Raw genomic sequence first — 68,164 nt, 5'->3', positions numbered from 1 at the left:
GGCTTCTCTGAGCCTGTTTTCTCACCTGTCATTAGGGGTATAGTACTCACTTCGGCGTCTTTCCCAACAGATCCAACAGATGTGTATCATATTACGTGTGTGGCACACTGCTAAGTGCTGTGGGGTGTACAGGTGAAAGGGCAGACTTTTCACCCCCACGTTGGTAACCAGTTAGAAGGGAAGACGTCGTGAGAGAGAATAACCCATAATGCAAAGAGATTATAGGGGTGATGATGGGAACATTACAGGAAACGGGTGCTGGCCGTCTGCCTGCGCTTACGGTGCCCTAACATGGTGTCACGGGGTGATTGTCTCCTTTTGGCCAGTCTTCAGGTTACCTAACTTTTCAAACTGACCCTTAGAAGAAACACACACACACACACAAACACACACACAAAATCTTCGCAATCCCCACATTTGCCCAAATTATTTTTTTACCGTTATTTATGATAAAGTGTAAACCCCTGGGCTTAAAATTTTTATTCAGCCATTAAAAACCAAAACAAAGTAAATTACAACAAAGTTACTTTTACAGTAACATTCAGGTGAACATCAGTTGTGGTCCTGGATGTTTTGCTGAAATGGAATTGCTACTCACAACATGAAAATATTGTTACTGGCCCAGCTTGTTTGTTTGTTTGTTTGTTTGTTTTGGTACGCGGGCCTCTCACTGTTGTGGCCTCTCCCGTTGTGGAGCACAGGCTCCAGACGCGCAGGCTCAGTGGCCATGGCTCACGGGCCCAGCCGCTTCGAGGCACGTGGGATCTTCCCGGACCGGGGCACGAACCCGCGTCCCCTGCATCGACAGGCGGACTCTCAACCACTGCGCCACCAGGGAAGCCCCCAGCTGGGTTTTGCTTTTTTTATTTTTTGGTTGGGTTGGGTCTTCGTTGCTGCACGCGGGCTTTCTCTAGTTGCTGTGAGCGGGGGCCACTCTTCGTTGTGGTGCGTAGGCTTCTTATTGCAGTGGCTTCTCGTTGCAGAGCACGGGCTTCTAGGCACGCAGGCTTCAGTAGTTGTGGCACGCGGGCTCAGTAGTTGTGGCGCATGGGCCTAGTTGCTCCGCGGCATGTGGGATCTTCCTGGACCAGGGATTGAACCCGTGTTCCCTGCATTGGCAGGCGGATTATTAACCACTGCGTCATCAGGGAAGTCCCTCCACCGCTTTTTAAACAGCTGCAAAGCATTTGTTCTCACAGTAGACCTTGACTTCATCTGGCTTCACTTGGTGCGAACATACTGTTTATCGAGTAAGGCAGACCGGTCTGTCCTCATGAGCCTGTGATCATCAAGTAGCACTTCTAGGCTGCAGTGATATAGCAAACACAAACGCAAATGCAGACCCTGCAATCCCAGGGCAGTGCTTGATTATAAAAGCGTTATCCAGATCAACCCAAATATACTTATTCTGGTTTTAGGGAAAATATGGAAAAATGAAAATACATGGTGTATATTCTTGCACGCTGATAGAGCAGTTGGGTTGGGCTGGACTCAGAGATCGAGAAGTAACGTACACGAGAGAGAACATGGGCTTTGAAGTCAGATAGCCTTGAATTCGGGTCTGCCCGCTGACGCTTGCTTGCCTTGTAATCTTAGTAAATACGTAGCCTTTCTAGACCTTAATTTTTTTATCTCTAATATGTGAATAATAATAATAATGAACTTCAAATGGTGGGTTCAAATGATAGCTTTATGATGTACTGACCTTGGTGAAGCAGCTGCTCTGAGCCTCTTTTTCTCTTGTGAACGGGGACTAGTGATACTTAAGTCATAAGGTTGTTGTGAGGAGTCTCAAGAGCATCCTCCTGTGAAAGGTGGCGGGTTGGCCACATGTGTATGTTCCCTCTGAAAGCACAGTGAAGACTGGTTTTAAAGCATAAAACCAAAGAGGACGGGAGAGGAGATGATTGCCACAAAGCGATGGCCAAGGGCCAGTCCACCTCCCAGTGCCAGGAGCAGCCCGGAGCAGCTGCCTTTGGCCGTGGCCCCCTCCAAATCCCAGGAGATGGCACTGCCAGGGACCCCTGGTGAAGGGGGACTTAGAGCAGGAGGATTACCTGAAAGGCCGTTTGGACATGGACCCCCTCAGTCCGCTCCCCGATGCAAGCACACAGTGACGACCCTTCCACCTCAGCAGACAAGTAAAGGCGCACACTTTCCCAAGGTTGTTTTTAGGAAAGAGTCAGCTGGAGAGTGTCTGGACTGGGGGACACCAGGCGCACTGCAGGACCTGAGGGAAGGGAGCCGTCCTGAGGAGAGGGCTGAGAGCAAGTCCACAGACTGGGTGTTGAGACCCAGCCCCCGCCTTCACCACCCCCACCCCCACCCCCGGCTTCTAGACTGGCAGCCAAAGAAAACAGACTCTCCCGGGTGTCCGATCCCGACACACAACCCCAGAGACATTGAACTTAGTTCATTGTAAGAAAGTAGATCTTCACTCATACTCAAGAGTTTCCACTCAGCCTTTTAGTGTTTCACTGTTTGGGTTTTTAGTATTCTTCAGTATTTATTTATACCCCATTTTTTTACTAAGGGATATAAAACAGTTATATTTTCTGTTGCCTTCAGCTTCCCCCTCCCCATCTGATCCAAATTGTAATAATCAGCATTTTCCTTATTGTAAGGTTACATCTTTTTCTTCCTTCACTCAGCATGGTGGAAGCAGTGTATTATACATGTAACCCAAATAGTGTTTACTCTTAAATCTTAAATATGTGGTTGGACAGCCAAAGCCACTAAGCATGAGAAGAAAACCCCAAGTAGGGGCTTCCCTGGTGGCGCAGTGGTGGAGAGTCTGCCTGCCGATGCAGGGGACACGGGTTCGTGCCCCGGTCCGGGAAGATCCCACATGCCGCGGAGCGGCTGGTCCCGTGAGCCGTGGCCGCTGAGCCTGCGCGTCCGGAACCTGTGCTCCGCAACGGGAGAGGCCACAACAGTGAGAGGCCCGCGTACCGCAAAAAAAAAAAAAAAGAAAGAAAGAAAACCCCAAGTAAAAAGGACGGGACTGAGCAGCAGAGTGGAAATCCAATGCGCACAGAGAGAAGGGAGGTGCTGTGAGCCTGAGGAAAGGCTGGGATCTGATTTTAAACACTGTGTCTCGGCATTTGTTTGAGCTGCTAGGCTACTGAGGGTCAGGGCAGTGAGGGGGAGGAGGCCTCGTGGAGCCTGGAAGGGTCAGAAGGCTTGTTGGGGGAGATGCCAGCTGCATGTCTAGAAGTATGAAAGGGAGGGGAGGTGGGTGGGGTAGGACAGGCTGCCGAGAAACATCCCTGACCCGTGGGGGGTCCGCGGTTGGTTTGGTGGAGCTGGAGCATAAATCCAATGTAGGGAGGGAGTCGTGGTTGTCAGGCTGGTCTCACTTAGTGGAATTACCCATCACCACGGGTACTTAAACTTTTGCAGGTCCCCCCGGGCGTGTTGGACGTGGCAGAGGAGGGTTGGGGGGCCTCACGCTGGGTCGGCCTTCACCTTCATTTGGGGCGCGAGGCTGGAGCTGGCCCAGGGGTCATCGAGGCCGGTCAGCAGGACCCCAAGCCCGCAGGGCCTCTTCCCACACATGTGCCGGTTCCAGTCCGCCCAGCAACCCGCCAGCCGCGGCCTGGCCTTGGGTCCTGATGGCCAGGAGGTGACCCCACGACTCACCTGCAGCAGCTCTGCCCTTCCTTGTCTTCTTCTTTGCTGAATCCGAGTGAAAAGGCCAAGTGCCCAGATAGGGATTGTTGGTAGGCTGTTTGAAGGAATTCTCTCTTGGGAGGAGAGCACGGAGCCCAGGAGGTCGGAGACTGTTTGTGGGTGGTCCTGAGGTTGTGCGTACACACACACGCACACAAACACACAGAGTGTGAACTTGCCTGGGAGCCGAGGAGCCATCTGAAGTTTTTGAGCTCAGGCCTGGGTTTTGTAAAGCTAGATGGGACAGAGGGTTTTAGAAGGGGGAAAGGACTGGGTCCACAGGAATAGTGGGAAGAGGTGCAGGGGTGCCCTGAGGGGGGTGGCAGGTGGAGTGGCTGTGCTGGCGGGGGGCGGTGGGGCACACGGCACACAGGGGTATAGGTGTGGGATGTCATCGCCGTTTGGATTGCAGGCGATCAGTTGCAAACACGCGCATACCTATCAACAGCCAAGTCATCTAGCCGTATAATCGTGTACATCTTAGCATGGACAGACACCCAAGGTGCATTCTACATGAAGAAAGCGAGAATCAGAACCATGTGTGGAGTGTGGCCACATTTGTCAAAACAAACTGAAAAGTATGTGTGTGTTTGTGTGCTACTGACTATCTTGAAGAGATATTAAACAATACGCACCACGTGTTAACAGAGCTTACCTGGGACAAGGGATTAGAGGGACTTCCCTTTTGTAAGCCTTGGTTGTCTGTCATTAAACATTCTTTTCCCTCAAGCCCTGTAACTGTCGTAACTTAAAGGCCCTACCATTTTAGAAAGATGCCAGCCACTGACGTTAGTGTGGGGAGAAGACTGGTCCCAGGGCCGGTCGGCAAGGAGGACATTGGGGGTGTGGGGACATGGGGCCGAGGGGGTCGGAGGTTTTGAGGAGGAAGAAATAGTTTCCCATTTCTTTCCCGAGTCGGATGCCACTAAGAGATCAAAGAAATGCCTCTCGGATTTGGGAGGACGTGACTTCAGTGACCTGGTGGTTCCTTCTGCTTCTGAGTCACCAGTGGACACACCTGCCCAGCTGACGCCAGTTTGCACCTGCAAGTGAAGCATCGTTCTTAGGCTTACCCGCTAGAACTGTGTGGCGTGCCCGAGCCCGTGTCTCCCACCGGGCGCCGCCACGCATCACCCGGGCCTGCCCAGAGGACCGGCAGGAAGCGGCCCGTCACTCGAGCCACGCGGTGGTGTCCTGAGCGCCCTCACCTGGCCCTGGTTTGTGGATTTTGTGCTTCTCCACCCAGCCTGGTCTCCTTTGTTTCCTTCTGAGTCAGGTGCCGACCAGCACTGGCCACAGAGGCGGGCCCCCTGGAGCTCCCGCTTGCTCTCTGGTACCCAGGCCATCTCTTCTCTCGGCTGGAGTCAGGGTCCCGCTGCCTCCGCCTCAGGCAGCCCGAGAAGCTTGCGCAGCCGCCTCCCAGCTCAGCTTCCCTCCGGGTGGGCTTTATAAATAGCTCCTAATTTCCTCCCCTCCCTTTTTTTTTTTTTTTTGCATTTTTTTATTGAAGTCTAGTTGATTTACAATGTTGTGTTGATTTCTGCTGTACAGCAGTGATTCAGTTACACATATATGTACATTTTTTAATATTCTTTTCCATTATGGTTTATCATAGGATACTGGATATAGTTCTCTGTATTATACAGTAGGACCCTGTTATTTACCTAATTTTTATTTTATATATTTTTGTTTGTTTTTACCTTGTCCTTTGAGACTTGTGTGATGTAAATCAGTTTTCTTAAAACTATATTTTAATTTCAAAACTCCCTTGGGACTTAAATTCGTAACGATGTGTTAGCACATATGCCATCCAAGTGGAATGATTTCAGAAGCCCAAGTGGTGTCTGTCCAGGGTTGTAGATCTGAGCTGAGACATAAAAGAATTAGAATATAAGGTGCTCCCTCGAAGCTGGGGTAAGGTGTACCACTGATGGTGTGTGCAAATTGAGGGCCTCAGATGGCAAGAGGAAATGTTTGGTTGGCCATTCATTCCCTAGAATAAACTATTGATTCTCCAAATCTTGCTTCCAAGTTCAAGCTATTGATAAATAGTGAGCAGGCCTGGTGCATCTCATTGGTCAGGAATGAGCTGTAACCGGCGGATCGCCAGGAAAGATGGATATTCTGTCTGCGTAAGCAGAGAAATGATTAATAAGAAACATGAACTGGCACCATCTGGGTTGAAATTTCCCGTCAGGGATGAACGTTTATTAAAAAAAATAAACGATCATTGACAGTTTTCCCCTCTCACGCTACTCAGTGGGTGACTTTGAAAACAGCCTGTGAATCAGCTTTTAAATTCTAGTCTCAACTGCCTTGTTTTCAAAAGCTCATCCATCCATCTACTAACTTTTAAAAAATTTATAGGAGCAACTGACAGGCCGTTTCTTTGATCGTAGGTGAAGGTTTTTGTTCTTGTTGTTTGCTTTTAATTTAGTCATGACAGGGAGCATGGATCTCTGGGCAGCTAGTAATAGCTGTGAGGTGAAGAGTACGATCCTGCCTTTAAAATGAGCGTGACCGGAAGGCGAGGAATTTACACGAGTGTGGTGGGAGAGGACGGGTACCTGCTGAAAATTTTCCAGTAGCTTGTAACTAGTTTAAAAGTTATGAATAGCTCTGTGGAAATTAGGATGTAAACAGGTTCAAGCATCTGAACATCAGCTAAAATTATCTTTTGCTCGTTGATAGTCTCCTGATTGGCCTGGAATGTCTCAAATTAGAAATGTGGTATTTCAGCAAGTGTTACTTGCCGTTTGTTACATGACATTGGTAAGAGTTTTTCATTCATTCAGCAGACACTTAGGAACTTATTTGCCAGGCGTCCACTCTTTCAGCAAATGTTGCCTCAGTGTGTGCAGCGCCCATGGCCCGGGCTGGGGAAGCAGCTCTGCGGGAGGGCTCAGCGTCCGGCGGGCACCTGCTGGGGGCTGGGGTGCCGCCTGCACTACGGCTGCACAGGCAAGAACCCGCCCCGTCCCCCGGGCGCACAGCCCAGCCCAGCCCAGCCCAGCCGGGGACACAGGCGACAGGCGTTCTGACGTGGGGATGCGAGGATGGAGCTGTCTGGGCTGATGGTGCTAACACCTGCCCTCTGCCTCCGCAGCATGGACAAGGACAGCCCTGATGTCCAGCAGGACCTGAACGCCCTCAGGACCAAGTTCCAGGAGATGCGCAAGGTGGTCGGCGCCATGCCTGGCATCCACCTGAGCCCCGAGCGGCAGCAGCAGCAGCTGCACCGCCTCCGCGAGCAGGTCCGGACCAAGAACGAGCTCCTGCAGAAGTACAAGAGCCTGTGCATGTTCGAGATCCCCAAGGAGTAGATGAGCTGGCCTCCGGGACGAGGCGGGCACGGGCCTCCTGTCTTCCAGCCCTGGGGAGGGGGTCTCTGGTACTGCCTGCTTAGCTGAACGTGGCCCTGACTGCGGAGCGGTGTGCGTGCTGGCCTCCCTGGGCGTCCTTGTGTACTGTCCCCACGGTCCAGATGCATAATGACTGTGTGCGTGCCGCCGGATGGAGGAGGGCTCCTGAGGCCGGAGGGGCGGGGCCGCGGCACGGCCTTCAGGCTGGGCTGGCAGATCCCAGGGAAGGGAGGCGGCTGCCCTCTGCCCCTCCCCTCCGCTCCCGGCCCAGGTGGTGGGTATCCAGGTAGCCAGTGTTGAGTGAGCAGCAGGGTGCGTGGAGTCCACTGGACAGTTAGGCCTGCACTCACATGGCGAGGGTTTAGGATAGAAAAAGGCCTTGGGAGAACGACACGGTTCCTAAAGACTTGAGGGTGGCTTTTTGCTCTGGAATATTTGTTTCCTTCTGTGTTTGAGGGGTGGGTGTCACCATCCGTGGGCTGCCCACCCAGGGCCCTGCCGGCAGCCCCGCCTCCAGGTTTCTGCCTCCTACGTGTGGGTGGGTGGCAGAGGCTCTTGCTCCTCTGTCCCTTGTCACCTTCAGGCAGCTCGTTTAGCCACTTCATGCCCAAGAATGGCCAGACCGCCTCAGGCCACGTGGTCTCCAGGTGAACAGACCCCTTCCAGCTTCTCAGAGTCCTGTTCCTGGTTTAGCGCGGCTTCCCCTCTGGCCTCACTGCGCGCAAACAGGCGGCCATGATGTGCTTTCCGCTCAGAGCCCCTCGGGGTGGGGAGAACTCACCTGGCAGTCGTGCGGCCAAGGCCTGGTTCATAGATGCTTATAAACACCTTTGTTTCACCTAGACGGACGTTGTGTTAGTGTGACCAGACTGAGGTAAGAGCATCTCTTTCCTTCGCCTCTGAAGGATGCGGGACAAACGGGCTCATAACCTGTGCTGACCGAGTCGGGGGCTTAACAGCTGCCTGCCAGTTGGCAGGAATGTAGGTTGAAGATGTCTGAGCAGGGGTTCTGTCCATGTCAGGCGTGCAGGGGGGTGTCAGGTTTCAGCGGCCTTGCCCAGAGGCGCAGGCTCTGAATTTAAGTGGGTGTCACCTGTTAGTCCAGCTCTACCATGGGGCTGTTATCAACTGAATCAGTTATTTTCTTGACGTTTCAGAGTAGTGTGTGGGCCGGTTTTAAGGCTCCGACCAAATACTGTGGGACACGAAGCTCAGAAACACCAGGCGGCCGGGCTCTCCCGGAAGGCTGCGGCGGACACGGGCTCCTCATGGGCCTCTCCTGTGCTCCAGAGTTGTGACTTGTGGCACTTTTCAAGCGTGTGATTAAAAGAACTTGTGCTCTGCTGTCAGGACGTCTTGGGTTTGTACTGAGAAATTCACAGTAGGACCTCCCCTTTGGATAGTGGAGAGGAAAACCTCTGCTTTGCTCGGAGGAGACAGAAGGAACTGTGGGCACCTCCACTCTGTGCCCCCGCGCCAGCCCCCAGCACACATGGCCACATCAGCTAGACCAACGTGAACATGGGCTGACCCTCCCGGGAGTGGCATCCATCCCCAGGGTGCAGCTGGCCCGGGGGCCCCCGGGGCTGCCATTCCTCCTCTCAGAGGTGGGTTGGGCCCTGGTGGGGGGCAGTCCCCCAGAACGGTTGAAAGCCCTCCCCGGGACAGCATTGACACCTCACTTGGATGCCTGTTGGTGGGCACCATGTAAGACGTCGCCCGTGGCCCTCACAGCAACCCCAAGCAGAGGCGTCTGCTCTCTATTTCACGGGCGGAGAATTTGGGGCTTGGCAGGCGTCACTTGCCCCAGGCGTGCACAGTTACTAGTGGCGGAGAGAGCTGGGTCCCGAGTTGGGACTGGGTGCCCTCAACTGCTGGGAGAGGGGGTGCTGGACCCCACGTGGGTGCCGAGCGCTTCCTGGAGCCGGAGGGGCAGGGGCCGCTCATTGTGACTGGATCCAGGTGGCTACGTGGCAGAGCCTGAAGCCGACTCAGGATGAGGGTCCTGCACAGAAGAGGGCCCGAGGGACCCCTTGAACCGTCTGCGGGTTCCAGGTTTGGTGACGCTTTGTTGCCCTGGGCCTGTGCTGAGTATAGGACGGCGCCGGCCGGTCCCGGAGGCCCTTGGGGCTGGGCTAGTGGGCAACCTAGGCAGGTAAACAGCTGGAAAGGTGCATCTCTAGGAAGGACCCTGAAGTGCTTTGTTTTTGTCCTGGCGTTCTGAGGAGTGGCTCCCCAAACGGAAAGGCATCCAGTCAGCTGGAGCTTTTGTGGAGCCTTTTCTCCCAGGAGGGCTGGAGCTGTGTTCAGAAAGCCAGGATTATTTTCCAGCTCTGGGGAAGGGGAGTCTAATTCCACAGAAGTAGAAACCCGCCTCTCCCTTCTCACCCTTCCCCCTTCCCCCTATTTCTAAAAGCAGAGGAAGCATGGTTTTCCATTTTAAGTTATTTTATTTTACATTAAAAAACCAGTAACAAGACTAACTTCAAAGGTAAGGTTTTGTTCACGTCAGGTGGTGACACCAGAACTACCATAAAGTGCAAGTTCTGTGTTTTGCTTTGTGCAGTTGCACACACATGTAAACAAGGCACTCCCTAGACCGGACCCCGCCCTCAGTTTCAGGCCAGCTGTCATGGCAACCCCCAATCACAGATAATGCCCCGTTTTGTCCTGGCCCTCCAGCTGGCAGGACCCATTTCTGAAAGCCCAGTGGTGGCTGATTAACTCCCATTCCCACCCCCATTCTTAGGTCTTTGTGAGAAACAAGGCAAATTCAACCTCTGCTGGGCGGGTGGGGCTAGCGGGCGCCTACGGGGGATCGGACGTGGGGGAAGCCCGGGCTCAGCTAGCTCTCTTTCCTTCCGGAGCAGATAATGGTCCCTTCTCGGTTTCTTTGAGTCTCCCCAGTGAACAGGCTGGAGTGCTGGGAAGGAAGACGCCCGTCCGCGCTCGCGCGCACGCGGCTCGGGACGCACGGCCCGGACACTTGACTCTTGGACAAGAGGGTCTTCTGAGGCTCTGCGTCCGCGCGGGGCGGGAGTTCCTAGCTGATAACGCAGCGTTCCTTGTCCTTGGTCTGGCCGCCGCCGCTGGCCTTCTCGCGGATGTACATGAGATCGCTGTGCACGCTTGGCCTGCGCGCCCAGGGCGCCAAGATGCCGAAGGCGTCGTCCTGGTCGCCGCCCGCTCGCCGCAGCCTCTTGCCCCGCAGCGCCTTCTTGTGCAGCGCCTCGCAGTGCTGCGCCGATACCCGGCGGTGCAGGTCCGGGCTCATCTCGCGCGGCAGGTTGGCCATGGCGAAGAGCGCGTGGAACATCTGGTCCAGGCGGCTGTTCCTCTTGGCCGAGATCTCGAAGTAGGCGCAGCGCTGGGGGTCGGCGCCCACCAGCTGCTCGATCTCGCGCTGCTCCACCTCGCGGTAGAAGTCCCGGTCCCCTTTGTTGCCACAGATGACCAGGGGCACGTCCACGTTCTCCTTGGTTTTGTTCTTGAGGCAAGATTTGGTGTCGAGGATCTGCTGCTTGAGCCTCTGCACCTCCTCGAAGGAGTCGCGGTTGTCCAGGCTGAATACCAGGATGAACACGTCTCCTACGGGGAGCAGAAAAGGAGAGGGTGAGGGCAGCCGCCAGGGGACAACTTAAGCGGGCTGACTTCGGGGCCTCCCGACGCCGGGGCTCCGGCCGCCGCGAGGGTCGCGCCGAACTCTCCGCGGCCGCGCCTCCAGCCCAGGCGTCCGGGGACGAGGGGTCCCCGGCACTGCGGCGGCGCGCTCCCTCCCCTGCCCGCTGCCCGGCCGTCCCGGCTCACCAGTGAGGATGGAGAGGCGCCGCATGGCGGGGAAGGGGTGGTTGCCGGACGTGTCGAGGATGTCGAGCTGGTAGATCTCGCCGCGGATGCAGTAAAACTTGCGGTGGAAGTCCTCGATGGTGGGCGTGTAGGCGTCCTCGAAGCGGCCAGTGAGGAAGCGCGACACGATGGCCGTCTTGCCCACCTTGGACGAGCCAAGGACCACCATGCGGTAGCAGTTCTTGGCCGGGATACTCAGTTCCGAGTCGCTCTGGCACATCTTCTTGATCATCGCGGCCAATTTCATTGAGCAGAGGGACCGCGGGGGCGGGCGCGGGGCCGCGAGACGAGTCGACTGTGGCTGGGGGAACGGGGCAGAGCGGCGCGGCTCGAGCTCGGGACGAAACCTCTGCCTCTCAGCGTCCGGCGACTGCCCTTATATGCAGCCCGCGTGGCCGCCCCGCCCCGCGCCCGCCCAGCCTCTGCGCGTCACGGTGCGCACGCTCGCGGGCCCCACCGCGCGCTCCCTCCACCTCCGCGGGCCGCTGCCCGTTCCCGCCCGCGGGGCTCGGGAAGGAAACGGTACAGGGTCTGCCTGCGGCTACGGGCGCGCGGACCCTTCGCTTCTCCGCTGCGCGGGGCTCAGCGGCCCTAAGGGCGTCGGGGACACAGTCCCGGCTGTGCCTCTGGCCTAGGGCAAAGAACCCCCCACTCCCCTGCCACCGCAGCACTCACACGCGCACACACTCACTTTCTTTGGGACGCAGCTTCGCCAGAGAATAACGACACTGGGCAGCGTGATGGCATGTGCTTGCCTGGTGCTAGGCACCGCGTCCGGGCTCCGCCCATCTTCTCGCCAGCTCTGCGAACTGGCCCAGCGTAGGCCCCTTCGCGTCCCAGGCGGGTTTTGCTCCCGGGCGGCCGTGCCAGCGCGAGGTGGGCGCCTCGCGCTCCGGCCGCCAGAGTGCAGCAGAGGCCCCAACGCCGGAACGGGGAGCCGTGAGCGCCACGCTCAGGGCTGGAGTCAGCGCAGCCAGAGCGTCCCGACCCCGCGTTCTACTGCAGGCTGAGCTCCTTTCTCCCAACCAAAGATCCGCTGGATCCTGGCAGGGGTTTTCAGCCAGAGGCTGTCCCGTCATCTTCCTGTCGGAGACTGGAAGGACCAGAGGTTTGCCCTTAGTCAGTCTGAGGCCAATGTCCCCTCCCCTCCCCATAGCATTTTGTGCCTCTGGAGTCCCGTGGGCCAACATTCCCATTTTTATAGTTGGGGGAGCTGGTCTCGAAGCCAGAGTGAGCCTGAATGCTGTGTGGGCATCACAGCAGTCTCCGGCCTTCTCTGGACCTCGGGTTCCTCTTCTGGAAGATGGCGGTCTGGCTCTGACTCGCTGAGAACTTGCGAACAGTGTAGGGGCAGGACCTAGTAATAACAATAGCAAATGACCCACGAGGCTGCAGGACAAGCCGGGGGGCGGGGGCAGCAGGTAGATCAGTAACCAGGAGTGGGCTGCTGCCGAAAGGCTGGGGAAGAGGCTGCCGGAGCTGGCCAGCTCTGGCCTGGAGCTCATGGAAAAGCCATCGCTCCATGTGGTGACAGGCGAGGCACTCTGATTTGGGAGAAAGCCAGGGCTGTTAGCTGTTGCCACCCACCCATCCACGCAGGTCGGAGCTGTGGGCAATGCTGGGGTGCCAGCCCGCACCCCTAGCTGTTTACACAGGGCCTCTAGACTCTCATGGGCTTCTCGGCCAGCCCTCTATGACGAGGATTCCAGCAGAATCTCACACCCTCTGCAGGGGGGCCAGGAGAGTGTTTATTCCACGTATTCCATGCCAGGCATTGTTCTTAAGTCCTTCCTCGTGGCACCCGTGAGGGGTGGGAACTATTACTCTCTCCATTTTACAGGTAGAGAAACTGAGGCAAGGGAAGTGACTTGCCCAGGGCCCACAGCTAGTAACTGCAGGGTCCAGGGTTTGAACACAGCTCTCCCTGGGGTGGTCAGTGGGCCAGGACCCAGCCTAGGGTCAGAGCCTCCCTCCCCCGACCCCAGGTCCGGCCCCTTCCAGCTGGTGACAGTGGTGGGTACTGAGCCCAGCCTGGGTTCTCAACCTTCGATTCCTGGCACCTGGGCCCATCCCCACCCACAGATGCCGGGTTCTAAGACTTGTTCTCCCAGGTCAGCCAAGTTCATTAGGCCCTGAGCACACCTGTCGTTCTTTCCCCAAAGTGTGCCCCCTCCCTCCCACCATTGCATTAGTTCTAGGTTGTCCAGGTTTACGATGTTACCAGTGATCTCTCTTCCTATGCTTGAGCGCCTGCCTGTATCATTTCCTTGCAATGAAGCGATTTTCCAGCTCAGAGTGGAATGGGGAACCCAAACGTTGGGGGTGGGCTGGGGTCGGACAGCTGGACCCCAAGGCAGGAAGTGTCCACCACAGCCTGGTCTGCTGGCACAGAGTGGTTTAGAAGGTTCTTGAAAGCCGTATTGAGGAGTGCCGGGCAGGCCACGTCAGGGGGCGTGTGGATGGATGCTGTGCTGAGCGCCAGCCTGCCGCCCGAGCCCACCCCCGGCAGCTCCTCGCCCAGAGGGTCCTGTGTCACCCCGGCCCACAGCCACACCTGACGAAGAGGGCAGGGCTGAACGGAGCTGGGTTTCCCCTCTGACCTCGCTTCCTCGGCAGTTCCCTCCTCAGCTGCGGGCTGCTCCCATCACAGCTGACCCTCCCCACTCCGGGCCCACCCCTCACGGCGGCGTGACCCGCGGGTCAGAGGCCCGGAGGTGCTTGGTCTTGCCCTGACAGAGGGAGGGCTTAGGCCATGGGGGCCAGCATGTCCTTGAAGGCTAGGGAGGATGTGTGTGCAGCGGTGCCCGCGGAGGGGTGAGCTTTCTGTCCCTGAAGGTATGTGAGCAGAGGCGTTGGGTAAGATCAGCCTCTGTGCCTCCTGTGGCCCCTCGAGCCCGGAGACCTCTGGAGCCCAGACACCAAAGGGCACCCTTGAGGCGCTCCATGGCGGGGTGGGGGCCCAGCAGCTCCGGTGCCCAGGGCGGGCACGGCTGTGGCAGCCACTTCACAGGTGAGAACGCAAGGCTCAGGGCCAGGCGCACACAGAGTACACCCGTCTGCCATCCTGAAGGGAGGAGAGGCGAGTTCTGTGCCCTTGGAGGGCTGGGGGCTGTGCAAGGGAGGCCGGGCCCAAATGCGGGTCCTGCCCCGTCCCTGTGGCTCTGTGGTCAGGCCCGGCAACCGGCCCCGGATGGCCCCACAGCTGCTCCTTGTGGCCACACGAGGTCCACGAGGGATTAGGAGAGAAATGTCAGTACCCAGAGACACCAGGTTCAGCAGGGGGATGGGGGAGGGCCCAGTGCTTCCGACCCAGGAAGCCGAGGCAGGGCCGGTCCCGCTGGCCCCCCGCAAGGGGCAGAAGTGGGGTGAGGCTGGTGGCACAGGAGGCCCAAAGGCCTGGGCAGTCCCCCCCCATTCGGCGTGGATGGCGGCGCCGCTCCTGGCTCACGGACCCCCTCCCAGACCCCAGCCTGCCCCTCCCTGGCCTGGACAGACAGAGACCAAGGAGGGGCTGGGGTCAGGTGCCTTTATTGGTCAGGATGTGGTGGGTGGCAGGGGGCTCTGGGGCCACACGGCACCTTCCAGGCCCCCAAGCCACGTTTCCAAGGCACTGGACGGCCCAGGCCAGGCACCGCTCTCCCCCTCCCCTCGAGGGGCGTGTGCTCGGGGCAAGCCCGAGCCGCGGTCTGTCAGCTCCTCTTGTGGGCCTGGGAGGCTTTCTGCCGGTAGATCTCAGCGGTGAAGGGCCTGCGGGGGTGGGAGAGAGGCTCACTCAGCTGGCGTCGAGGTTGACGCTGCCACCCAGGCCCCCCACCCGGCGTGGACAGGGTGAGGGGTCCGTGTGGGAGCAGGAGGGTCTAGCACCACCTGCCCGGCACCCGGGCCACCCTGTGCCCGCTCTCAGCTGCTCGTCTGCCACCCTGACGGTGACTCGGCGTGGCCAGCTGCCCAGGCCCCAGGAAAGGCTTTGGAGGGAGAGGCAGGGCTGGTGCAGGTGACGCGGATGGTACACGGCAGCCCTGGCCCGAGACGGCGCCTACTCACTCCTCGTACAGGATGGCGACCGTGTAGGTGAGCGCCACCACCGTGGTCAGCAGCAGGCCGGCGGGGCTGGCGTGCCTGCGGGGAAACGCGGGTCAGGGGCAGGCCCGGGTCCAGCCTTCTCTCGGACCGGGGTTCCACGGTCCAGGCCCTGACCCGGGGACTAGCTCGCCACTGCCCGTCCAGGCCTGGCTCCTTGTCCACAGGCCTCCAGCCCCAGTCAGGAGCTCAGAACGGTGATGTGGGGAGGACGGAATGGCTGGCCTCCCCAAATCACTTGAGTGGTCAGTGTGTCTTCTGCACAGGAGGCTGTCCCGGGGCAAAAAACGCTCTCCTTGCCCACCAGAGGTGATGTTCTCAGGCTATTTTCTAGAAGTGGGTCCAGGGCCGCCAAAGCCAGGCGGAGCGTCCCTTGGGCCCCTTCACGGGCTCTCTCCTGGTGACTGCTGTGGGGGCTGAGCCCCTGCATAGACAGTCGGGGAGGAGAGAGGTGGGTGAGCTGGCTGGTGGAGCCCAGGAGCCAGAGGGGAACGTGAGCCCCAGGCCAGGGGCCCCGAGGCACAGGGGCTCGAAGACACACGAATACCCTTTGGGGACCCTCTGCCCTGCCCACTCCCCTCCCGCTGGGACATCACACTGTCCATCTGGGGGCTCCAGCAACAGTGAAGGGTAAGTGTCCCCTACGAAACCGCCAACTCCCGTTCCATGGGCTCCATTCAAATCAAGCTTGAGAGGCGGACTGGGCCGCTTGGCCCTCGGCACTGCCACGTGGAGATGCCAAGGCCACAGGTGCTTTGGGGCTGAAATGAGATCTGCCCTCCTGAGGCTCTGCTCACTGGCCCTGGTGCTGTTTCCTGAGTGGGCAGGGCTTCCCCCACACAGCCAGGCAGCCCAGGTGCTGGGGAGGGGCAGGCTGGACCCCCCAGGGGACCTCAGGGCCAGGGCTCTGTGGCCACTGTATCCCTAAGGCTGACGGCCCCTGCCTGGGAAGCAGAGTTAACTAGGCTCTACGGAGGCGAGGGTCGGGGCAGCCGGTGCCTGGTCAGCCCCGACATGGGCCCTTCTCCGTTCCGTCCACGTGAAGTTTCCCACCTTCCAAGACCTGTCGCACCTAACAACCTATGTGGAGATGATCATCCCACACTGCAGATGAGGAAACTGAGGTCCACAGTGACCCACATGCCAGAGCCCAGGCCTGGCCCCGAGCCTAGGGCAGGTGGGGTTGGTCCCAGGGACCTGGCTGTGCATACTGGGGAGGGCGCGTCTCACTCGGGCTGACAGGCCCAGAGACAGAAGGCCCGGTTCCTGGTGCCCCCAGAATCTTGCTGCTCTGGGCCTTCTGGGGCTCCCACACACCTGGTTGCTTGGGTACCCGGAAGGCCCATCCGTGGGGCTGCAGGTCGGGGACAGATGGGCTGCGGAAGGCCTGGGGCAGCCCTGCTGGGTCAGCGTCTGGCGCCCCGGGTAATGGCTTGTCTCTAATGAGCTCTCAGACAGAGGGCTCCATCCCCAGCACAGCCGAGGCCCCCTCCTCATCACCGCATGCCTGCTGTCCTCCTGAGGGGTCTGTGGGAGCCTGGCCCCCCTAGGATCCCTCACGTGTTCCTGAGAGCCTGGCCTGACAGCACTGAGGAGGCAGCGACCTCTCACTTCTGGGTGCCAGGCACTGCTGGGGCACAGAGAGGACCCAGTGTGTGGCTCTGCCCTTGGAGGCCCCGTCTGAGCACAGAGAAAGAACGTGAGTGTGTGTGAGTGTGTGTGTGTGTGTTGGGGGCATGTGGTCAGGGAGGACTTCCTGGAGGAGGGGACATCTCCAGTTGGGTTTGGAAAGACCCAAGTGGGAGGGAACATTGGGTGTGCTAGCAGGGCAGGCTGCAGGGGGACCTGCATGGGGTTCACCCTGCCAGTCTCATGTGGGAGATGCTCTGGGGAGTGGGTAAGTCAGGGATGTGAAGCCTGCCCCACTGGATCCCACTGCCTGAGTCCAGGTGAAAGGGGCCAGGCTGAAGGCAGGTGGGCAGGGGCTGCCTGGTCTGAAGTGGGACTGGGGTTGGGGGGTGTCCCACAGACCCACACATGCCCCTCTAGCTCCTCGTCACTCAAAGCCCAGTGATTGGATCCCGGGCCACCCCCGAAGGTGGGGCTGGGAGGGGACGTCTCGCTCGCTCCAGGCCTTCCACCATTGATTCATTCCTTTGGGTCCTGTCGCCCTTCTGGTCTCTGGGAGCACTGGTAACCTTCTAGGTAAGTGGTTTTCAAGCAGAACACTTTCTACAAAAACAACTTTCTATGGAAGAAGTCCTCATCCAGAAAATGGACGAACGGGAGCTGCTCTGGGGGGCGAGCAGCGTGATGCCCTGTGCCAGCCTCTTTGACGGCGGGCCGCTTGCTGGCATCCACAGCTGGCGACGCAGACGGAGGTCGGCTCGGGGCCTCATCCGCAGGGCGCGGATCCCTGAGCCTGGCCGTGGGCAGGGAGCCTCCCAGCCCAAACGTTCCAGCACCGAGTCAGCAGCCTGCAGGCCCCGGGCCAAGAACAGCTTTTACAATTTTAATTGTTTTAAAAAATCAAAAGAATATTTTGTGACTCGTGAAAATTACGGGAAATTCTAATTTCAGTGTCCATGAACAAGGCAGTGGGGCCCCCAGCCACGGCCATTCCTTCACCTGCCTGCAGCCCGGGGACCTCCCACTCTTGTAATAGGGAGTTTACCGACCCCAGTTCTAGGAAGGGGACCCTGACCAGTGCCCTGGGCTCCACGGTGGCACGAGAGCTGACCCATCGCCCAGGAGGCACAGAGGGAGCCCGGGACTTACATGATGGCCCAGCCCAGGTAGTTGGCTGTGCTGCCCCAGTACATGGGGTTGTCCAGGACGCTGAATGGGAACGTGGTCACTCTGGTCTCCTTCAGGATCCCGAAGTAGTCGCCTGTGCACAGGGTGGGCAGGACCGGGGGGGGGAGTCACACCCTGGCCACCCCATCCCAGGCGAAGGGGCCTGGGGTCCCCAGGGGCCGCGGCACTGTGAGTCTCCACGTCCACCTGCTCCTGCCTCTGTGCCTTTGCACACGCCGTTACCCCTGCCTGGGGTGCCTATTGCCCGCTCCCTGCACACCTCTCCTCTGCCATCTCCCTCAGCTCACATCCCCTCCTGTAGACCCTTCCCCCCACACTGTCCAAGGCAGGCCTGCCTGCTATTCACCGTCTCTGCCTCCATCTCCGCCCTCCGCCCCCCACCAGGCTGCCCCCCACCCCGGGCCCCACCAGCCGGCCTGGAGCCGCTCACAGGGGAGCGTGTGGCCGCCCCGAGAAGCCTCCCTTAGAGGCATGAGACACGGGCACAGTGTCCGGCGCAGCACTGCTCACTAAGGCCCCCTCTCCCCGATGTTCCTTGAGCTCCAGGCACAAGGAGGGCAGAAGGAGTGGCAGCGGCGTCATCGCTGTCTGGGGACAGAGGGCTCGGGGCCGGGGAGCCGCGGGAACCTTTCTTCCCGGTGGCACAGAGACCAGCTTTGGGGTGACTCACGGAGGGAAAGCGGCCGCCGTGCCCTACACCCCAGAGTCTGTGGGCCCCTTGAGTTTCCACACCGTTTCTCCGCGGCAGCAGCTGGTATCTGGGCCCTTCCCCCTCCCTCCTCCAGACCCTGCGCTGCCCCCGCCTGCTGCCCTCTGCTGTGGGGCTGCTCACCCCGGCTCTCCTGACCTGAGGCGACAGCACCACCCTTCCCTCCCCCTCCATGAGGCCCACACCGTGGTCCCCACCTCCCCCCTGCCCCCTAGCCCAGCTCGGACCCACCGGTCGCCTCCTCGTTGCTGGGAGACCACGCCTGTGGCCCCCTTCTCCCCGGGAGTGACACCTCAGTCCCCTGCATGGCTCTCGGGACACGTGCGACGTGGCCCCCGGCTGGCCTTCCACTCTGGCCCCACTGGCCCTTGCACACCAGCCACCCTGCCCTCCCGCCCGCAGCCCTGCACCCCACCCCTCCGGGTTCCGCCTGCACCTGCACACCCTCCTCTAGCACCGGGCTCCCTCCAGCTGCTGCCAGGTCCTCGCCCAAGTGCTGGTCCCCAGAGGACGACAAGTCTCATTTGCCTTCCGAGGGTCTTCTGTGGGACCCCTGCTGCAGCCCGCAGAGCCCCAGGCCGCCCCAGGCACTGCAGGGAATGGAGGCCAAGACTCCACAGCTGGCTGGGGCGAGGGGAGGAGGACCCAGGAGCCCCTGACCAGGCCGTCAGAGCCGGGTCACCTCCCTGTGCCCCGTGTGCCCGGAGGGCACTCTCTGCGGCAGTGGCCCCCTCCCCCTCCCCCAGTCCCGGGGCTGCCCTGGCCCCTGCAGCCCCCACCCCGCCCCCGGGCTGCTCCCCTTCCCGAGCTTCCAAGCTGCTGGGAGTTGACGTCAGGAGGACATCCAGCCAGGCCAGCACTGGGCTCCCAGCCCCAAAGCACCGGAGCCGCAGGCAGTGGGGAAAGCAGAAGGCGCAGCGCCCCCCCATGTGTTGCCAGCTCCGGCTCGCAGCCCGCACACAGCGAACAGAAATCCCGCCCTTCCTGGCGGCCAAGCAGCTGGATGGGGTTTGAGAGCCCGGCCTCCCAAACGGAGCAGGGCAGACCAAGGCCTGGGGGAGCAAAGGCGGCCTGGAGCTGGTGGTAGCCGGGCCCCGGCCCCCCGCCCTGGGGGTCTTACCTAGGAAGGTCCCTGTGAAGCCCAGAGCCAGGAAACTGGAAAGGACAAACATGCCGCCCACTCCCAGGAGTGCCAGGCCCATGCGGTAGGCCAAGGGGTTGTCCAGGCTCTGCATCCTGGGCTGGCTCAGCATGGCCTGCGTGAAGCTGCGGGGCAGGGGACGGGAGAGACAGGTCACTGCTGTGCAGAGGGGCCACCCTGCCCCTCCCGCCCCCACCCCCTGGGGTCCCCAGAGTAGCCGGGCCAGGAGTGTCGAACTCGGTGCAAGGAGGGTGCCGAAAGCGAGTGAAGTGGGCTGCAGGGGGGCCGCCCGAACTACATTCAGCCCGTGGAGAACAGCGGCGCCTCCTGCCCCGAGCATCTGCCTGGCCCCAGCCCACGCCAGGCAGAAGGGGTCCCAGTACGTGTTCAGTAGCCAGAGGAAAAGCAGCCCCCTCCCCTCGCCTCCCCTCCCCGCAAAGGAAGAAGGGGGGCAGGGAGAGAGGGAGAAGCGTCTGTTTGAACAGCAAACAGGACGCCGTGGGCAGAGGCCTGCATGGTGACCTGTCAAACAGTGGCACACATGTGTCAGGGCACACCTGGCCACCGGTCACGCTGCCCGCACCCCCTGCTCTCCACCCACCCCTCCTGCTGCCCGGGCTCAGGGTCACCCTGCAGCTCCAGGCTGAGCCGCTGGGATTGGCTCAGGGCCGCGCACACGCAGTGTTGTGCTAGGTGGCCGAGCCGTGCCCCCCTCCCCACCCCCAGCTCTGAGAGACCAGCAGCCTCCGCCCCTCCCCCTCTCCTGTCTGCAGGCAGTGGAGTGGGAGGGGCCGGGCGTGGGCAGCAGGTGGGCCCTGGCCCAGCAGAGCCCACCTGCAGGCCCCTGGCTCCTTGGCCACCAGAGTGCTAGGGACCACGCGGCAGAGCGAGTGTGCGTGAGTGGGGTGGGGGAGGCGCTCAGGCCTCCACGTGGATGACCCACTTCTGCTCAGCCCCCGCCCAGGCTGACCCCCGACCCCCAAACCTAGGGCAGCGAGGCATGCCGGGCCCCCACCCCCGTCCATCGCTAGGCCGCCTGCGGCCCCAAGTTCTAGTGGGGGCACCGCATGGCGACCCGATGGAAGCGCCGTGGGCTCAGGCAGAAGAGTGGCACTGGGTTCAGACAGGCCTGGGTGCCCCAGGCTCAGTTTTCACCCCTGTGATGGTGACACTGGGAGGTATGTCACCTGATGCGCTCTGCCCACAGAGCTCAGGGACAGGGGAGTGAACTGAGGGTGACACCATGAGACGAAGCAGGACAGGCACGCTGGGCGGGGCCCGAGCTGTGAGCCCACGGAGGAGACGCGGTTTCTTTTGGGGTTTTCTGCGCTGGGGGTGCGAGTGGAGAGCCTCATCCATGTCTCTAGTTCTGCTTTTAAAACCTGGACTGAGCTTTTGGTCACCAATGTGACAAAGCTGTCTGCATTCTGCTCCCCAGAAACCCCGGAACATGGGTGGAGATGGGGAGGGGTGTCCCACTTGGTGCCCATTTCTATCCGCAGCCGATAAACCCAGGGAACCCCAGCTGCTCGGGGACGTGGCCGCGACACCGTCTCGGGCTCGGGGCACTAAACTCCCGGTTCTTCAACCCACACCAAGCAAAACTGTCCACGAGAGTAGCATCTGACAGGCTCACTTGTGTTTTCTAACACACATTAAAATAAGCATACAACCACAAAATCAAAAAAAATGTTCACATGGGTAACATTTTCCACCTGTGAAAAACCATGTGGAATTTAGGGCTCCGATGCTGTACTGATTCTGTACATTTGATCAACACATCACCTTTCCAAAGTGTTCCCCAAACCCATCACAGCCAAGAGAGGGTCTGTGGTCTTACAAATCCGCCCGGTTGGGGAAAGGAAGGGGGAGGAGCCCAGGCTGATAACCAGGCTCACCCTGCTCTGCATAACCCCACAACCCCTCCCCTGGAGGGTGGGCTGCCCTGTGAACACCAGGGGTGCCAGTACCTGGTGGTGCGAGGTCAGGGCATTTCACCGAAAATGTTACCCTGGGGCCCTTTCAAAGAGGCTTTGGAGGTCAGAGAGACTCTCCCGCTGGCCTGGAGGAAGGCGCCCGCCCTGCTGTGGGGAGGGCACAGACTCCAGGATGAGAGCCTCGGTCCTGCAGCCACAGGAGCTGAGTCCTGTCCCCCCCCCATGAGTCTGGGGGAGGCCCCACCCGATCTCTATGTGCTCCCCCTGCACCGGCTGCCCGGCCTGCTCTGCAGTGAGCTGTTCCCGTCTGTCTGCCCCATTCACTGCTCCTTCGTGCGGCCACTCAGCCATCAGGCCTGTCCTGACCATGTCCTTGAGCAGCTCCAGCTGGACTCTGATGCAGCAACGGCTGGCACCCAGATGTCCACAGGGACAGAGCCACCCGTGCTGACACCCCGCCAGTGCGCTGGTCCACATGCAGGGACCTGCCCTCAGGCAACGAGCACACAGGTGTGGGCGGAGGCTTGCTCCCCCCAGCACAGCCCGGCTCCTGTCCGCTGCGCCTCAGCCCGTGACTGACGGACACCCATTCACATGGTGAGGTCCTGAGCACCACAAAACTACACCTTAAGATGGCTGAAACGGACACACACACACACACACACACACACACACACACACACACCTCTGCAGGAACCACATAAAGCGACAGGTGAAGGGTGCTAGGGAAGGGGGCGGGACTCCCACAGAGCCCCTCCGCAGAGCCCCAGCCAGACCTGTCAGCAGGGGGCAACCAGGAGGAGGACCCGAGAGGGGAGAAGAGCAAACAGGCCTGCGGGGGGCGGGGGGGGGGGGGGGCGTCCTTTCTCTCCCCCCAGATTCCCTGGGTGGCCAGCTCAGCCAGACACCAGGCCTGGCCGGCACTGACACAGGGGCCTGGACGGTGGGGAGGGCGCTGGACCTGGGGTCACTTCCTCCCAGGCCTCCTAAGGGCCCAGGACACAAGAAGAAACAGGAGGGACAGGAAGAGGCCGTCGGCCCTCGGGGCTTGGCCCTCAGGGTACAGAAGCAGGACGGACAGGGAGAGGGGCTCGTCTAAAGCCACCTGCCTCTACGGAGCGCTGGCAAAGGGGGGGGCTTGGGTCGAGGCCCCAGGGGGCCCCCTTCAGCCCTTGGGCCGCTGGGCTCTCCATCACCTCACCCTCCGCCCCTCTGCTGCCCCGGCCCCCGCCTGGCTGCCCACCTGGGCGCAGCCCACCTGCAGGGCGGGAGGGACTGTCAGCCTCCACCCCCCAGAAACAGCAGCTGGGGCTGGCCCAGGGTTCTGGGCCAGCAGGTACCAGGCTGAGGAGAACCCGATTGGGGTTTTCTCTTTACATCTTGGACTCAGGAAGCCAAGAACACAGAAGTCTAGAACCGGAAACAGCACATTCTGTTCGGGGAAAGGCAGGTCCTGCATCCTAAACAGACTGATGTTTCGGGAGCTCTAGATGCCTCCTCGGTGAGTGCCAGGAAGAAAGCGGCCGGCGGGGATGGAATGTGCCCACTCGGGCACTCACGCGTTCGCTCACCCGTTCATTCATTCATTCACTCATTCAGAAGGGCCAGAGTATCTGCAAAGGCTCGTTAGGGAAGAAAACAGGAAAAAAAAAAAAAATTCAATCGAGCCGAAAGGTAGCACCTGGGCTGGCCTGCAGCCCAGGTGGGGCCGTTTGGGTCTCCTCTCCCCCCAGGCTGAGTTTCTAGAGAGTAACTGAGGGAGGAAGGCCGGAGTGCAGCACAAACGCACCAGCAGCCAAGCCCGCGGGAGGGTTTCAGGAGCCGACACAGAGCCCGCAGGGCTGTCCTCTCCCCCACCCCCCGAGGTCACTGCTCACTGCCCTGTGCGGGCACCTCTCAGCCAGCAGAGCCAGGCGAGCGAGGTTAGCCCAGCTCAGAGCAGCCCCTGCACAGTGAAAGTCAACAGTCCATCCGTTCGCTCCCTCGTCGTCATCCGTTTGCGCCCCCCACCCCCCAGCAGCTCGCGGCTCCCGTTTTCCTTCCACGTCCCGGGTGCCGCCTGACCCCCGCACGAGCCTTCCCGGGCGGCTGGGACTCTCGTGGAGGGGACGGGGTTCCGTGCGGTAGGGCTGCCCCTCCCGCAGGCGCGCAGGCCGGGGGGCGGGGGTCTTACCAGTGGGAGCGCAGCACGTTGAGAAGCAGGATGGCGCCGCCCAGGGTGCAGCAGGCCAGGTGGGGGGACCCGAAGGCCCCGCTCAGCTTTCGGGTCTTATGTTCCCATCTCGCGACCTACGCAGCGGAGAGAGAAGCAGCCTGCGTGTGAGGCCTGCGCGGAGGGTCACGGTGCCGGGCGGGAGCGGGGTGGAGGGGTCAGGAGGAGGGGGGATGGGGGGATGCGGCTGGCAGCCGGGGGTTCTCAGCCCAGCCCCGTGGGGCATCCACCCTGCGAGTCCTGTACGGACGGACCACAAGGTGCTCCCGGAAGCAGCCTCTCCCGGCAAACACGACAAACACGGGGGCAGGGGCGGCCCTGAGCCCGCGCGGCCCGCTGCCGCCCTGGCTTCCTCTGCCCACGGCCTGGCACACACTCGGGTCGCCCACTGCATGACACAGGGGACCGCGGAGGGCAGGGAGCCTGCGGACGTGGCCCAGCGCCACCATCCGCGGGGCGCTCCCACCGGGTCCGGGGCCCTCAGCCCTACACCCCAGTGCGCCGCCAAAAACAGACTTTCCAGCTTTTAACTTTTAGCCACAGAAGCCTGCCTTTATTTTTTCAAGCTCGTCACGCCTGAAATCTCGACCTTCGGCAGCCGACAGCGGAGCCAAGTTGAGGGCGGCCCCTCAGCTCCCTCCCGCCTCTGCCGTCTCCACGGCTGCCTGCCTGTCCCTGTGGCACGAAAGCCAGCCGGGTCAACTTGCTCAAAGTCGCGGGGGCGTCTGGGTGGTCGGCCTTCAGGACAGGAACCTGCACACGTTTCCTTCTGGGGTCCCTGGGGGACAGTCCCCTCCAAAGCAGCTGGACCAAAGGGAACCCACCGAGGGGTGAAGGGAGGTCCTTGCAGGGTGACTGTCCGTCGGGAAAGTGGACGCAAAGTGTCCTTGGCCGGAGGAAGCAGCCTGCTTTCACACAGACTCAAGCCACAAGGGTGCACGGGACGTCCAGGCAGAGTGAGCTGGGAGGGGCGCTGATGTCCCAAGAAGCGAGGGATGTCAACGCCAACAATAAAAATCACAACCGTCCATTCAGCACCTGACGATTTAAGTGCTTTTACCTGCGCTCACTTAACACTCAAAACAAGCCTGGGCCGATAGCACTGATGAACATGGATGCAAAAATCCTCAACAAAATACTAACAGACAGAATCCAGCAGCACATTATAAGGATCATACACCAGGATCAAGTGGGGTTTATCCCAGGGATGGAAGGATTCTTCAATATACGCGAATCAATCAATGTGATACACCATATTAACAGACTGAAGGAAAAAAACCGTATGATTACCTCAACAGATGCAGAAACAGCTTTCGACAAAATTCAACACCCTCCAGAAAGTAGGCATAGAGGGAACCTACCTCCACATAATAAAGGCCGTATATCACCAACCCACAGCCAACATCGTTCTCAATGGTGAAAAACTGAATAGCTGATTCACTTTGTTATAAAGCAGCAACGAACACACTGGGACTTCCCTGGTGGCGCAGTGGTTGAGAATCCACCTGCCAATGCAGGGGACACAGGTTCGAGCCCTGGTCCGGGAAGATCCCACATGCCGTGGAGCAACTGAGCCCGTGCGCCCTAGAGCCTGCGAGCCACAACTACCGAAGCCCGCGGGCCTAGAGCCCATGCTCCGCGACAAGAGAAGCCAACGCGATGAGAAGCCCACACACCGCAATTAAGAGCAGCCCCTGCCCGCCGCAACTAGAGAAAGTCCGCGCGCAGCAGCAAAGACCCAACGCAGCCAAACATAAATAAATAAATAAATTTATAAAAAAAAAAAAAAAAAACTAACACACCGTTGTAAAGCAATTATATTCCAATAAAGATGTTAAGGGAAAAAAAAGAAACAAGCCTGGGGTGGGTGGGATGAGGTCCGTTTACACGTCGGGAAGACGGGGCCCCTCAGAAGTGACTGGGGTGGGGGGGTCACTCAGCCACAAAGAGGAGCACCCGAGCGACCCCGAGACTCTGGGCCCAGGGTCCCTTCTATCTGAAGGGGCCCAGTTGTCCTTCACACATGCTGTCTTTGTCACAAAACCTTGTTCCTGGTTTGGGATTTCAAGATGCAGCTTTAAAGGCCATTGATTTCTCCTCCCAGCTGATGAGCTAACGCTTTCAAAAGGACACTGAAATGGGCGGGAAACCGCGTAGTACCACGTCCTCACCCCTCCTGCAGGCCCGGTGCGGGAGCACAAGCCCCGGGGGCCAGACCCAGAGTCCCCCGCGTTTGTCGGTGCAGGCATGTTCCGCGCTCTCCCCCTACCCCGAACCGGCCACCCACCGAACGGGGCACGTGGACGAAGTGTGGTCCATCCAGAGGACGGCTGTCATCGGCTTCATGCAGCGCAGGAGGAGCCTCCATCCTCGCAAAGGCCTGGAGGGCAGAGCCCACCACGGTGACGAGTCAGAGCCGCAGCGGCTGGGCTGGGGGTCTGACTAGGAAGGGGCGGGAGAGGACGTCTGGGGAAGGAAGGGTTAGGGTCTTGATCAGGGCGGTGGTGACACAGGCGTATACATTTGTCAAGACTCAAACTACATTAGAATGTGTTTACTTTACTGTATACACACTCTAGCTCAATAGAGCTGATTCCTGAACATCCCGTCCCTGTAGAATCTGAGCTCTAGGGACAGATGAGAACGGCCACACACGTCACCCACCCGGGCAGACTCTTCTGCTCACAACACGCCGGGTCCGGCCCCTGAAGGAGGGGCCTCTCCCCTGTACCCAAGGGGGCCGTGACCGGCTGCACCCCAGCCCAGAGCCCTGGGCAGCGGAGGGGGCCGAGCTTCAGCCGATCGAACCGGGCGCCGGGACCTCCGGACTCCGGCCTGGGCCCCCCGCTGCTTCGCGGACGGTGGAGCGTCTTTCCACCAAAGGCCCTTTGGGGACCGCTCTGCCAGCCTTGGCCTCCCAGATGGCCCCCCAACGCCTGCTCCTTCACCTGGGAAACGGCGGGGTCATAACTGCACTTTCTGAGCAACCCAGAGACAAAAGGTGGGAGAGGGAGGAGGGGAAACAGCGAATCCGATTCGCCAGCAGCTGTCTGCCTCCAGGCTGGCCAGCCTTAGACGGGTTGTTATTTCAAGGCAATCAATAAAGCAGCAGCCAGGAGCCTCGCTGGGTCCGAGGTTAATGTCCCGCCTGGCCTTCCTCGGGGCCCAGCTGCACACTTCATCGGATTAGGGGCCCGGAAGCAGGCAGTGGAGCTGAGCACAGGGGACTGGCCACCACGGGCTGGGCCGTGAGATGAGGCGGGTCAGCACCCCGGGGGCCGAGTGACTGGTGCGAAGCGGGATGACCAGACGCTCTGCCGTCACCCTCCTGACTTGGCCTGGCTTCTAGGTTGCCAGGACCCCAAAATGGAGATGCCCTGGCCCAGCCCCTGGCCCTACCCCACACTCACGTTCCCTCTCCCGAGGGCTGCCGGAGAAACACAGGCCCCCAGGTGAACCTGGATCTCATATAAAGAACAAATAATTCAGTACAAGTTGCCCCAAATGTAGCTCCCATTTGTTGTTTCCCTGAAATCCAAGTGAACTGGGCTGGTTCTGCGTTTGCCACCTTGGGCCACCTTGCACGCACCCCGGGCAGGGTCACCAGCTCACCTCTGTAACGGGTAGGCCTCTTCCCCAAAATGTTGATTTTTTTTTGCAAACCTCTCCCACAGAATCTGGGCCAGGAAGGAGGCTGCCGGGGCAGGAGGGGACTGGGATGGATGGAAATCGGGGGAATTTGTCCCTGACCGCCAGCCGCCAGCTGTACATTCCGTCAACAGAGTCAGCAGGGAAATGCGACAAACGGGCCAGTGACTCCTTATCCACCTCCCAGTGTGCGGGGAAGAGCCAGCGGGCGATGGATGGCCACACGCCAGCACCAGGGCCTCGTCCGGGTGGAGAGGGCCCCTCCCCCAGGGGCCCTGATTCCAAGAGCAGCCCCTGCGTCTCGGTCCCCTCCGGGTCCCACTCGGCCACACTGATGGTGCTGGGTCTGCCTGTAAAGGAGGTGGCTCTGTTCCCCCCGGCAGCCCGAGGCCCGCGTCCTGGGGCTCAGAGGGCGTAAGGCGTAGCCCAGAGGTGTTTTGGTCAAACCCACATTATTTAAAAATATCTGTCCATCAACAGAGGAATGGATAAAGAAGATGTGGTACGTATATACAATCGAATATTACTCAGCCATGAAAAAGAACGCAATTGGGTCATTTGTAGAGACGTGGATGGACCTAGAGACTGTCATACAGAGTGACGTAAGTAAGTCAGGAAGAGAAAAATATCGTATATTAACGCATATGTGTGGAATCTGAAAAACTGGTACAGACGATCTTATTTGCAGGGCAGAAACAGAGACACAAACGTAGAGAACAAACGTATGGACACCAAGGCGGGGAGGAGGGGCGGGATGAATTGGGAGACTGGAATTGACACATGTACACTATTGATGCTATGTGAGAACCTGCTGCATAACGTGGGGAACTCAGTGCTCTGTGGTGACCTAAATGGGAAGGAAATCCAAAAAAAGGGGATATATGTATACGTGTAGCTGATTCACTTTGCTGTACAGTATAAATTAACACAATATTGTGAAGCAACTATACTCCAATAAAAAATAAATAAATAAATAATAAAAAAATATATTTGACCCAACAATTCAACACCATTTAGAATTTCCACATTAAAACCCAGGCATCTGGGGCTTCCCTGGTGGCGCAGTGGTTAAGAACCCGCCTGCCAGTGCAGGGGACACGGGTTCGAGCCCTGGTCCGGGAAGATCCCACATGCCGCAGAGCAACGAAACCCGCGCGCCACAACTACTGAGCCCGCGCGCCTAGAGCCCGTGCTCTGCAACAAGAGAGGCCACTGCAATGAGAAGCCCGCAAACAGCAACGAAGACCCAATGCAGCCAAAAATAAATACATTAATTAAAAAACAAAAACCCAGGCATCCAATTTGAGGTGAAAAATCTGGACACTGAGGCTATGGGGGCTTCCACCCTGCACGGCAACCCCGGCCGCAGCCACGCCCGGGGTGGGAGCAGGCGTCCCATGTGGGGTCGGGCTCCTGCAGGCTCATGCGGGGGGGCGGCAGGGAGACAACAGCCGCATGCCCGCCGGATGGGCAGCCCCGTTAACTGCAAAGCCGACTCGCCAGCGTCCACAGGGAAGGAGAAAAAACACGTTCCCAAGACACGCGAGGCCTTTGAGCTAGGAGCCACCAGCTTCGCAGGGCGCTGTGTCCCAACACTCAGAGGAGGCCTGCTGGGTTTGAGGCGCAGGGATCAGAGTGTTGACGGGTAACGTCATTGACTCAGGACCTGGAACTCCTGTGTGTGAGCCAGGGGGGTCTCCGCGGGCTCAGCAGGCCTGGACCCTGGCCCGTTGTCACAGACTGTGTGCCCGTGGGCCGTGTCCTCTGCCTGAAACACCAGTGGTACTGACCACAGACAGTCACAGGGACCACATGCTCGCCCAGGGCCAGGCAACAGTGTGTCCCCTGGGACACCCTCACACAGGGAGGCTGACAGCCCAGTGGCACCTGTTAGAACCAGGACCCGCCAAGCATCCCGCGCTGTCCGAGCATCTCACTGGGGACACAGTGAGCGTGGGTGACAGCAACTGAAACGACGGGGCATGGGGGTGAGGCCACAAGGACAGAGGTGGACCCTGGGGGGTCTTTTCAGGGCCTGTGGTCCACAGAGCAGAGAGCCTCCAGCGCTGGAAGCATAAGTCCTTCCTCTCGATCCATCCACCCACCCACCAAGCGCCCATGTATCCACACGTCCAGCTCTTACTGGGGGCCCTTCTACAGGCTGATGTTGTGCTAGAGTGTTCTCGTGAAAAGAAAATGGGGAAAAAACCCAGGAAGGAAGTGCTTGCTTTGATTGGTACATGTAATTTAACAGTGACAACTCAAAGCCCAGATGGGTCCACAGGACAAAAGCCAGGGCAGCAGGAGGAACCTGTGCCCTGAGCACCTCTACAGCGCGGCGGGCGGGGGGGCTGCTCTGGACCGCCCCCAGCTTCTCAGACGCCCCACGTGTCTGTGAAGTGAGGCAGCGGTCCCCACGCTCCTTAAAGGACTGACTGCTGGGTGGGGACCCAGCGCCCGGAGGACGGCAGGTGGGCTGGGGGCCGGGTCCCGGGTTCGCCCACGAGCTCCTCTGTCTACCAGCCGTGTGACCCGGGGGCGTCGCAGCCCCTCTCTCTGCCTCAGTTTCCTGACCCGGAAGAGGGAGCCAAGCAGCGACGTCGCACCTCGTAGCGCTGCTGTGAGAGTCCGGGAGTTGACGCGTGTCTGGAGGAGACTGCGGCGCTGTCTGCCTCCTTCTGGGGGTACAAGTGGAGGCGGCGGGGTGCCGCCCACAGGTGAGGAAAGCCTGCTGTGCCCGCGTCCCGGGCGGTGAGGGCCGGCAGAACTGGGACCACGCGGGCACCCGTCTGTCAGAACCTCCCCCTGCAGCCCCCGCGGCCCTGAACCCGGCAGGAGGGAGGCCGGCCACCGTCTAGTCCGGGCTCTCCACCTGGGGGTCTGGGCGTGTTCCGGGGCTCAGTAAACATCCCCAAACGGAAGCAAAGGCCGAGTGCTTTTGCATTTGTAGCTTTTGCTGAGAAGGAGCCAGCGTTTCCTTGCGTTTTTCAAAGGGGCCCACAGCCCAGAAGCACGAACCACCTGTGCACCACCACCACCCCTCCCGCTCGGGTGGCGGTCCCCTCCCGCCAGACACACAGGTGCTCCAGCCTTCTCGCCTTCTTCTTCCTGCCTGCGATGCACGCCACGAGCTGCCCTGGACCACCCAGCACAGCCAGAACCTCCCGCTCCCTGCACCTGGCTCCACCGTCAAATGACACCCCACCTCTGTCTGTACTCAGTGTCATATCCGCACACGATGCAGCCAACAGAGGGGGCCCCTGCGAGCGCTGATCTCCACGTGCGGGTGGACGCGGGAACGCACGACAGCTCAGCGGCCTCCCACCTAACCTGCTGGGTGAGGGGCTTCCCTGCAGCGGGGCTCGGTGGGGCCCGCCCAGCTGGTTCCATCTAAAAGTGGGCGACGGCCTGGCCTGGAGGGACTGGGAAGGGTGGGAGCTGGGGGGCTCCGCGAGAGGGAGTCCCAAGCTGCGCCCTGTCGCACAGGGTGGCGTCCAAGAGCTTCCCCCAGCCGAACTGCCCCTTCACCACTGTCCATGAGCTCGCTCAGCCATCACCTGCTCACTGGACACTTTCCACCAGCTTGTCCAGGGAATACATCGACGCTGAGCAGCACGCAGTCTCCCCCCAGCAGTGAATTCCCATCTGGACTCGACTGCCTGGGAGACGGCCCCCAAATCCTACTGCCCACCCTGGACAACCTGAAAGGTTCCCGACACGGCATGACGGAGCTGAAGCGTCACCATCTGCAACTCCTAAATGAGGACCCAGGAAACTCTATCATCAGGGACAGGGCGGAGAACCTGGCCGTGAGGGTCAGGCTGACCTCCTGAATCCACTGGTCAATCTCAGTGTCATGCAAAGTGGCGCTTCCTGACGGGCTGGGACAGGTAGCGTGACGTGGAACGTCTGGACACGGCACTTGGCAGGGCAAATAGTCAAATACTGACGATTTCACATGCTTCAACCGAACACGCAGCACGTTTACGAAGAGTTCTTTATAACTATCAGGTTCAGGAAATATAGAGGAACACGTTAAAAAGCATCACAAAGATATAATCGCCCAAACTCAGAAAATTCTACTGGACAAGTGATTCAGTTTCTTCCATAAGTAAATGACATGGAAAGAAGGGGTGGGACACTGGTCTGGGTAAAAAGGGCTCGGGAATCACATCGACTGAATGCAACGTGTAGACCTTATTCAGATCCGGATTCAAACACACCAACTGGAACAAGATACTTTTGAGACAATTGGGGAAAATTGAACATGGGCTGAGTACTGAATGGTATTAAGTCATTACTGCTGTCCTTTCTACTTCCAGCTAAGATGGATGAGGCTTAGCCTCTCACCCGAAACCACCCAAAACGGACAAATATACAAGGACTTTCCAGACACCAGACATGAAGGAATGGAGGACGCTGATTTAAACCTAACCCCATCAATAACATTAAATGCTAATGGCCAAACATCTCAATTTAAAGGCAGAGATTGTCAGGACTTCCCTGGCGGTCCAGTGGTTGAGGCTCTGCACTTCCACTTCAGGGGGCTCGGGGCTGATCCCTGTCGGGGAAGTTCCACATGCCATGGGGTTCAGACAGGATAAAAAAAAGAAAGAAAAAGAAAAAGCAGAGATTGTCAGATTGGATAAAAAAGCAAGATCCAACTGCATGCTGGCTCCACAAAATACACTTTGCTTATAAAGATACAAACCAGATCAAAGTAACAGGCTGGCTCAAGAGACATCCTGCTAACACTGGTCAAAAGGAGAGTGAGTGGTTACATTGATTTCACACAAAGTAGATTTCAGAGCAAACATTATTACTGGGATAAAGAAGATCGTTTCATGATTATCCAAGAGGACATAACAACCCGAAACATCCATGCACCCGATGCCTGAGCTTGTGGTCCATGAAGTAAAACTGATAAATCTGCACAATAGAAATAGTTATTTCAATGCCCCTCTCTCCATATTGATAGAACGAGTAAGGATATAGATTTGAATACTATCAACCAACTTGGTCTACTGACGTTTATAGAAGACTTCACTCAACAACAGGAGAGGGACTTCCCTGGTGGCGCAGTGGTTAAGAATCCGCCTGCCAATGCAGGGGACACGGGTTCGAACCCTGGTCTGGGAAGATCCCACATGCCGTGGAGCAACTAAGCCCGTGCGCCACAACCACTGAGCCTGCGCGCCACAACTACGGAGCCCGCGTGCCGCAACTACTGAAGCCCACACACCTAGAGCCCGTGCTCCGCAGCAAGAGAAGCCACCGCAGTGAGAAGCCCGCACACCACAACGAAGAGTAGCCCCTGCTCGCCGCAACTAGAGAAAGCCCGCGCGCAGCAACGAAGACCCAACGCAGCCAAAAAATAATTAATTTAAAAAAAAAAACGGTAGAAATTAGTTTCAAGTGCGCACAGGACATTTACCAAGATAGACCACATGCCGGGAAATAAAACTAGTCCCAGTAAGTTCAAAAGAATTATACATCACACAAAGTGTGTTCTCTGACCACAATGGAGTTAATTAGAAATTAATAACAGCAAGATCGCTGAAAAAAATCCCCAAACATCTAGAGACTAAGTAACACATTTCTAAAAAAAAAAGCGACTCACGGGAAAAAGAAGAAACGGAAAGGGCAACTAGAAGGATTTTGACTTGAACAAAAATGAAAGCACAACATACCAGCGTCTGTGGGATGCTGCTGCTTGAGAGGGTTTATGGCACTGAACACCCACAGGAGAGAAAGAAGGAAGGTCTCCCATCACTGGTCTCAACTCCCACAAGAAACTAGAGGAAAGTTCGAAGTGGGAATCAGTGATAGGAAATGGAGAACGCTAGAGAAAAATCAGTGAAACCATGGGATGGTTCTCCGAAAAGATGGGTAAAACCTCTATTCAGACTGATCTGAATAGAGATCAAGGGGAAAGACACAAAGGCAAAAAAAGGAGTACGTGAACAACTTACACCGATGAACTGGACCAAAGCTCACTCAGGAAAAGAAGCAGAGTCCGACCAGCACGCACTATACCCATCAACGTATTTTAACATATAGTCAAAAACCTTCACGAGAAAACGTTCCAGGTCCAGACGGCTTCACTGGTGAGTGCTACCACACATTTAAGGAAGGAATAATACCAATTATGTACAAACTCTTCCCAAAAACTGAAGAGGAAGGAACTCTCTCCAATTCATTCAATGAGGCCAGCATTAGCTGATACCAAAACACTGCAAGAAAACTAGAGAAAAATACCCCTCCTGAACAAAATGCAAAAATTCTAGACAAAATGTTAGCAAATTAGCAAACAGAATCCAACAACATACTAAAAGGATAATACATCATAACCGAGTGAGATTTATACCAGGAACAAAAAGTTGGTTTAACGTTTGAAAACCATTCAATGTAATTCACCACATAAACAAAGTAAGTAAGAAAAAACACTACGATCGCCTTAATAGACATGAACATTTGACAAGAATCCAACATACACTCCTGATAGAAACTCAGCACATGAGGAGTAGCGGGAAACGCCCTCGTCCTAACAAAAGGCATCTGTGAAAACCCTACAGCTGACATCACCCCGGATGCTCCCTTAGACCAGAAAGAAGGCATCATGTGAAGAAAACTGTGACACATGGTCACTTACATAAACGCTGATGAACCTGACAAATAACGCCGGACTGGCACCCCGAAACCTGTGAAGCTTCGCCAAGAACTTAAGAAAAGACCTCAATAAACGGAGAGATACAGAGTGTCCGTGGGTCCGGAAACTCAGTACTATGAAGATACCAATTCTCCTTGATTGGTCTACAGATTCAACGCAAACCCAATCAAAAGCCCAACAGGCTTTTTGCTGCAAATCGACAACCTGAATCTAACATTCTCATGAAAATGCAAAGGACTTAGAATAGGCAAAACAACTGAAAAAGGACAAAGGGAGGCTAAGTCGACAGGTTTTGAACCGTATCATAAAGCCACTGTGACCAGGACTGGGGTGCTGGTGCCAAAGTGGACAAACAGACCATCGGAACAGGACAGGGAGTCCAGAAATAGACCCACGTGTGTAAGGTCCACCGATCTGTGATGAAGTATAAAGGTCATTAATTCAGGGGGCAGGGGACAACGGCACTGGGTGTCGTGCGCAGAACTCAGACCACGTACAAAAATTAACACAAGTGGGTTATAAATCTAAACATAAAAACTGAAGCTACAAAATTTTTAGAGGAAAACAAACTAGAAAATCTGTATGACCTCGAGACACGCAGTGATTTCTTAGATACACCGCAAAAAGCACAATTCGTAGACGCGGAGATGTGATGAATGGTTTGGAGGGCTGGGCTGTTGTCGCTCTCCCCGGGGGGCGGGGAGCAGCCCCCAGCGCCCACACCAGCTGCCTTCCACCTGCACAAATGCCCGCCAGGCCCCCTCAGCCCTCCGGCGCGGCCTGCAGCATCCCCTGCCACCTCCTCGGCCTCCCTTCACCCACGAGACCGAGTCACAAGACCCCCTCCTGCTCCTGGGCCCTGGGTCCCCTGCGTCTCCTCGCCCCTGCTGACACCCCCGAGGGCAGATCCCGTCCGGGCAGGTCCCCAGGCCCCTTCTGCCCAGGGCGACCAAGGTCACCTCATCAGGGCAGGACACAACTGCCCCGCTGCGCCGGCCCCCCAAAGGATTACTGTTGTGATGTCGATTACTCACACTCTGCCCCGTGGCCACCTCCCCCGTCCCTGATGTTTGCCTCTGCGGGAAGGAAAGGGACCCGGAGGCTCTGCCCCCGTGGAGCCTGCCAGCCTCGGCCGGGCCAGCCCTGGACCGGGCAGGCGGGGGACAGACGGCTGGTCCAGATCCTGGCTCTGCAGCGGGGCCTCGGGCCAGGCACTACTCAGGACGTGGCGGGGCTGGCGAGGGTCCCCGCCGCCACCCGGCCTCTGGGCGGCTCTGGGCGCCTTTGTTGACTCGGAAGGTGGTCACAGCTGTGACTCGGGTGGGACCTCGTCTTGGGGTCCAACCTGCCAACGCAGGTAGTCCGGGAAAGAGGCCTGGGAGCTCTCAGCCAGCAAATCCATCAGGGGGGACGGCTCGGCTATGAGGACCGCTCCCCACCCACCCCACCCCCGGGCAGCCCATCCTGTCTGAGCTGCTTTCCCTGTGCCTGCGACGGGGCAGTGCAGGAGGACGCCGGAGGGACCCCACCCATGCACATCTGGAGGAAGCAGGGAAGCTGCCCAGCCCCCCCACAAGAAAGCCCATCACCCCCTCAATAGGCCATGCGGCGGCCATGTGGCCCGAGAGCCCCAGGCTGGGGCAGGGGGCACCCGTGGACCCAGCGACACAGTCCTTAAGCAGACCAAATACCTGTCTTTTCAGTTTTACATAATAAATACACTAACAGGGCTGGGAGAGTTGACTCTTTTTTCTTTTTTTGTGGTACGCGGGCCTCTCACTGTTGTAGCCTCTCCCGTTGCGGAGCACAGGCTATGGACGCGCAGGCTCAGTGGCCATGGCTCCCGGGCCCAGCCGCTCCGCGGCATGTGGGATCTTCCCTGACTGGGGCATGAACCGGTGTCCCCTGCATCGGCAGGCGAACTCTCAACCACTGCGCCACCAGGGAAGCCCGAAAGTTGATTCTTTATTGAAAGATCCGCTCGCTCGGGGATTCATCTAAATGTGCTGGTTTTCCCCCTACACTTAAAATGTTTGAGTTACGCACAGCTCTTCAGGGTCTTTTTAAAATTTTAAATGAAACAAGGCCCACCTGTAGGAAGCCACTGGGAAAATAGCCGTGGAGTGAGTGGCTCTTCAACTACTAACCAAATACAGTACAAAACCTGGTCTGCCTTATTTGGTCAATATTTACACGGACTTCAGCCTCGGAAAGAAAACTGGGCCGTGCTGGCGCTCAGCTGGGAGCTGTCTAGATACGCGGGTTCGATAGGCAGCTGGGCCCCCTCTGGCATCACAGGCGGGCGGGCGGGACACGCCACCAAGACCAGTGCCAACACCAGTGTCGGCACAGCATCCGCACCTGCGGCCAGACGGCTGTTTCTCTTTTTTTTCCTGAGCTAAGAGTAGTTTATTTTAGAAGGGGAGACTATTTTTGGTCAGCTTTAGAGGTAAAAGTAAAATTCTGTGAGACACAGGACACTTCCCGTCGCCCTGGAAAGCTCCCCGCGCCCCCGAGCCCCCGCCCCACGGCCCCTGACCTGGTTTCTGCCCCGTCCAGCTTTCTCCAGCGCATGTGGCCACCAGACCATCCAGGGAGCTGTGCGTGGATGGACCATGGCTGGCTCACGCACCCCAGCTGGGGGCCCTGCGTCACGAGCTCTGCTGGTGTCACCAGAGCTGCTCCCAGGATTGTGTGCACGCACATCTGCTGGGCTAAGGGAAGCGAGCCTTCAGCGGTCTGGACACCTGTGCCCACCCAGCCCGTGTTGTGCGACCCCAGGAGGGTGGGCTGGGAAGACTGACCGGGCAATGGCAGGGGACCCTCGGGGGGCACCTCCCACAGTGCACAGCCCAAGGCCCAGGTGGGGGCAGGACGTGGAGCCGACAACGGGAGCGAGGAGCCAAGGCCTGGGGCACAAAGATCCCTTCCTGAGCCTGGACAGAGACACAGGAAGGAAGGGGGAGGAGTCACGAGACACAGGAAGGAAACGGGGAGGAGTCACGAGACACAGGAAGGAAGCGGGGAGGAGTCACGAGACACAGGAAGGAAGGGGGAGGAGTCACAAAACACAGGAAGGAAGGGGGAGGAGTCAAGAGACACAGGAAGGAAGGGGGAGGGGTCACGAGACACAAGAAGGAAGGGGGAGGAGTCCCGGGCAGGGAGGGCGGGAGGGCTGGGGGGGTGCTCTGCAGGAGGGCGGGCCTGAGCCCCTCTGCCCCAGACCGCTTTCATCTGGGAAGCAGGGAGCAGTGCGGAGCCCCCCTGTAGCCTCCCCGTCACCCGCTGAGCCGGGTGGGTGAAGACGAGACGTCTGCCCCCTCTCGGCCCTGGGACCCCCAGAGGGCGGCAGCAGTGGGGTGTGGCGCCTGGTCCCCAGGTTCAGAGAGCAGACAGTGGTGGCATCTGTCAGGAGGCGACCCACTCGCTGGGCTTGAAAGGTCAGCCCCAGACCTGGGCTACGTGGCGGGGGAGAAGGCAGATCAATATTTCTACAACCACATTCCAGGTGAAAACTGCAATTCAGAGAGGGAAGGTAACCTGCCGCGATGCACAAAGGCAGGGCCGGGACTTGTCCAGGGGCTCTCCTTGTGAGCCCCCTGCCCAGAGAGGATGGGCATGTGCCGGAGGGCTAGTGAAACTCCACCAGCCAATGTCACAATACTGGTGCCGGAGCCCGAGGGTGCAGCTAATCCTCTTATCCTCCAGGGCAGGAACTGCGCTGAGGAAAGTGCTTTGCCTAATTGTGCTCCCTCACAGTTAATCCAGAAAAAGAGGCCCCGTCTGCATGGACTGGCGTGACACGGCCCGCGGGCCCCCCGGCTCGGGACGGAGATCACCAGCTCCGTCCAAGGGTGCTCACCTCGCTGTGGCCCAGACCCCAGCTCACCTCCTGGTCAGGTGTCCGGAGCTGGGAGGGGCCCATCTCTTGGCCATCACCAGCCTCCCGGAGCGAGCTGGGCCACAGCAGGGACACGACCTGGCCAGGGCAGGGCATCGCGCTTTGGTGGGACTGTCTTTCGTGGAAGAAAGTCGCGAGTGTGGTCTGAACCTTTCCACCAGGACAGCACCGACTCCTGAACCTGTGTGGCATCCAGGTGTGAGCGGGGCTGAGCCGGGCCTGGGGGCCCTCCCTGCTGTGCAGTCACTAGGCCTGAGGCCACCGGGGCCACGATGCCGTCCCTTGGGGACGCTGCCCCGTCTGGGGGGACCTGACGCCAGGAGGGCTTGGGGGCGCGGTGCTGCTCTCTCCAGCTGCCTTCCCTCACAGGCTGGCCTCCTCGCTGCCTCTAAACCTGTTCCTCAAACCCAGAGTGGTCCGCAGACCGGCAGCTTGGAAGGCTCTCAGGACCTGCCCCAGACCTGCCGAGTCAGAATCTGCGCTTTAACCAGACACCCTGGGATGGCGAGGCAGCTGTGCTGCTCCAGGACACGGTGGGGACCCTGCAGCCGCTTGCTCCCGACGCAGCTCCCCCAAAGTTGGCTTCGGGCTCCTCTGTGCACACCCACGACCCTGCTGCACACTCGACTCCTCGGGTGTGCTGGTGTATGAGCCTCTTTCCCGTCTCCCCACCCACGGGATGACCCCTGGAAGGTGCTGTCCTAGAAGCAGCCACAGAAGGCATCACACACACACCCCTTGGGCCGTCTGGGGCTCAGAGTACAGCTACAGGCAGACGGCAAAACCAAGCTCCTGCCTTCCTTGACCTCTCAGCTTGACGGGGCACGCGACTCTCTGGGGACTCTGGTGGCCGTCAGGTCCCTGTAACAACAGGCTTTGCGCCTCGGAGGAGAGAGCTCGCAGATGGAGCTCCTGCTTTGGTGAACCTCGGGAACGGCCTTCCCAGGAGAAGTCAGCACCTCTCATGATGGCTGGATGGGATCAGAGCACAGCAGCTACTGTGTGCAGCGCCCGCCCGGGGACCTTCTCAGTCCTCGCCGCCACCCACGAGGAAAGCACTTCAGTTTACACACAAGGGAACAGAGGCACAGAGAGGTTAAGTGACTCACTCAAAGCCACACAGCTGGGAAGTGGGAAAGCCCAGCCTTGAACCCAGAGCCTGTCTCTAGCCACTAAGCCCCTGGGCCTCCGGGCTGTTCCCCCTGCCCCCCACCCCGATCTGCTGGCACCGATCTCCAGACGGGCTGGACTCCAACAGCTCCACCAGCCCCGACGCCCTGCAGGGCTGGGCACGATGGCTCAGGGCCCAAGAGCCCTTTCCCACTGCACCAGGAGCTTCTGCCACGTGAAGCCTGGGCGGAGACGTGGGCAGTTTACGGCCCCCCACCCCCCACCCCAACCTTCAGTGTTTCTGTCGGTGGAGCCAGAAACACTCATGGGAGGGAGGGGAGGCCACGCTGGTGACGGAGGTGACGCTCCGGTGCCCCTTCCAGAGCCGCCACGGCCCCAGGCCCTTGGCCTCACCCAGCGTCTCCCAGTTCTGAGGGCCACCGGTGTCCCCAGCTGCCCCGGGGCGGCACGTCGCCGGATCCCCGACCAGGCCCCACCCCTCAGAGCCTGACCTCTCCTGGGCACGTCAGGCGGGCCGGCCAGGACCACCGACATGGAGCCCAGCCCTACGGGCCACCCCCGGGCAGCCCTGCTCCGTGCCGGCGTCCCAGGCCACCCAGCGGCCACAGGCCCCGCGTCCCCTCACGTCCATCTGCCTGGACGCCACAGCTTCCCGCACGTCCCGGCCATCCGGAGGGGCTGCCCGCCGCCCTTCGCCTGCTGCTGGTCATGCTGAAGACCCTCCTCTGGCTGTCCCTCCCACCTTGTCCTGCATCCTGGGTCCAGGCCTCACCTCATCCAGACCCTGGACCCCAGGGTCTTGACGGCCTCCCCTGTCCCCGGGGCCAGGGGCGGGCGGCCAATGCCATGACTCACCCGCTCGTTCCAGAACACAGAACAAACCCTGCTCTTGCTTCCAAAGTTTGCTCACAATGTTCTCTCTCATGATAATGAGGTCGTGCTGAGGCAGGAAACGTCCTTAGCTTTGGGGATGCAACGACGCAGGGGCAGCAACCGTGCAGGATGTCCTGGGATCCGGGTGACAGCAGGCCCGTTCTCGCCACTGTTCCACATACTTAAAATTTGCAAATTAAAAAAACAGTTCCCTCTGCCCAGGAGCCTCCCGTCCTCGGGGGTCTCCACTCTGTCCCCTCCATCCCCTGGGCCACATGCCGTCTTCCGAGTCCCGGAGTCTTTTCTGGAGGCTCCCCCCTCCTCAAGCAGCCTGGGAACCCCAGGGGGGGGCCTCTTCCTCTCCAAGCCTCCCGGGCGTCCTGCGCTCGCGGACACTGGCCAAACCCCCGACCTGCTAAGTGCCCACGTCCACAGCCGCCTCCGTGTGGGCGGTGGGCGGGGGCAGGCAAAGCCGTCGCTCATGGGGAAAGAGGGGAGCAACAGCGTCGGGGAGAGTGCGTCCCGCAGCCAAGGTGCAGCAGGAACCTGCAGGGCGCCACCCCGCCCCAGCCCAGCAGCCCAGAACCCACTGGACGCACATTCAGATGGCCTGGGTGCCTCACGGGAGCAGCGGGGCTTTCTGTGCAGAAGCAGATGGGGCCGTGCACACGCGGCCAGGCTCCTGCGGCCAGGCTCCTGCTGAGTCTGCCGAGGACGCGAGCCTGCGGGGCTGCGAGTAGCAGCCTGGAGCGGCCCGTCCCACACACGACCCCGCCGGCCACCGCCTCTCGCCCAGGGACCAGCACAAAGATGCTGGGAGGCCAGTGCAGCCCAGGGAGGGGGCGACCACACCGTTCACCCCAGGCGGGGTGGGAATCAACAGGCATGCTTGTCACTCCAGGGTCTCAGCTAGTAAGAGGGGAAGAGGGGCTGCCATTCCAGGGGAGGGCTGACCCCGCCTGTGGCCCACGGCTTATGACCTGGAGGCCACCACCAAGTCCCAGCGAGCTCCTGATAATTGCTGAGCTTCTGTGCCGACAAACACGCTTGGTGTCCTCACAGCCGCTGAACTCAGCGCTGAGCTGGGATCATTCACTTTGCCGCACGCCGACCTGGGCCCTGTCCACTGGGCTCCATTTGGTTTCCTCTCCTTTTAAAGGACAGAAACGAGGTGGCCAGGGGCTGGGCCTCTGCACAAGTCTACATGACCTTCAGGACTGAGCCCGGCGGCCCGCTGAGGCTGGGGGGCCGTGGTTTCTCCAGGACCGGAGCTGAGCACCCCCCTGCTCCAGGTGCTGGGGGCCAGGCACGGCCTCCTGGGGCAGAGGTTCAGGAGAATTAATCCAGCACCGAGGGGCACCCGGGGGAGGTATTTACAGAGCAGCCGCGGCCATGCCAGGCCAGTCTCCCCGCGCTGCAGGCCTGCCCCCCCCGACCCCGGCAGCCAATGGGTACCGAGGAGACCAGGCCAGCGTGGCCTCTGCCCTCGGGGCCTCCAGTGCGGGGCAGATGTACTGGGGATGTGATCGCCAGAGAAGGGTGCTGGGAGGAAGAATAAATTGGGGTAGGGCCGTGGGGAGGCCTCTCTGGCAGGTGACCCTCACTCGAGGCCTGAGGGCTGAAAAGGAGACCCACACAGAGCACAGAGAGATGGGTCCTCCAGCAGGAACATGTGGCCTGCAACGCCCCAGGGTGCTGTCCGGACCAGACCAGCGGAGTCCCGTCCAGCCGGCCAGGCCACCTGCCGGCATGGGGGGTGGGGGATGGGGGGCGGAGTGGGCCAGGGTTCACCAGAAAGCGCCAGAGGCGCAGGGAGGGACACTGCAGGTGACAAAGCGAATGGGGGAGGAGCCGGCGGAACGAAGGAGCCAGAGAGAGAGGAAATCCGAAACCCCAGATGCCTGTGGGATCACTGGGGTTGAACAAGGAACCCCCGGCGGCCAGGGCCCACCGGCACCACCTGCTCCTCGCAGGAACCCCGGCTGATCAGGACCCGCCGCCCACAGACCAGGCTCGAGGGCTGCTGCACCGGCAGGGAGCAGGTACGAGGCCGGGGGCCGCGCGGAGGGGTGCCCCACGGCGGAGGAGCAGAGCGGCGTGGAGAGGGCTGGGGGTCATCTCGCCCGCGGCCCCCAGCGGCCCGGATACCCGCGGCCAGCGGCCAAATGTGTGGATGCAGGCCTTGAAGATGGGCGGGACGCACAGGTGCCACAGGCCGCGCACACGCCCGATCTGGGACATCCGTCCAGAAGTCTCCCGGACCCAGCAGGACCCAGCACCGGGCCCAGCCCTGCGCAGTGACGGCAGCCTGGCCTTTTACTCTGGAATCTAGCGGGTTCCCACGACAGCTGCCGAGACAGCGCGGCGGCCCCCGTGTCCTCCGGCCGCCCGCCGCCTCCCAGACCCACTGCGCACTTGTTGGAGCCACAGCTGAGACAACCCACCCCTTCCCCGGGCAGAAGCCATGCTGTTCTGCCGGGTCTCAGGGCTGGGAGGTGCGCGTCCTGCTCACGGCCACACAGCTCCCAGAGGCTGTGACGTCCTCACCGCCCCCCCACCCCGCCCGGCAGCTGAGAAACACAAAAAGGCTGCGTCCTGATGGAAACCCAATCCCCTCGCAGAGCCCTGCGCCTGGGGACAGTCTCTCCTCACTGAGTACAGCCTGGGTCAAAATACCGTGTTCTGTGCTAATCGCCACGCTCCCCCCACCGCGGGAACATTCTGGGGCCCTGAGGGGGGGCTTATGGCTCTGTGTCCCCCGAGGACGCAGCAGACAGAACACAGAACAGGACGGCCCCTGCCCGCAGCACAACAGCATGACAGCATGCTCTCTCCGGAAGACCCCGCACAGCCTCCCGAGCCGCTGCTCAGCCCGGCTGAAGCAGGAGCCCCAGGGGCCTCGTGGATGCACGGCTGGGGCGGCTCAGGGACTCCTGCAGCACCCAGGGGTCAAGGGTCGCGCTCAAGCCACCAGCCAGTGGGCTTCGGGATGTGGGGCCCTGGGCCTCCCTGCCAGCTCCACCAGTCACAGCCACACGGTCCGGTGACCAGAGGTTCCGGGGTCCAGAAGCAGATCCTGGACGTGTGCAGATAAGCAGGATGAAGACGTTTACTTTAGGGCTGTTTATGGGGCAAAGGGTGACATCAGCTGCTCGTCCATTGGTGGGGCCTGCTGAGCGAATGACAGGTCATCCCCACAAGGGGCTGAAAGAGTGCAGAGGCCTCTGGGTGTGAAAGTGAATGGCCTCCAAAATCCACTCAGAGGGGCTGTGAGGACAGGGCCCAGCGCTTAGGGGACCCTAACAAAGGCCAGTTCCCACCACTGCTCTAAGACCAGCATCCTCTGCTTTCCCGAACGAAAGGATGAGGGACCTGCAGGGGCTGCGGTGGGGGCAGGTGGGCAGGTGGGCATCTCAGGGCACGTCCGGGGCCCGGGGCAGGGCTCAGACAGCCGTTCTCACCATCCGCCTTCCGCAGACGGTGGACGGTGCACGTGCGCGTGGCCAACATTAAAACCTTCAATGTCCTAAACTGCAGAGAGACTAAAACAAGTGGCCGCGCCCAGGGGGAGGGGCAGACGGCAGGGACCCTGGGGTTGGGTGGGTGAGGGGGGCTGGAGCGATCGATCCTGCATCTTCGAGGCCGACCAAGGGGAGGAGGGTCACGCCGCTCTTCCCAGGTGCCCCCCCGCGGGGAACGGTAACTCCCGCCTCAGGGGGACACGCTCTCCCTTCACGCATGATCCTAACAAGCCCCGAACGGCAGGTAAGTGGCAGGTCAGGAGGGAGACGTGGGCAGGGGACGTGACAGCCGGCGAGGGGTCAGAACCACTGGACAGCCCAGGACCTGCCTCCCAGCCCCGGGGCCAACGAGCCATCTGACCCCTGAGCAGGCCGGGGACCTGTGTGAGCTGAAAGCTTCCCGGCGCACCAGCAGGTTTATTGCCCAAAGCAGGTTCCTCCCACGGTGCTGGACAAACACACCTCTTCCACCCCATGACTTGCTCTGCAGCGTGGAGGCCTCCGCCCACCTGCTGGTCCGGCCCGCATCTCCGCTGAACTCCGCCCGGGGAGGGGGGGCTCCTACCCGCCCCCCGAGGCCACGCGCAGCCCTGTCAGGTGGCAGGTGATGCTCCCCCAGGGAACGTGCTGGCTTCAGAGTTAAGTGTTGAAGCCGGGCTGTCCTCGTTCTCTCTCTCTCTTTAATCATCCTGCTGTTTTGACATGCACACCCAAGGTCTAAAATTAGGCCACTGGATCTCACACCTGACTTTCCAAGCTCCCTGTTGGGGGGGTGGGGGTCAGCACTGACCCGGGAAGGTGTCAGATCCGTGTGGGGGAACAGTGTCTTCTCAACACGCTGTCCCAGCCCCGCCTGCTGGAGGGCTGCCCGCCTGTGCACCACGGCCCGCAGGGTTCCAGCGCCCCCCCCACCCCCGGCCGCTCACCACTTCCACAAATTCAGGCCTGAAGGCGCCTGGCAGGCGGCGGGGTTAGAAAGGCTATGAGGTCCCCACCATCCCCACCGTGTCCTCGGGGCCGAGTGCTGAGACCCTCCGTGCAGGCCACACTCAGACGTGGGCCAGAGAACCAGGATCAGGGCTCCAACTGCCCCCAGATGGGGAGACCCGGCCAGTGTCCTCCACCTGTCACCTGGCCACGGGGTCACCGTCTGCGCTCCGCTGCGGGAAGGCAGGAAGCACCTGCCCTTTTCCCTTCCTTGCCCGTGAAGGTCCCTGCGACTCCCCCTGTTTCCTGAGGACCGCCCCCACGCCGGAACGCCTTCCCACGCCATCAGGGTTTGTTTCGGAGGGACCCGAATTCTGCACCCGTTAAGCCCACAGTGCTCCCGGGAAGGGCCCTGCCCCTGCTCATGGCATCCGTGTGGCCACCTCCGGGAGGACCACGGTCCTGCCAGCCAGGCAACCCTGGTGCTTTCAACCACACCCCTTCCTCTCCCCTCGTCTGTTTCTCGGGAAGCAGTTTGTGCAGGTATTTGGCCGTCAGGACAGGGAGACAGCATTAGGGGATCGGCTCCCTTCACCTCCACCACCAGCCGAGGTGTGAGATCTGACCTCTGTCCTTTAGCGAGCAGCCTGACGGTCGATGGGGCCGAAACTTATATACTCCCCACCCTGCTCCCGGGCCACCTGCCACGGGCACAGGGGCACTGATGCGGCACCTGGGCACGGCTAACGTGGAGCACCTGTCCCGGCAGGTATGGTGAGGCCAGCAGGGTGGGGGCCTGCCCCAGGCTGGGCCGGCAAGTGTAGCCCTGTCACTGCAAGACGGCATCACTGCCCAGGCAGCCCAGCCACGAGGAACGGCCAGGGCGAGGCCGACAAAGGGCACCAGGTGGCCGGAGAGGAAGGAGGGGCGGCAGCTGCCGGCCGGCTCCAAGCGAGGTTCTGTGCCTTTTTACAGATGAGAAAACCAAGGCTCAGAAAAGCGAAAAATCCTGCCCAGGTCCCGGCCAGGAGGCAACAGCAGCAGGACAGGCTGGTGTGCTCAGAGGCCCACGCCCCTCCCCGGGCCGCGAGACAGGCAGGGAGGACTCGGGGGCGGGCGGGGGGCACGGCTGCACCGGGCTCCTAGGGCCAAGCAGGCCAAGGACGGGCCCGAGGACGTGCAGCCGCCCCTTCCAGGTGGCTGCCCCTTGTGGGCGCCCCACACGCGGCCCTGCCCACAGAAAGTCCACGTGCCGTCATAACACTGACACAGGCGGGGCGGGGTGCACACCAGCCAGGAAGCCGGCGCGGGGCACGCTCATGCACCCCAGGCTGCAGGGTCGTGAGGGCCTCTTCGGCCATCAGGGCCCTAGGTCCTGCCCAATCTGGGCCAGGCCAGGCCGACACATAGGGCTGTGTCTGCACCAGGCAGGCCCTCCGGGGGGTGGGACGGAGGCGGGCATGACACACAGGAGCGGAAGCCGCAGCTGCCAGGCCCAGCTCTTGCTCTTACAGCTGTGGGACCCGGGCAGGTCAAGCCACCTCTCTGGTCCTCAGCTGCTGCTTCTGAAAAGCCTGGGGTTGACCCGCCCCCACCCCGGGTCTGCACATCAAATCTGTTGGGGGGTGGTGACAGTAATTCTCACTCCCAGGACGGCCATCACCGAGTGCGCCCCACCCCCAGAGCCCCCAGCCCCAAGGCTGTCCTGCCCATCACTGCGGTGCAATCCCTCAGTCCCCTCCCCTCCCCAGGGCTGGTGGGGAGATACAGAGCAAGGCACCACGCCCAACGGCTGACTGACCCTCGCAGGCGCCCACGCCCAGCCACCTCGCTCATGACCTGCAGGACAAGGGCTGGACTCTTCTTACTGTAATTCACAGAACCCCCTTCCCACCCGTTATTCACCTGGAGCCCTGTGGGTGGACAGGTGGGGCGCCAGGCGAACAGGTGCCCGTTATGTGCCAGGAGCAGGCCCCTGTATACACACCTGTGGAAAGTGTATGCTTCCCAGGCTATTTTCCTACCTGAGCCGCAGGATGACCCTGAAGGAGGATAACCCTGTCCAGCCAGGGGGCTGAGGGGCCCTCACCATCCTCACTGCGGTCCCCTCTGCCCACAAGCACAGCCCTGGAAGGCAGGAGGACCTCGCATCCCTTGTGCGCCGTCTGGTGGCCAGTTGGGGTCAGTCCGATGTGGAGCTGCAGTGGCCCTCACTGTGCTGCAGAGCCACCAGCCCCTGGGCCACCTGGGACCCTCTGCAGCAGGGGCGGCTGGACAGAGCGAAAGGTAGCAGAGGTGTGTACAGGCGGGGCGACCCCCGCTCCCTGCAGGGGCTGGTACCCAAGTACAGGGGCTGCCCTCTGAGGCTGGCCAGAGCCTCAGACGATAGGCACCGGAGCCGGAAGTACCGTCGGGGGAGCTGTGCAGGCTCCGCCCCGCCCTCTGCTGATTCCCTGCTGCATCCGGTGGCCTGGTTCTCCGTCCCTCTTTGCCCAGGACCCCTGTGTTCCGGCCCCCCGACTCTCGTGATCTCTGCCTCCCCGGAGCCCACCCTCCAGGCTGACGCCTCTTTGGAGAAACTACAAGAATCTTAGATCCGGCAACACGGCGAGGCCAGGGGCCTGCCCTGAGGTGCTGTGGGCATCCATCGCCAGGGTGTTTGGGCCGGCACTTAACCACCTCGCTTCCTAGCCCTCCTGAGGCTCAGGGTGCCAGGGCAGGGGACCAGGAGGCGGGATCAGAGGAAAGGTGGCAGGCCCCAAAGCGGGCAGCGGCCGGACACCACGGGGAGCCCACGGCACTTCCAGGCGCTACGCGGCCCGGCGTCGGCCAGTGACAAGCACACCCATTGCCCCTGCATCTCAGAGCCTCTCCCAGGCCAATTCCTGATTCCTGGAGGCGAGGAAAGGGTCACCAGCTACAAAACACTCTCCAAGACGTATCCCTAGGCCGTGGAGCATTTCTGGGCATAAGACTCTGGGACAAGTGAGAGCACCGGGCCTTCAGCTCAGGCAGCAGCTCTGGGAGTTTGCGCTGATGCAAGAGCCCTTCCAGACGCACCTGCACCCGGGACGCACCTGCACCCAGGCGGCTCCCATGGCTGCTTCTCCTCTGGGCCAAGTATGCCCAGTGCTTCCAGACCCTTTCACACCCACTGCCCTCCCCCCACAGCCTGGCAGCCCCCCTTGAGAAAAGTTCCTCCAGAACTAAGATGAGGCAGCTGAGGCCCAGGGCAGAGCAAGTCAGCAGTGAAATGAGACAAAAGCCCAAGCCTTGGACGTTTTCCCCGGAACGTCAGCTGGCCTCAGAGGAAGACCAGGGAATGGGGCAAAGCCAACGGCACAGCCAGGTGGGCACCGTGCGGCCAGCGAGAGGACCTAGCACCCCTCCACCAAGTGGAGGGACTGCCTGGCCCACGGCACCCCGGGCCACTCTGGGCTCACCTGCGATCACACTGGGCCTGCCCTTAACTCCAAGGCAGGAGCCCTCGGTCTAAGGTAGGAGGTGAAACGTAAACTCGCGAGCAACACCGACCACAGATCTGCGGGTCAGGGAGGCTGGAAGGGAGCTGGGCCACGTCTGCTCGGGGCCAGGGCACAGGGAAGGCCAGTGAAGGCCTGGGAGGGAAACAGGAGGCAGGTTGGTGTGGCGGAGCCCTTCTAGGAGGGAGCAGGCCGTACAAAGGCATGGGGGCACGAGGAGACCAAGCCTGCTGATGGCAGAGGGCAGACACCAGAGCTCCAGGGAAGGTCATAGCAGACACCCTACGGAGGTGTGGACGGGCCCTCGAGGCTGCAAGGCCTACAGGAAGGTCGAAGCAGGAGGGCTGATCTGTTGGGAACCCCAAGGGGAGGCCAGGTCATCAAACTGCCCCTCGTGTGGGAGGGGCCCGAGAGATGACCCACCAGAAGCCCTCCCGCCGCTGCAGCCACCTTGTCCCACCCAAGCTGCTGCGCAGAGGCCGGTCGTGTCCAAGTGAAGCGTCGCAGGAGGCGCGTCCTCTACCCACACGGCCCCCAGCAGGAGGCGCATCCTCTACCCACACGGCCCCCAGCAGGACTCGTGAGAAAACTCAGGCTGCGTCCCTGGAGCGTCAGGATCCGGGAAGGAGAGGAAGCCCAGCTCAGGTGGGGTCTCACCGGGGCTCCGGGTGGGAGAGCCTCCCGCCTCACCCCCTCAGCCTCCGCACGGTCCCGGCAGAAGGCAAGCTAGCCGCATTCCAGCCGCCACGTACGCTTTACCGCCACGATCCTCGGACACCTGAAGTTAGCGCAGCTGCAGCCCGTTGCCCACAGACGACGCTGCTGCCTGGCACGGCTCTCCCTTCAGAGGGATGGGGCCAAGGGGTGGGCAGGGCTGCCTGCACCAGAGGACACACGCCTACTCCTCGAAAAGCACACCCACGCACACGCCACAGGACATCCTGCGCTCGAGCCAACGTCGTGGCCAGAGGAGCCAGCATGGGTCCTAGTGACAAGAGGCTGACTGTCCCCACTGCAGAGCCAAGGCCAGACACCCATCAGCTCTGCAGGAATCCAGCTCTGAGCACAGCTCGGGCGGACAGGGGAGCTGCTGTTCCACGGCGTCCTGGGCGACATCGGTCGGAACGGACGGCGGCCGGCCGGCCAGAGCCCTGTGCTCCCAGAGCCGAAGTCTCAGTGAGGCCCGGCCGGCCAGCCGGCTCTGCTCAGAGGAAAGCCCTTGCTGGGCCACGGGCCCTACCAGGAAGCCCCACTCAGCATCCCTGCAAACGCAGGACGCGCCTCGTCTAGAAACTCGGCACAGAGCCAGTGGGTACGTGGCCGTGCCCTCGGAGCCGAACTTCTGAGCCAGGTGGGAGCAACGGTGTCACACAGCCTGTCCACGCCCGGCCCAACTCCCCCGCACTCACACGGGCACACGCGTGTACACCTCGCGCACGCCCGTCGCCGCCGGCTCCAGCACACAACCCGGTTGCAGGCCAGCACTCAGGGCCCTCCCGCAGGGGACCGGCCGGCCTGTCCCCTTCTCCACCTGCACCGCATCCCAGCTCCTCCAGCAGCCCAGCCTCCAGCTCATCCCCTCGCAGCCCCCAAGCCAAGGAGCCGCCCAACCCCTCGCCCTGCCTCCTGGACAAGCTCCAGACACCAGCTTCCTTGTAACCAGCTCCGACTTTTGGATTACAGGTCTGATGCCCAGTCTTACCTCGCTGCCAGCTCCAGGAAGGCAGGCCGTCCTCTCCCAGGGGGCCTGTGCGGGGTCACCCCAGGGGGGCAGGGTAAGCCGAGTGGCTGCGGTGCTTCAGAGCCCAATGGGCCTCCATTCACAGATGGAGAAACCAAGGCCCAGAGGGGGCGTGAACACAGGGGCTGGGACCCCAGCCTCTGCCCTTGCTTCAGCATTCGCAGCGTCAGCTTCCCGGCCCCTGTGGGGGTCCCCGGGGCAGCCGAGCCCACCCCACAGTGGCTGACACCGAGGCAGACACGGAAGCCGCGCAGCAAACGCACACAAGGTTGTGGGGACCCCCCTTGTCCTGGCCTTGCCCACAGCGCCACCTACCGTCCTGCTGCCCCCCCCCCCGCTCCCTTGAGAGCCCGCGGCCGCCAGGACTCAGCCGGCAGAACGCCCCTGTGCCAGGGCCCCCCAAGGCGCATGGGGAGCGCCCCCCTTTCTGGGGAGGTGCGTCTCCCTGCAGACCAGGTGACCTAGCAGGACGAAAGGCTCTGGGCACGCGGGACACCCAGGGATAAAGCGGGTCAGCCATACCGCTCACACTTTGTCCTAGAAGGCGGGGTGCGGGGCGATCCCTGGCCCTGTCTTTGCGGGGCGAGAGCACAAGCGGAAGGTGGAGAGGAGCGGCTGGTGGGGCCACGCTGAGCAGGGGGCGGGGGGTGGGCAACCGCGAGCAAGGAGGGCAGGCTGGTCCAGACCCTGGCACAGGGCGGCCTTCTCCTGCAGGTGGGGGAGGGAGCATGTCGGGGAGGTGTGGGCCAGGGCCAAAGAGCGAGCTCTCTGCGGGGTCTGGACGTGCCCAGGCGCAGCCGAGCACCGGAACACAAGGTCCTGGCACTGAGGAGATTCTGGGCCAGACAGAGACACAGGTGACAAAGGAAACGCCCCAGCTGGTCCCTCTGCAGCACTTATTCTTCCCAACATTAACCCATCCGTGCACCTCGTGGGCTCATCCCCCTGCCCCCGCGGGCCACTCAGCACCCCAACAGCGGGCTCCCCAAGAGCACTTGTGGGGTGAGTGAGTGAAGAAGAGGAGGTCATGGCAGGGACGGGGTCAGGGACACCCCACGAGAGAGGGCGGGAGGCCCCCTGCGGGCACAGCAACAGGGGTGCTGGCGCCAGGTGGGCAGGCAGGGCAGCGCGTCCAGAGATGGCCCAAGAGCTGCGGCCCAGCCCCGGGCAGCCACTCCCCAAACCTGGCTCCACCTGGAGGCCCTGGGGCAGGTCTGAGCTCCCCACAGCCCTCGCCTCCACCCCGCTTCTGCACCAATTTCCACGGGAGGGTCTTCCCCACACGTCCGAACAATGCTGACATCAGCCGGGTGTGCTGCAATTCAGCTCAATTCCAACACTCTCCACCTGGCGCGCAGGCCTCTGGAGACCAGCTCACCCACTAGATGACAGGTGTGTTAGGCAGGAAGCTACAGCATACAGACCCACAGCCAGGGGAGAGGCCTCGGCGGGAGGGGGCCTGAGGGGACGGAGCAGCTCTGGGGGGCGGGGGACCGGAGCTCGCTTTGTGGGGAAACATCTTCAGGCCTCCTGGGGAGCTTTGGCCCCTCCTGCCTGAGTGGCCCTGACACAGGCCCCGGCCAGAGCTGGGGTGGCCCGCGCCTCGCCCGCCCCACGGTGATTCTGCTCTCCCCCCACCCTCCCCGCGTCCCAGCCAGTGCACCTTCCCCTCCCGCAGCACCAGACGATGAAGGGTAAAGGGTGTGGCAGCTGAAAATCAGGCTTAAATGATGTCCACGTCCTGCCCTCAGAACTGGTGGAGGTTGCCTGCCCAGCAAAGAGGGGGCTTAGCTTGCCTTCAGGGTCTTGAGGTGGGAGTTGTCCTGGGTCGGCGGGGCCCTGACTGCTGTCCCCACCCCCCCGCCGTTTCTTTATAGGAGGGAGGCAGGTGGGGGGAAGATGCTGGCCTTGAGGACTGGAGCCGGCTCTCCTGGAGGGGACCCTCCCCTGGAGCTGGGGGGCGGACAGCCCTGCCCGCACCTGGATCTTGACCAGTACTGGTTTCAGGTTTCTGGCCCCCAGAGCCAGGGGAAAATATATTCCTGCTGTTCTAAAGTCCCCAGTCTGTGGTCATTTGTTACAGCGGCACAGGAAACCAGCGGGGCGTATGAAAAAGGCCGTGTGTTCATCCCGGAAAGACCAGTTAGTCTGTCGGGAGGGACGGCGTGTTGACTGCAGCCTCTTTGAGATGAGCAGCCTGCCCCCACCCTGCTCTCCCCAGATGAAGAAAAGGCCTAACTCGTCAACCAGATGCAAACAGGTCCGTTCTGCCCCAGGGACCGAGCGGCCACCTGAGAGGAAGACAGCTCAGAACAGTGTGTGCTGACGCCGCGTCCAGCAGGCCGCCCTCGAGGTGAGCACAGGACGTCCACGCTCTGCATCAGCAGACGCCTCGGGGGTGGCCCGGGGAGCATGTCTACTGCCCCTTCCAGCCCACCAGAGATGCTGGACAGCAGACCAGAAACCCCAAGGGCTTCCCCCACATCCTGACAGGGGAGGGATGTCTCCGAGAAGGGCTGGCAGGAGGGACTGCTCCGAGCCCACTCCCCCCTACCTCCCACCTGGCCAGCCCCCCAGGCCCCCAGCCTCCGCGCGGCCCTGCACCCACAGAAGACCTGGGCGCAGACCTGCCTCCCGTTTCACTTGCTGTCAGCTCCTTCCTGCCCCCAGCACCCCTCAGCCCAAGGGCTGCAGATGACCCTGCAGGAAGCCTCGATTAGAAAAAGTGATGATGTTTATGGAGCACACCTGCTGCGGGGGGCCCCTAAGAAGGCGGCTGCCCTGTGTGTGTGGCAGGAGGGGAGCAAAGCCCCGCAGGGACCTGCTGTCCGCTGAGGCCAAGATGTCGTGGGACCCCGCGGTGAGGGGCTTCCCCGGTCCACGTCCTCCCTGGGTGCCGACCTCGATGGGGAAGCAGGACGATGCTCCCATGCTGGCCAGAGACAGACGAGCAGAGGGAAGAGCCACCCGTCCACCCATCCCTCTGCACAGCCTGTCCTGCGGCACTTACCACGTTCCAGAAAAGCGGATTGAAAGCGATGGTGAGGACTGCAGCCACAAAGTGGGGTTCTGAGGGGTCCACGTAGCCCAGCAGCCGGGTCATAACGCAGAGGTCTGCCTGCAGGGACAGAGCCGGCGTCAGCGGGAGACCTGCCTGCCCTGCCCCGCCCCACCTGGACAGACACGGGAGCGAATGACAAGCCCCAGAACTTGGAAACAAAGTTACCCTCCAGGAACAGGTCAGGAGGCTTGGGCACGTCCAAGTCCAGCAAAGGTTACTACAATGTAATCTCATAAAACGGAAGATAAAAGCCGAAACCCAACCAGCCGTGTCGTTCCTGTTGGAGAGCGGCCGGGCCAGCGGCGGAAGCACAGAGAGGAAACCAGCAGCTCTGAGGATGAGTGTCCAGCACGCTGGCGGGGCAGTGACCCGTGTCTGCATCACCAGGGTGACCAGGACCCAACAGAGGTGTTCAGAGGCCCCAGAGCCAACCCGAGGGGCTGACATCCGTATGAAGATGCTCAGCCTCCGAGACCCAGGAAAATGCAGATGAACTCTTCCCGGCCCTGGACCGGCGCTCCTGGGCATGGGGGCTCCCAACCCCGGCACCTGCTCCGAGAGCTCACACACAGTGCACAGCTTTTCCTATCGGCAGCCCCTGGACCGGCGCTCCTGGGTATGGGGGCTCCAAACCCCGGCCCCTGCCCCGAGAGCTCACACACAGTGCACAGCTGTTCCTATCGGCAGCCCCTGGACCGGCGCTCCTGGGTATGGGGGCTCCAAACCCCGGCCCCTGCCCCGAGAGCTCACACACAGTGCACAGCTGCTCCTATCGGCAGCCCCTGGACCGGCGCTCCTGGGTATGGGGCTCCCAACCCCGGCCCCTGCCCCGAGAGCTCACACACAGTGCACAGCTGCTCCTATCGGCAGCCTCTGGACCGGCGCTCCTGGGTATGGGGCTCCCAACCCCGGCCCCTGCCCCGAGAGCTCACACACAGTGCACAGCTGCTCCTATCGGCAGCCCCTGGACCGGCGCTCCTGGGTATGGGGCTCCCAACCCCGGCCCCTGCCCCGAGAGCTCACACACAGTGCACAGCTGCTCCTATCGGCAGCCCCTGGACCGGCGCTCCTGGGTATGGGGCTCCCAACCCCGGCACCTGCCACGAGAGCTCACACACAGTGCACAGCTGCTCCTATCGGCAGCCCCTGGACCGGCACTCCTGGGTATGGGGGCTCCCAACCCCGGCACCTGGCCGAGAGCTCACACAGTGCACAGCTGTTCCTATCGGCAGCCCCTGGACCGGTGCTCCTGGGTATGGGGGCTCCAAACCCCGGCACCTGCCCCGAGAGCTCACACACAGTGCACAGCTGTTCCTATCGGCACGCGTGGAACAGGTGTGCACTCCGGGGGCTCGGGTAAACCAGATGCGCCGTCCCCAAAGCAGCTAAACCAGCGAACTGAAACAGACCAGGTCTGTGTCAAACTGCCATGTTCTCAAACACATGTCAAATGGACAAGGACGCTGCAGAAGCCCAGAGCACCCTGTACCCACCACACAGCGCTGAGTGCCCCTCCCGTATGTGCCAGGGCCAGCTTTGAGGGCCAGCTTTGAGCCCCAGATTCATTGCCCCCTGTGACCGGGGCGGGTCTCCCCACCTCTGCGCTGTCGACCCTCAGGCCGGTCACTCTTTGTGGCCCCCACCCATCCATGCCGGCCGTCCTCCCCAGCTGTGACAACCGAAAATGGCTCCAGACGTGGCCCAGATGTCCCCGGGGACAGAACTAAGACCCTGCCTCTAGGGACAAGAGGAGGAAACAGCTGGATGCCTCCAATGCCAAGTTCTCCCTTTAAAAACCGTGAGACACTGCTGACATTCTGCGTGGTCAGTGTTCACTGAGTCCCTGCATTACTCTTTGTATTTTTCTTTTTCTGTTTAGAAATCCATGGCAACTCTCCACATGCAATTCAGAATAACAATAAGCCTCAGCTGAAAGGTAAGTCACAAGCCTTGGCCTGGGGTAGGGGGTGTGGAATCCACTCCAGGCGGGCCAGCCGTGCCCAGGGTGCAGAGCTGGGGGCCAGCCGGGTACATAAACCATGCTTCCTGCCAACGGCCCCCAGCCCCCGCCTGGCAACTGAATCACCACATCCAGCTTAGGGCCGCCCACAAAACATGCTTCTCACCAGTTACGGACTCTGATGACAGCAACAACTCCCACGGGAGTTGATATGGCATTTCTGCAGACAAGGGTGTCATTGTCAGCCAGACTCCCTTTTTTTCTTTTTCTTTTTTTTGCGGCACGCGGGCCTCTCACTGCTGTGGCCTCTCCCGTTGCAGAGCACAGGCTCCGGACGCGCAGGCTCAGCGGCCATGGCTCACAGGCCCAGCCGCTCCGCGGCATGTGGGATCCTCCCGGACCGGGGCACGAACCCGCGTCCCCTGCATCGGCAGCCTCGCAGGCGGGCTCTCAACCACTGCGCCACCAGGGAAGCCCCAAGCTCCAGATATTTTTAAGAATTCCACTGCTCGTCATTCAGCAGACGCTGAGCACCCCGGGAGGCTCCACTCTGGGGGTCTGCGAGCTAAGCCCCTGCAACAAGGCCAGTGCGCACCTATATAAGTTCTCACACCTCACCTTGGGCCACCACCCAGCAAGACGAGCGCCGCTGTCGTGCCAGCTCAGAGAGCCAGAGGCTCCCGGGGGCCAGGCCAGGCCAGCGCTTCCAGATTCCAGATTCCAGATTCCGGGTTCAGGCACTGGAGTGAGGATGAGTCCCGAACGCTCCCAAGGAGGCCGGGCAAGTGAGCAGGAGAGAGACTGCTTCTTCGCCTTTAGGAGAGCAGAGGCGGAGGGGAAACTGAGGCAGAGCGGTTAAGCAGTGACACTGGCTGAGGTGGCCAGCAGCAGACATCCGGCCCGGGCTCCCTGTTAGGGCTGAACTGGTCAAAACTGGAACCTCGGCCCCCGCCCAGGTCCCAGGGCCCTCGGTCAACCTCTCATCCAGGAAGTATCCGGTCACCTTGAGGGGGGATTTGCGTTGCCCAGAGAAGGGCCCACCGAGCAGGAAAGAATGACGGACAAGTCAGGTGGCAGCAGAGGGCCCCCTCCTGGCTTCCCGCTCCAGAGGCCTGCAGGTCCCATCCTGGTTGCTGTCACCCCCAAAACCCGCTGGAAAGGGTGCCCTCCCGGGTCAGGCAAGAGCAGAGCAGGAGGGTCCCAGACCCCCGTCCCGTCACCCTGTACCCCTGTGGGCCACCTCGACTAAGGGGAGGGGCCCACCCACCCTCTGCCCAACCTGATTAAAGCAGCGGAAGTCCTGGCCTTCTGCTCCCGGTAACCCTAACAACGGAGCCCCCCTCTGGCTCCAAGGTCACGGGCCGCGGAGTCCTGGCGCTGGAACAGAGAGGAGATGGGCTACCTACCGCTGCCCGGGCAGCGCTCCCGCGAGGGGCTCAGCGGCTAGAGCCCGTGCCGCTCACCGTGCGAGGGTCAACAGCACCCAGGGTCACATTGTGACATCCAAACAAACAGCAGGGGCCCAGGGAATCAAAGTCACATCGACCGCAGCTGGGACCCACGTACCGCTCACTGCCAGGGGAAGGGGACGGGGTGGGGGCAGCGGGGCGGGCCTCCAGCTGGACCCTCCATCTCTAGGCCTTCTCGGTGATTCAGGAGACATTCACCGGGAAACTTCTGCTGCAAGCCCCGAGCCTGGCGCATACAAGAAGGAGCGGCCACGACCCCATGGCGGGGCACCAGGCAGAAGAAGGTCTCTGGGCAGCGGATAATCCAGGCTGGGCTGGGGGCTCCCCCTCACCCTCCGGGACGGACCACAGGAAGCTCCATGACCCACCTCCGCCCCGGGGGATGAGAGGGGAAAACAGGTGCCAGGATACAAGGGGCAGAGGGTGCTCCCTGTGCGCCTGATGCCAGCGCTCAGACATGCTCTCTGGAGGGGCCCTCGGGGAATGCTCCCTTCTTAAGGAACAGCCAGCGAGGGGTGCGGCCCACACGCTGGGACGGGGGGCGAGACAGCACTGGAGACCACCTGAAGGCTCTGCTTTCCTACGGTACAGACAGCGGCCAGCGGCTGCCCCGGTGTTCCGAATCCATGACTCCTTCCAGGAAGCTGATTATTCACACTCTTCCTGCGATGAGCCTGTCCTGGGCCATGTGCCGCGAGGCTCTGAGGGCCTGTGGGGTCCCGCGTCCATGAGGCAAGGTGGGCCCTTCCTGGGAGTGGGTCTGGGGCCTCCTCTCCTCTGCGGGGGCCGTAAGCCGCAGACCTCTCTCTACATTCGCCCTCAGGGGCCCCGGACAGGCCCCCCCCCCCAACGCTGGTGCCTAAGGCTATTTACCTAAGGACGCAGTTCTGTGTCCAAGGCAGTGGTGACAGGAAGCCAGCTGACCGAGCCCTGGGCCAGGGCTTTGCAGAGGCGACAGAGCCTGTCCTGAGACAGGGTCCGATGCCCTGTGGGAACCTGGGTAAACTTTGACGGGGGTGGCCCCTCCTTCCTGGGACCATCAGGAGGATTAAGTGAGATGATACAGGAAGCTCACTTATTACTCTGTGACTGAGTCCGCCCACAACCCTGTTTTTGCCCATTTTTCAGACTAAAACACTGAGGCTAACACATGAAGCCAAAACGGGTAGGCAGAAAATCGGTGAGGACAAGGTGGGCCAGAGCACCAGCCCCCATAACAGCAGGAGGCTCATCCCTCGCAAGTGCTCGTAAAAGAAAAAGAAAGAAACAGTAAAAGTGTGTACGTTCTTGAACCAAAGCAGAATCAAACTAGAGATCAGTACCAGAAAGGTCCTTGTTAAAGACCACAAGTAGGGGGCTTCCCTGGTGGCGCAGTGCTTGAGAATCCGCCTGCCAATGCAGGGGACACGGGTTCGAGCCCTGGTCCGGGAAGATCCCACATGCCACGGAGCAACTAAGCCCTTGCGCCACAACTACCAAGCCTGCGCTCTAGAGCCCGCGAGCCGCAACTACTGAGCCTGCGAGCCACAACTACTGAAGCCCGCGCGCCTAGAGCCCGTGCTCCGCAACAAGAGAAGGCACTGCCATGAGAAGCCCGCGCACTGCAACAAAAAGTACCCCCCCCCGCTCGCCGCAACTAGAGAAAACCCACGCGCAGCAACGAAGACCCAATGCAGCCAAAATAAATAAATATACAATACAATACAATAAAAATTAAAATAAAATAAAGAACACAAATAGGGACTTCCCTGGTGGTCCGGTGGTAAAGAATCTGCCTTCCAATGCAGGGGATGCAGGTTCGATCCCTGGCCAGGGAGCTAAGATCCCACATGCTGCAGGGCACCTAAAGCCCGCGCAACAATTACTGCGTTTGCGTGCCTCAACTAGAGAATCCGCGTGCCGCAAACTACAGAGCCCACGCGCCCTGGAGCCCACACACCACTATTAGAGAGAGAAGCCCGCACGCCACTACTAGAGAGAAGCCCATGTGCCACAACAAAAGATCCCACATACCTCAACGAAGATCCCGCGTGCCACAACTAAGACCCAACGCAGCCAAAACACATAAATAAATATTTGTTTTAAAAAAGAAAAGAAAAGAACATCCATACTGACAGACGGATGAGTAAAGCCCCACGATCACCTCAACAGAGGAGAAGAAACCGAGGTTCTGCCCGCTTACGTGACTTGCCCAAGGTCTGGACTCTGACTCAAAAACACTGAAGACAAAGATTATGTCCTTGAGAACTTCACACAGTAAGTCGTCCAGAGAAACAGCCTGCTGTTTATTCTAACTAATGTGATAACGCCAAAAGAGTTTGAAAAACAACTCAGTGCAGCAGGCAAACATCTCGCCCCAGAAGGCAGCTCCTACCTGCCCCTGGGATTTGCCTCCCAAATGGTCACAGATGAGTCACAAACAGGGACCGGGCAGCCCAAGGGGCCTGTCGCCCAGCATGGTCTCGACGCTGCCTGAACACAGTGGCCTTGCCTTCTGAAGAGCACCCACCCTCAGGTGGGCCGCACTTTACAGCTGACAAAGGTCCCATCTCACAGAGCAGGTAACTGAAGGGCCCCTCTTGACACCTACACCACCCATCACTCACAAGGGCTGGAGAACCATCTGGAAATGGGCATGAAAGGGGCCCCCCGACTGTGCCCTGGCAGCCTGTGCTCCCAAAGAAGCCAGCACCCCGAGGCCCCACTGGAGCCCTTCAGTCCGGCTCCATCGCCCACCAGCCAGCGGGCTTCCCTCAGCTGCCCAGCTGAGGAGCCTGGCTGAGTCCCGGGCAGGGAGAGCCTCGGTCGATGAGGCTGCAGCGGGGACGCGCCTCAGCCCAAGGGGGGACTTTCTAAGCTCAAAACAAAGCCCAAATTCCGCACCAGCTGGAGCAGGCCCAGGAGCTAGTGGTCAAGGGCACCGTGCCCATGCTTGCACGTCAGCATACGTGTGGCTGCTGAGGACGTGCGGTGCCACGTGATGAAATGACATATTTTACGTATTGGGTCAAATATATTGTCAAAAGTGATTCACCGATTCCTTACTCTTTCAACTGTGGCTACTAGAGGAGTTTAGATTCTCAGCGTGACATATTACCGCCAAGGGACGGCGCGGGGCCAACCCGCTGCCATCATGCAGCTCAGACGCCCAGCTGCAGAGAAACCATCCCGAGGATGACATCTCTCAAAACCAGAGGTTTTCACTGAGGAGGGAGGAGGGCTGCCAAGTAGGACAAATACACAACGTTCAGCGTTGTTGGCAACAGGAAGCTTAACTGTACCAATAGGGCTGCAGTGGAAAAAACGGAATGTTAGCCAACGAGGGTCACCCTGACCTGTCCCCTGAAAGGTTCCCAGATCGCTCCAACTGCACAGCCCCACAGGGAAGGGAAGAAGGGCAGAAAAGACCTTCCCCCCAACACCCAGGAAATCTCCCCCTCCCTCGCTGCTAGGTCTAGAACACAGGCCTTGCCTAGACCTGAGGGCAGGACCCTAACCCTGCAGCGGGACCCATTGCCCCCTTGATTTCCACCAGAAGCCCCGAAGGCTTCCCCACCTCCAGTTAATGGTGCCCCATCCTTCCCCCGTAGGTCTCACCCATGAAACATCCACCCCAAGCCAGGCAATGCCGAGGGTCCCCTTGGGCTAGGCTTCTCTTCGTTCTTGAACAAATACTCCTCCTCAAGGCCTTGGTCTGCCAGCCCCCCACCAGAGCACCTGGGCCCCCACCCCCCAGGGCGTATCACTCAGGGCTCAGATCAGAGGTCACCTCCTCAGATAGGGACCGGCTATCTCAGGATCTCAACCCACCTCCCCACAAGCCAGTTTCTAAAACATTGACCAGTTTTATCTCCGGCAGAGAATTTTCAGTTTCCAGCCTCAGTGGAGTGAATGGTCAGTGAGAGCCGACAAAGAATGCCGCCTGCCATTCCGGTAGACAAGGGAAGTCGCCCCCCATCAAGCCATCGGCTGCTGCTGCCAACCCCACAGTGCACCCTGAGGGGGGATTCAGGATGGAGAGAAACAGGAGACAGGCCCCAGGCAGTTAAGATGCAGTTCTGAGGAATAATTTCAAGGAGCCCAGACTCTTGCATCTTCCCACAAATAGAAAAGTGCTAAAATCATGTACAAGATGTCTGCTTTTTTGTGTTCAGCAGTAATCTTTTGATGTTCGATGTGGGTTTTCTTCCAGCAAAAACTCCTATATATCCTGGCTCCCCCTCAGAGGTACTGAGAGGCTCCTTCCTGGGCTAGAGTCCTCAGTAAGGCCCCCAATAGAACACAACTCGCAACCATTAGGTTGTGCGTTTTTCTTCAGTGGACACCTGCTCTCGATCGGTACCGGCTGTACCAATGAATGGACCACAAAAGGCGGCCTCGGGCAGGGACCTCTTGGGAGCACCACGGGGAATGGCTGACGCCGAAAAGGTTAATGTCTTGTCTCAGAGGAGACTCTAAGGGCCGGGGCCAGGGGCCCGGCTGGTCTTCAGAACCAGGTCCCGCCTGGCCCGTCCCGGCCCGGCCCGTGCGGGGCTCCGCAGGCCGCGAACTCCCCGCCAGTCCACCCGGGAGGAGGCCTGTCCTCCGGCCTCAGCTCGGGGCACCTCCACCCCGGAGCCTAGCGATCCCGTAGGTGCACACGTGTACGCACTCCCACGCGCGGTTACGGGTGCGCACACGCGCACTCGCACTCACACGCACGCACCCGCGGCCCCGCCCCGCCCCCGTTGCCTGGTAACGGCGGCACCGCCCGCCGCGGACCCAGCAGCCCTAGCGACCCCCCTCCTGGCCCGGCTGCCGGCCCGGTCGGTACCTTCCTGAAGTCCAAGTTGCCGAGGCCCCCGCAGCAGTCGGGCGCCGCCACCGAGCTGCGCATGGGCCCCGCCCGGCCCGGCCCCATCGGCCGCGGGCCGCCTTGCAGGGACCAAGCGCGGGCCTCGCGGCAGACCCCAACCGCCAGGACCGGCCCCATCACGCCCGGGAAGCGCCGCCTCCCCGGTGACCGCGCTTTCCCGGCTTTCTGGGAAATGTAGTCCCCGTCCCCGCGCAGCGCCGCGCTCCCGGGCTCGCACCGGCCTCTCGCGGAGCCGAGAACTACAAGTCCCAGGGCCGCCCGTTGCGGCGCCTGCCAGTCCCGAGTAGGCCACGCGGCTGCTGGGCCCCCGCCCGCCGGACCCCAGACCCCGGCTCCCCACTCGGTCCGCCAACTGACCTGGTGTCCCTGTCCTTGGCCGGCTGCGGCGGGTCGTAGGTTTAAGTAGCGCGCTGCGCAGCCCCGCGGACCTGGACTTTGGCCGGCTCGGCCCCCCGCCCCTCCTCAGGCTGCCTGTGGCGGGGGGCGGGCACACCACGCAGCTCCCGCCCCCCCACCCGGTTGCGACCCCTCCTCCACTGGCCCTCGAGCACTCACCGGGGCTGCCCTCACTGTCCCCTGGGAGATGAGAGCCGAGCAGCACAATAAAGGATTATAGCTTGATGCGGGCTGGGATGGCAACACGGGGGACACTGCCCTGGAATGCTCAGGGAAGGGCCCGAGGGAGGCCTGTGCGCCGGAGAAGGTGGCAGACATGCAAATTGCGGGGGTGGGAAGAGGGACCACCTGTGCAGGTGCCTGGAGACCGGAGGAGTCCTCAGTAATCCGGAAAAGGCTGGAGTAGTGGTGGAGGGGGGACAGCGGGAGGGAAGGGGTTTAGAAAAGTAGGTGGGATTTTAGCTGGTTGGGTCCCAAGAGAGCCCCTTTGGTAGCTAGGTGTCACATACCTGGGAGCCCTGGCAGTCCCTCTGCTTCCTGATTCCGGCCCACTTCTCTCCCCCTTGGCCCTCAGCACCTACCAGCCCAGAGCATTTGTGAGCTGCCACCGTGTGCCCACCCCTGTGCTGACCACAGCCTCCCTAGGATGGGGCAGGCCCACCAAGAGACAGGAAGGATGCTGGCACCTAGCTAGCTAGGTGCACTAGCTCTGTGGTTGCAGGCAGCTTTCGTTTTCTCAAAAGTAAAAGGGAAATAGCTGCTGGTAAAACCCACTGCACAGGACCTGACCCGTGGGAAGTGCTTGAGAACCACTGGCCACGAATGGGCTGGGTGCACAGCAGGTGCTGCAGGGCTGGTTTGCCCACTGACCACCCCGTCAGGGTGTCCAGGCAGGGCCTTCCGGAACCAGAGCCAATTCTGGAGAGCCCGCCAAGGGGGAGGGCCCCCAGGGAGCACTCCCCCCCCAACTACAGTCTGTTTCACCCAAGCCCCAGTTTTCTCCCCACCTACCAGGCCACTCTCCTCCCCCCACCCCCCATTCTTTTATTAAGCCAGGAATATTAGTTTTTGTGTGTTTGGTTTATCTGGGAACAAAGAAAGGTAAATGTCAGAGGTCACACCATAGCTGATGCAACTAGAGGAATCCACTCCTCCACCGCTAACCCACCCCCACCACTCTGGCTCCATGAAAGGAACACACCCAGACGTGCAGAAGCCAAACTCAGCTTCCAGTGTGATCGATCGGGACTGTTCAGATCAAAACCCTCCTGCTGAAGAAATCTGGGGGCGGAAGTCTTGCCTGGCCCTTTGAAAACTCCCAGGTGTGAGCTTGCAGGGGTGTCCCCAGGCCGACCTCTCTCGGGGGAATATGCCTTTTCCGGCAACCCTGGCAAACAGAGAAGTCACTTCTGAGGCAGCGTGCTGCTCTGTCGGACAGGATGTTTGCTCCAGACACCGACCCAAAGTCCCTCTTGCTGCAGCTTTAGCAAACAGCCCCTTTCTACCCTCAGGGTTATCTCTCTTTGCCCCTTGATAGCTCTTCAGATATGGGAGCCATTTATCATGAGTGTCTCCCAGTCAGCTCCAGGACAAACATCTCCAGATGACCTCTCTGGCCAGGAGTTTGACCTTTGCTGGGAGGGGATCAAAGCTAACAGCCATTTCTTTGCCGTCCTCCCTCCCCCAGTGGCCCTGGATCTGACTGCCTGGCTCCCAGCAATCACCAAAAGCAGCTTTTATTACTAAAATTAACATTTGCTTATTGAGTGACCTTGGGTAAAACCCAAACCTTCCCCTACTCTGAGTCTCTTTTCTGTTCATAAAATAGGTACGATAGCATCTCCCGATAGGATCAGCCCGGCACGCAGTAGGTTCTCAGCAGATGCCTGTCTCCCTCCTTTCCATACAATCAAGACTTGCCTAAGATCATACTCCTAACGCGCATGAACACGCTGCGGCCTAGGACTGCCCATGACGGGGGCCCAGCGGAGCCGGGTACTAGCTAGGAGGCCTGCGAGTCCCCGGGAGGACGTGGGTGAGGAGGCAGGCTGGGCAGCGTCCCCTGAGGGGTGGGAAGCAGGGGGAGGCTGGGGCGGTGGCGGGCACCACAGGTCACCGGAAACCAGGTCATCGCGAGTTCTTTAAAACCAGGAGGGGACTGAGGGGCTGCGGCCATGATGCCCAGCTCCCCTCCTACATCCAGGCCTGATTGCCCCCACCCTGACCACGGCAGGTTCTGTAGGAGCCGGGTGGGAGCTGGGGCAGGGCAGCACCGCTCATAAAGGGGAGTAAACTCTCCCTTCCGCCGGGGCTTGGGGAGGAGCCCCTTCCCCAGCGACCTCTGTTGCTGGGAGGAGGGCTTCACAGCAGATTCACCTGAATTCAAGGCCCAGGAAGCACCAGCAATCGCTGCGGGCTCTTTGCTGGGCCTGGAGCACCCCAGGCACACTCTCACCTCAGGACCTTTGCACACGCTGTGCCTTCTGCCTGGAATGCTGCTCCCCTAGATGTCCTAAGAGCCCCTCCCTCACCTCCTTCAAGTCAAGGGCCACCTTTCCGCTCGACTGGACTTGTCAGCCTCCCCCCACTCTCCTTCCCCTTCCCAACTGTATTTCTCTCCAAAGCCCTTGTCGCCACCTAACAAATGTATTTGGTTTACTTATTTATTCTGTGTAGCATCAGTCACCCCCAGGAGGATATGAGCTTCCCGAGGGCAGGGTTTATCTGTTCCTACACCACTCTGTCCCTGGCACCTGGGTCACTCCTGGCACAAAGCAGGCACTCAATAAATAGTGAATGAGTGAATAGTTCTGCCATTCCCATATTTGGGGCATCCTTGGGCAAACCACCTTTCTGGGCCTCAGGGACCCTGTCAGTGGAATGGGGAGGGTGAAGGATCCTGGCTGTGTGGCCTAGGGCAAGCGACTTACCCTCTCTGACTCTTAGCAGATGAGAAAATCCTAACCATAAAAACAAGAGCTAAGATGTTTGAACTCTTGCAAAGCTGCAGGCCCAGCTCTCAGCACCGTTTTCTCTGAGCCTCATAACAACCCAGTGAAGGAGAGATGGCAAGCTGACTCACGTGGAAGGGACCACAGTCACACAGCCAAATGAGTGACGGGCTTGGGAACTGCCAGCCTAGAGCCAAGCCTGGTCTTTACCACCAGAATGGAGCAGGTGACCCAAAGCCCAGCACAGGACCCACTGCAGGAGCCAGCCCTGGTTCAGACAGTCAGTGCTCAACCCCACCAGGTTTCTGCCCCCTTCTCAGCTTCTTTTCACCACATGCACCCTTCACGGGCCAGTTAAAGCTTTGTCTTTTCTGAGAAGCCTCACTGCTCCTATAATAGGACGAGGGCAAAGCGTGATCCCTCGCCCACAAGGTCCCAAGTGGCCCAGGTGCAGCCGCCTCCCCAGCCCTTCTTGCTCCCTGTGCTCCAGCCACGGGGCCTTTGCACATCCCTCTCCCTCTGCCAGGCACACACTTCCCTCTCTTCTTGGAGAGCAAGGGCGTTTCCTGCACCTGCACACACTCAGCACCAGTCAGGGCTCATCAAATACTCACCCAGCAAACGAATACACGAGTGAATGACGGTCAAAACTGAATTTCAGTCCAGTGAAATTATCCCTCAAAAATGGAGACAAAGTAAAGGTGTTTTCAGACAAAGGAAGGTTAAGAGAATTCATCCCCAGCAGGCTGGTCGGGAGCCTGGGAACGCTGGAAGGAGTGAAGAGCACTGAAAATTAGCCGTTAAAGCTAATCAATATTGGACGTTTGTAACAATAGAAACATCTTGTGGGAGTTAAAATATTTATCTTGGTCACTGAGAGAAAAGTCAGGGAAACCCCCATAGGGTTTGATTCCCCACAAAACCTCCTCCCGTTAGCGGCAGAGTATACGTTCTTGTCAAGGTCACGCAGAGCATTGGCCAATGTCGACCACATGCAGAGGCACATAGAGCAAATCTCGATAGATTTCGAAGGATTGCGATCACGTAGTTTATTCTCCCGAACACAGGTGGATTAAGCTAGAAAACAGGAAGGCAACTACCGCAGCCCCCAACATTTGGGAATTACCCAAAACATTTTTTTTTTAAACCCCAGAGACAAGTTCTAGCCGCTTCGAGTTCCCTGGACCCACCAGGCACTTTACCTGGCTGGAGTGGGTCAGGCAGGGGACACGGCTTCGAGGAGCCTCTTGGAGGAGGGGCCTTTCCCGTTTAATCCCAGGTTCCAGGAGCGGAGGAGAGGGGTTGGGGTGGGGCGCTGGGTGCTCTGAGGGCTGTGGGGTGTAATAGGGGCTGAGCGTGTGCACAAGAACCAGCAGTCCTGGCCCAAAGCTCAGGGCGAGTGGAGTCTCAGCAGGTCTTCAGGCTGAAGACTGTGCAGGCTGCCCCTCGGGCACAGCCTGAGCAGGAGCTGGAAGCGACCACGATCAGCGCTGAGGACGGGCCAGGGCCTTGCGCACAGCGTCAGCTCCACAGAGTCTCGTTTAGGACTGTTGCCGGGAGCACAGAGGATACAGTCAGCCCAACCTCTTTCCACAGGTTTGTGCCTCACTTCCTCACCAGCATGGGATCTTACTATTCCAAATATACTTACATTAATTTAATAGTTGAATAATTATACCTTATTTAACTTGTTTTTTCCCCATTATATGTGATGTTGGACGTTTTCCCATGTGCTTTTCTTTTTGATCAGAATAGTGTTTCATTTGCACTATTTAACAGTGCACCTCCTGGGCTTTCTTTCAAAAAGAACTGGGAGCCTCAGTCTTAGCAATCTCTTGAACTTTTTAATTAAATGAATGGGGCCGTTGTAACTCTTAAGTGATTAAAAATTTTTTTTACCTTGAAAATTTTCCAAGCCACAAAAAATTTGGAAGAATTATGCAATAAACACCTCTATACCCTTCACCTAGATTGACCCATTTTCATTCTCCAGCATTTGCTTTATCTGTTTATAAGGAATTTTATTTGGGGGGGGGGATTTTTTTTCTTGGCCGAGCCACAAGTGTAGCATACAGGATCTTAGCTCCCCAACCAGGGATTGAATCTGTGCGCCCTGCAGTGGAGGTGCAGAGTCTTAACCACTGGACCTCCAGGGAAGTCCCTATATGGAGGGTTGTTTTTTTTTTAATTTTTTAAAATTTATTATTTTAATGTATTTATTTTTGGCTGCGTTGGGTCTTCATTGCTGCACGCGGGCTTTCTCTACTTGCGGCGAACAGGGGCTGCTCTTCGTTGCAGTGCACGGGCTTCTCATCGCGGTGGCCTCTCTAGCTGCAGAGCACTGGCTCCAGGCGCGCGGGCTTCAGGAGTTGTGGCTCGCGGGCTCTAGAGCACAGGCTCAGTAGCTGTGGCGCACGGGCTTAGTTGCTCCGCGGCATGTGGGATCTTCCCAGACCAGGGCTCGAACCCGTGTCCCCTGCATCGGCAGGCGGATTCTTAGCCACTGCGCCACCAGGGAAGCCCTGGAGTTATTTTTCTATGAACTATTTGAGAGCACGTGCAGACTCTTCACCCCTAAACCCTCCAGTGGATATTTCTCCTAGGAACAAAGACATTCTCCTGGGAAACCTCAATACAATGATCAGAATCAGCAGGTTTATGGTGGATACAGAGGACAGCTAACGCTGAGGCCACGTCCGAATTTCACCCGCTGTCCCGTTGAGCAGACTGGCCCTCAAGTGGGTTTTGTCTGGTGGTCTCGGGGCCAGAGCGTCCCCTCAGTGCTGCGACCTCTGAACCTGCTTCCAGCTGCCCTTCCCGGTGCCTGAGCTCGACCTCTGGGCATGGGCCTCTTCTCCGCAGAGATGCACGGGTTCAGCTATTTCCTTTCCTCTGTGTTACCTGCTCGGCCGTCGCCCTGGCCTGTTGTTCTTACCAATTCACAAAACTCCTGGGGTTTCATAGTCCAAGTCAGGAGGGCAGCTCAGAGGCAGCCAGGGTCCAGGCTGTCACCCCAGCCCCTGCTGCCTGGTCCATGCGTCCCTGGTATGCTGGCATCTCCAACATCTAAGGGGAAAATCCCTACGGAGGAGCCAGTGTCCCAGCAGCCAGCAGACCCGCTGGATCTGTGGGAGATGCTGGGTCTCCTCCTGGTACAGCCTCTGCCCCTCGCAGGCCAGATAGGAGATGCCCGGGTCAGAACCTGCTCAGGTTTCTGGACAAGGGCAAGTGGGACAACGCTCTGTGCTGTGGGCAAACATGGGCATCCCTGGCCCTCACCCTGGAAATACACCCCCAACCCGAAACGCCCCACAAACCTTTCCAAATGACTCCAAGGAGGGGTTTGTGGGCCCCTGTTGAGAACAGCTAGAGAACACTATGTATTGAGGACGTCCTCTGAGCTGGCCTTGAGCCAAGCACTTGAGACACTTTATCCCGTTTGTACTGCCCAACTGTCCACTGTACAGATGAGAAAAGTGAGGCCCAGGAAGTTGGAGCCGGGACCGTGACCCCATAGGCCTGACCCTTGTGTCCCCCCTGTTCCCGCTGTCCACAAATGGAGGCCACGTCACATGCTCGTGTGGCCCCAGGTTCGGAGTTAAGCCCAAGCGGAAGGTTGGATTATCGCTCAGCAAACACTGGCCCTCACGCTTCCCCTCTCACTGAGGGCAGAGCGGATGTCCCCGTGCCATCCACCTGGGCCTGGGCCTGGGCCTGGGAGCTGCTCGGGCTGATGCAACCATAGCGGGCAGGACATACAGAGCCGTTAGATGAGGCGAAGGCCCTGAATGTGGCCCATGTG

At 60.1% G+C, this 68,164-nt stretch overlaps 3 protein-coding genes across 18 annotated transcripts in view; 1 reads left to right on the top strand and 2 right to left on the bottom strand.

The window, feature by feature from the left end:
* The window catches only part of MED9 (mediator complex subunit 9), an 8,922-nt gene extending 544 nt beyond the window's left edge, over positions 1–8,378 (top strand). The window contains exon 2 of one of the 2 annotated variants that reach the window (XM_004266770.4): positions 6,779–8,378. In XM_004266770.4, the coding sequence (XP_004266818.1) occupies positions 6,779–6,995 (217 nt within the window). In that variant the 3' untranslated portion in view covers positions 6,996–8,378. Of the gene's footprint in view, positions 1–3,402; positions 4,022–6,778 lie in introns of those variants that run through there. The other variant, XM_033422680.2, reaches the window with a different exon arrangement.
* Positions 8,379–9,505: 1,127 nt separating this feature from the next.
* RASD1 (ras related dexamethasone induced 1) lies at positions 9,506–14,252 on the bottom strand. Of its 2 annotated transcripts, XM_004266771.3 has the most exons (3): positions 11,572–14,252; positions 10,842–11,181; positions 9,506–10,622 (listed from the first exon to the last, which is right to left on the bottom strand). In XM_004266771.3, exons 2-3 carry the CDS (start codon positions 11,125–11,127, stop codon positions 10,078–10,080), a joined length of 831 nt encoding a protein of 276 aa, XP_004266819.1. In that variant the 5' UTR covers positions 11,128–11,181; positions 11,572–14,252; the 3' UTR covers positions 9,506–10,077. The 2 variants fall into 2 exon arrangements, with proteins under 2 accessions (XP_004266819.1, XP_049558103.1); XM_049702146.1 differs by having other exon boundaries at positions 10,842–14,252.
* Positions 14,253–14,392: 140 nt separating this feature from the next.
* Positions 14,393–62,053, bottom strand: PEMT (phosphatidylethanolamine N-methyltransferase). Of its 14 annotated transcripts, none has more exons than XM_033422672.2 (8): positions 61,921–62,053; positions 52,681–52,788; positions 23,738–23,853; positions 19,607–19,752; positions 18,923–18,982; positions 17,739–17,850; positions 14,925–14,999; positions 14,393–14,627 (listed from the first exon to the last, which is right to left on the bottom strand). In XM_033422672.2, the coding sequence occupies exons 2-8, from the start codon at positions 52,771–52,773 to the stop codon at positions 14,570–14,572; spliced, it is 660 nt and encodes a 219-aa protein (XP_033278563.1). In that variant the 5' UTR covers positions 52,774–52,788; positions 61,921–62,053; the 3' UTR covers positions 14,393–14,569. The 14 variants fall into 14 exon arrangements, with proteins under 14 accessions (XP_033278563.1, XP_033278557.1, XP_033278564.1 ...); XM_033422666.2 differs by lacking the exon at positions 61,921–62,053 and adding an exon at positions 60,974–61,461; XM_033422673.2 differs by lacking the exon at positions 61,921–62,053 and adding an exon at positions 55,310–55,826.
* Between the last annotated feature and the right edge of the window lie 6,111 nt (positions 62,054–68,164).

Source organism: Orcinus orca, chromosome 19 (assembly GCF_937001465.1).
Source record: "Orcinus orca chromosome 19, mOrcOrc1.1, whole genome shotgun sequence".
Taxonomy (NCBI): Eukaryota; Metazoa; Chordata; class Mammalia; order Artiodactyla; family Delphinidae; genus Orcinus; species Orcinus orca.
The sequence above is the reverse complement of the archived record's forward strand: the minus strand, read 5'-3'. Positions and strand labels throughout refer to the sequence as shown.

Excerpts from the sequence above, each read along its gene's own strand:
- RASD1 (XM_049702146.1), bottom strand. The coding sequence starts at position 11,127 with ATGAAATTGGCCGCGATGATCAAGAAGATGTGCCAGAGCGACTCGGAA. Across the intron at positions 10,623-10,841 it reads GCGCCTCTCCATCCTCACTG|GAGACGTGTTCATCCTGGTA; the intron begins GTGAGCCGGGAC and ends TGCTCCCCGTAG.
- PEMT (XM_033422666.2), bottom strand. The coding sequence starts at position 61,132 with ATGGGGCCGGTCCTGGCGGTTGGGGTCTGCCGCGAGGCCCGCGCTTGG. Across the intron at positions 23,854-52,680 it reads ATCCGCTTTTCTGGAACGTG|GTCGCGAGATGGGAACATAA; the intron begins GTAAGTGCCGCA and ends TCCGCTGCGTAG. Across the intron at positions 15,000-17,738 it reads TACCTGGGCTGGGCCATCAT|GCACGCCAGCCCCGCCGGCC; the intron begins GTAAGTCCCGGG and ends GTTTCCCCGCAG.